The 71,868-nt window shown below is 46.8% G+C and overlaps 1 protein-coding gene and 1 pseudogene across 1 annotated transcript; both read left to right on the top strand.

The window, feature by feature from the left end:
* The first annotated feature begins 61,443 nt into the window (after positions 1-61,443).
* LOC131748004 (melanoma-associated antigen B3-like) lies at positions 61,444-62,469 on the top strand. Its single transcript, XM_059050115.2, has one exon. It carries the CDS (start codon positions 61,444-61,446, stop codon positions 62,467-62,469), a length of 1,026 nt encoding a protein of 341 aa, XP_058906098.1.
* Positions 62,470-65,177: 2,708 nt separating this feature from the next.
* On the top strand, positions 65,178-70,068 carry LOC131748234 (melanoma-associated antigen B4-like; annotated as a pseudogene).
* Positions 70,069-71,868: the final 1,800 nt, after the last annotated feature.

The raw sequence follows: 71,868 nt of genomic DNA, 5'->3' as shown, positions 1-71,868 counted from the left end.
GAGTCTGATTCCTTGTGGTTGTAGAGCTCATGGCAGAACTAAAAGGGAATACAGAAGCTTCAAGGTAACTTTGTGGTTGTGATTTCAGGAAGAAGCTAACACTCTTTCAGTGAGCAAATGAAGGGAAAAAGTTGGATAGACGTTAAAAGCACAGTTTGGGGGTGAAAATATGAACACATAATGGGATCTGTATCAGTATGATTTACATAAACAGGAAACCCACATAAAACGCTGCACACTTCATAAAAACAGATGAGCAAATAACTCCTGTGAAACATATTACGTAGTTTCCAACACTGGGGTGAGGAATAGTGATGAAAAGAAACACGTGATAAAGGGCAGAGGATCTTTACCTGGTGATAACGCCCCATGATCTGACCAGTGTGGAATATAATTCACCCCTCCTTCCCCACCAGAGACTCAAAAGGGGAGAAGGGGCTGTGTTTTAAAGTATTAGTTAACATATTTTCCCAAAAAGGTCATCACAACAAAAGTAAAGAGACAAAAATCTTCCCCTGTTGGTAGACTTAAACAGTTAAAATAGTCTTGTTTTGGTGACCCAAATCATTGTTATATGGAATGTTGCCGACTGTATGTACACCTCAGCCAGACAGCCCAGTGCTTCTCAGGGCTGGATAGTTACTTTGTACCTGATTAACTGTGCTCTTTCTTCCATGCTGATGCTATCACGGTTCCTTTGCTGTTAGTCTGTACCGGAAAGGGCACAGAGAAGCAATTTTCCTTATAAAACTGAGAGTCACAAAAAATGAGTGTGTGTTGGCAAGTGTTGGGAGGAACTTCTCATCAGAAATTCCAGGCTTGGAAACCAAGTTCTGTGTCCAGACTTTATCATCCTTTCATGTTCAAGTCATTGCAACTACATTTGTGGATGCATTTGTTATGTGTAATGAGGCTCCTCTCCTTCCACTGTATGGGGGAAAACAAATGCAGCGAAAGTGAACTTTGTCAGAATCCCAGTTGGGTGATAAGTACATTCTTCAAGTAGACACTCAGGCTTCTCGTTTTTAACCAACCCTGACTTCCTAGGCTCTCTGTTCTGTGATATTGAGTTGAGCATCTTCATGAGCCTGTGACCTCATCACCAGAAAAGATTTGGTAAAGGGAGTGAAGAATTCTTGTCTGTGTTTTTCTTTCCTAACAGAAGCTCAGAAGCGATGAGTCTATTTGAACTGCTCTAAGTCCTTTTTGTGTGGAACTCTCAGGAAATGCTGTAGCCGAGTCTCATCATTAATGATGTTTTTGGAAACCCAGCTCCGTTTGAACTCCTGGGTCTTCAACAATGATTGCTCTACCACAGTGACTCCTGTACTGAGTCTAGATGTAAATTAAACAGGAGTTCCCCAATTTAGTGTCTGGAAACTAACTGGGGGCCTGCAGAAGCCACATTAAATCTTCCAAACAACTTGTTTATTGCACTGAGTGTTTTGATCTGAGGTTGAAGAGGAAGTGTGGATGGAGAGTGCTAGATTTAATCAACAAAAGTAACTTGAGGGACTAAAGATACTTTCATTACCAGTAAGACAGACTCTTCTTTTGGTATTTCAGGTCAGACATTAGTTCAAGGTGAGAGAAAAATGTCAACATCCCTTTTTTTATTTTCCTCTGAGAAAATAGAAAATAGAGTGTTCTTGGCACACTCAACAAAAGCTAAGATGAAAGACGAAAGGTCCTCTCTCCAGATAATGTAGCCTTTTTTAAAAAAATTTTGAGTTTTTTTGTTCATTATGGATTTTTTTTTTTTGCATCTATTTTTATTTATCTGGCCATGCCACACGGCATGCAGGGTCTTAGTTCCCCGATCAGGGATCAAAACCATGCCCCTTGCAGTGGAAGCTCAGAGTCTTAACCCCTGGACCACTAGGGAAGTCCCCAGAAAATGTAGTCTTTAGTGGGATGATTCCTATGAAAACAAATAAAACCAAAATGATAAGTACTCAGTGCAGGTATATTTAAGATGAAGAGAAAACATATGAGGATATACAGTCACAGAGAACTTCACGTACAGCTGGGTTTTTTGTTTTTTTTAATTTTATTGGAGCACAATTGAGTTACAGTGTTGTGTGAGCTTCAGGTGTACAGCAAAGTGATTTAGTTATACATATACGTATACTCCTTCTTTTTTAGATTCTTTTCTCACATAGATTATCACAGAATATTGGGCAGCGTTCCCTGTGCTACACAGTAGGTCCCCATCGGTCACCTGTCTTATATATAGTACTGTGTGTTCATCCCAGCTCCTGATTTCTACCCGCACCCCACGTTTCCCCTTTGCTAATCGTAAGTTTGTTTTCAGTATCTATAAGTCTGCTTCTGTTTTGTAAATAAGTTCATTTGTATCTTCTTTTTAAATTAGATTCTACATATAAGTGATGTCATATGGTATTTGTCTTTCTCTGTCTGACTTACTTCACTTAGTATGATCATCTCTAGGTCCATAGGAGAGTGTTTTAAGCTAAGCCTTAAGTAGAAAGAGTTGGCCCGGGAAATGCGTCTTAAGATGGCAGGAGACATATCTGCAGTGTCCATGGGAACGGGTCTAGGACCAGAGACTTTGAGATTACTAAGCATGCCCACGGCCCGGAACACGTGGGCAGGCGCACAGCAAGCAGGAGAAGGGCTTCAGCGGGCCAGTTCATGAAAGATACGCTACACCATGAAAATCCACGTGGATTTCGTCCTTACCGACACAGGCAACCTCTGAGGAGGAATTGTCAGCCGGAGACTAGCACAGCCATATTCGCATGCTCGAGTGGCTGTTCTGTTAACAGTACAGTGGGTGGACTAGGGAAAGAGATGGAAGGCCTTGGTAGCCCGGGGGAGCAGAAAAGAGACGACCACAAGTGCTGTGCACGTGTGGGGACAGAGGAACGAAGAGGCTCGTCCGGTGCAGCCTCTGCACATCCCCACGGAGGCACACGTTCAGAAGGTCTGGCTCACTAGGCTGGTGACCGGTAGGATTTGGTGTGTACCGTGATTTGGTAGGATTTGGTGTGGCCCTCTTATCCCTGGTTTCTCTTGCCAAGGTTTCAGTTACCTGCCGTCATCCCAGGTCGACAGATGTTAATTGGGAAAGTCCAGAAATAAGTCATGAGTTTCAAATTGCACGCCACCCTGAGCAGCGTGGGGAGATGTCTCGGCACCCTGCTCCTTCTCCCGCTGTGTCCCCGCCGGGGGTCATCCTGTCGCCAGTGAATCCCCGTTCGTGACCTAGTAGGTGCCTCAGCTCTCAGGTTGAGTGTCATGGGAGTGCTCGTGTTCAAGTAACCCTTATTTTCCCTTATAACGGCCCCAAAGCACAAGAGTAGTGAGGCAGGCAGTTCACCTACGCCAGAGAGCGCCCATGAAGTGCTTCCTTTCGGCCAAACGGTGAGTGTTGTCAATGAAGGAAACATTACGCTGAGCTTGCTGAGATCGACAGCAAGAAGCAATCTTCTGTCTGCGAAGCTGTGAAGAAGGAAAAAGAAATTTGTGCTCGTTTTGCTCTTGTCCCTCAGACTACAAAGGTGACGGCCACTGTGCACGATAAATGCTTAGTTAGGCTGGAAAAGGCATTCAATTCGTACAGTGAGATATTCTGAGAGAGCGAGACCTCACTCATAACTTGTATTGCAATATATTGTGGTAAGTGTTCTATTTTATTATTAGTTATTGTTGTTCATCTCTGTGCCTAATTTATAAATGAAACTTTATCATCGGTGTGTATGTACAGGTGTGTACCTGTAGGGTTTGGTACTGTCCATGGGTTCAGGCACCCACGGTGATTATTACAGCGTATCCCTTGTGGACGGCGGCACTACGTCATGAGCACGACAGCCACTAGAAACGCTTGCAAGTCCCTGGTTTAGGCCAGAGATCGTCCCGAGACTAAGGTATTGTGACCTTTCCTCAGCTTGGCCCGAGCAGGGAACACAGGAAGGACGGCACATGTGGGGAAGCGGGTAGAAGTGAAGGAATCAGCCAGGGGGAGGATCGAACGAACGTGAGACCTCTGGTGGGGGTTCAGGTGGAGATGCCTTGTGGATAACTTGAAATATGGATCTAGAAATCAGGGCAAAGTCACCAACAAATTTAGAAGTCAGTCATGCGTAAGAAGGAGTTAGACACGGCTGTGGGCTTACCCGCGCACGGGGTAGGATGGCGAGAACAGGAGGGCAGTGGGGACACACCCCCTTTTAAAGGCGGGTGACGGGGAGAGGGCTGCACATCCCCACAGAGAAGGATGAGTCAGCGGGGAAGGGAGTGGAAACGGCGGGACAGCAGAAGCCCACGCGGCCTGGGAAGAACGGCTGCGTCCTGAGCAAGTACAGTAGACTCTGGCGAGATTACCTTATTCCAGTCTTCTGCTCACACACTTGCTTCTTTTGGTAGGAAATATACTTGTGATGCCATCACCGATCTTTCCATAAATTCTGGCCTCTGATATGGAAAAAGTGACTTCCCTTTTCTTGACCCCGACTCCTTAGAATCCACCAAGGCCTGTCCCTCTCATCAGAGCCTCAGTTTTGTCAGTCAGAGGTACTTTGGTGTTCAAATCGTAGTTTCTGCTGTGTTGAAAAAGTCAACCAGATGGTCAGTGGGCTTCTGTACACTGCATGCTCTGTTTGACCTCTCACATTACATTTTGAGCTGACGGAGTTTCACGTTCACAAAAGAAAGGTACGGATAGGCAGAGAAACAGACTATCAGTCATTTGCACTTTTTGCAAATGATTGATTGGAAAATAATTCTTGAGGGTATTATGCTTAGTGAAATAAGTAAGACAGAGAAAGACAAATAGTATATGTTTTTACTTATATGTGGAATCCAAAAAATAAAGGAACAAGTATAACAACAGGAACAGACTCACAGATACAGAGAAAAATTAGTGGTTATCACGTGGGGAGGGACAAGATGGGTGAAGGGGATTAAAATGTCCAAACTGCTAGGTATAAAATAAGCAAGTTACAAGGATGTAATGTACAGCACAGGGAATATAGCCAATATTTTATGATAACTTTATATGGAATATAATCTATAAAACTATCAAATCACCATGTTGTACTCCTGAAACTAACGTCATATTTAAGTAAAGTATACTTTAATTAAAAAAGAGTAATTCTTGAGACCTACACCCACCCAGATTTTGGACCAGGCAGAAAGGACACAGCCGTGGACGAGCTAGTCTTAGTCCAGCCCTCATCGGATTATTGTCTCCATTTATCTAGCTTGGAATCCTGAGAGTAACACTGATCTAGTTTGGGTTTTCTCAACCAGCAGAACCCAAAGCAAGGATTGCAGTACAAGTAACTTTCTGCAGAGGTGACCTCAAATTTGTGGTAAAAAATGAGTCCCTGACACTTGCTTTCCCAGCTTAGGTTGGGCAGGTGAGGCTCTGCCTTCTTGTTCCAGCTTTCACACTGTAAATAGTGTCCTTTGGGCCGTCTAGTTAGTGCCATGTTATGGAACTTTGTGCCTTATTTGAGTGGTTTTGCTGTTTCAAATGACCCTCAAATGTAGTGCTGACGTGCTGTCTAAAGCCTGGTAGGTGAACGGAAAAGTGGGACACAAAAAAGGGTGAGTTATTGAGTACGTTATGCTGAGTCCCTCCAGGGAATACTCAGAGAGTATTCGCAATACATGCCTGCACGAGCTCTCTGAGGTGGGAATGAAACCAGTGTTTGTGCAGCCACCTGTGTGGGGAATGGGAGTGAAGGACCTGTGTCCTCTGTCGGGAGCAAAGACATTTTCCTCTGTCCTTCCAGGCTCTTCTGTCTGGTGTAAGAATTAAATTGACCTGAGACAGATCAACAGGAGAAAAATCAAAATTTAATACCACGTACACATGGGAGAGACCCAGGAAAACTCAGTCACTCGCCGAAATGGCAGAACCCCTCCGTCTTCAGTTAAGACAAAGGAGCCTGCTGGGGTAGCCATTTGCTACCTCAGAGGGGAGGAAGGCAGTTCCCATGGAGACGGAGAAGCAAGTGTTTGTAAACAAGTGTTTGCTGGGCCTGCAGAGACAGGGGGACACAGAGAGGGATTGTAACAGGCAGACCTTGCTGGGTTCCTCCCCACCCACACACCCAGTTCACAGTATCGTTATCTAGGGTGACAGCTCCCTTCCTGGGCAGGTCCTCTGTCTACATTCCTCAGGCAGTTAGGGGAAGGTCAGACGTTCGTTTTGAGTCTTTCGGGCCTTGATTGCTCTCGGCCAGAAATAGTCCCCATGCCAAAGAGGCAAAGCTTTGGGGGTGGCCAGCTTTGCTCCCCTACGCAATCTAGAAGGAGTGAGCTCAGTGCGTGTCCAGTGGAGTTAGGCAGACCTGGCTTCCAGTGCAGCCGTGCCGCTGGCTGGTGTGGGGCACTGGGAAAATTCCTCGCCTTCTCTCCGCCCGATTTTCCTCGTCTGCGGATTGGGGCTGTAAAGGAGAACTCAGTTAATGCCTTCATACAGCGCGGTCGGTTCCTCGCCTGCCACATGGAAGCAATGAAAGTTTTCTTTAGTCGTTAATATGATTACCCATTCCTTCAATTGAAATCTCATTATCATCCCCTTCTCATTAGTGTTTTAACTATTTCCTCATTCCTTGGAATCTTTCACGAACATTTTTCTCTTCTTCCTACCACTACTCCCATTTACCTTTCTAACTCGTGACTAGTATAACGTTTCCAAAAGGATGATCAGAGCAAACAGAGAGGTGGAAAGGTCAAAGAAACAGTGCACAGAAAAGATATGCCTGCATCCTAAAACCCCACTGAAAACTAAGCATGGTGAATAAAAATAGACCCACCGTATGCCTCACTGTGAAATTGCCAGGCACCAAGAAGAACGAAAACATACCCTTAATCTGATTCCAAATTTTGTGTCTGCACAAAAATTTACATGTAACCCCAAAATCAGTGCTCACACTTCTTTCAGAGGCTTTGGTGGACGTGCACACGGTGGTGAAAGATGTGTGTCACTAGACACACACTTGCCCAGCTGGGTCAGGCAAGACACACTGTCTTCTCGTTTCAGCTCCCACACTGTAAACATGAGCCTGAACGTGTGGTCTACTTACTGCCCTGTTTTGGCATCCTTGTGGTTTATTTCAGTGATTCTGCTGTTTACAGTGGCCCCATGTGTAGTGCTATAGTGCTATCTGATGTCCCTAAACACAAGAAGCCCGTGGTACGCCTTATGGAGAAAATGCATGTGCTCCATAGACTTCGTTCAGGCATGACTTACACTGCTATGAGTCCAGTGTTAAGAATAAACAATATATGGTAAATAAGGTGTCTTTCCAAACAAACACAGAATAAACAAGATCACACATGTATGGATCAGTTGACGAAATGTTGTGACCGGAGGCTCTCAGGAACCTAACGCTGTGTTTCTCCCCTCGTAAGCGGCATTAGTATCTGCAAGTTCATTGCCTGTGAAGAGTTTGTAGCACATCACTACCAGAATCAATGGCATGTGTATTTTAAATCCAGACAGGACACAAAGCAAAGCAAAACAACTCAGAAAACTTACAACAGAATCAAAGCCAAACTTTTCATACGCAAGACTTGCTCGCAAAACACAATGGCACAATACCTGCACTGTTCTGAACGAAAATGATATTCAAACTATAATGATATTCAAACTATAATATGGTACCCACTGAAGTAGTAGGACAGAATAATGAATTGCTGTTGAGCCCAAGTTCGTGTACCTGATGCACAGTAAGGACAAACAAACACATGTGTCGGAGTTGGGAGCAGAGACAGGATTGTTGCAGGGCCAAGCAAGGAGAATGGGTGGCTTGGGAGTTGGGAGCAGGGACAGGATTGTTGCAGGGCTGAGCAAGGAGAATGGGTGGCTTGAGAGTTGGGAGCAGAGACAGGATTGTTGCAGGGCCAAGCAAGGAGAATGGGTGGCTTGGGAGTTGGGAGCAGGGACAGGATTGTTGCAGGGCCAAGCAAGGAGAATGGGTGGCTTGGGAGTTGGGAGCAGAGACAGGATTGTTGCAGGGCCAAGCAAGGAGAATGGGTGGCTTGGGAGTTGGGAGCAGGGACAGGATTGTTGCCGAGCCAAGCAAGGAGAATGGGTGGCTTGGGCTCACAAGGCCTGAACTCCCTGATAGTTTTGGGGGAAGAGTTTTTATAGGCCACATTTGGGGTGAGGGCTGCAGGGTGTGGAACCTTCCTCTGATGGGCAGGTGGGGAGGTAACTGAGTGGTGGTCTGGGACTCTCAAGTCATCAGCCTTCTGGTTCCAGCGAGTCAGGGGTTCACGTGCTTGCGCTCAGCCTGAGGTTACCATCCTCCATCCTAGGTGGGGGCCTTTTTTCCTGTGGAAGAACTCAGAGATATATTGTTATGTGTGTCCTTTGAGGAGGAACCAGGACCCTGCTTTATTACTGCACTGTTGTTTCTTGACGGCTCCTCCCTTGTTTCTGCATTCCCTCCCTTCCCTAATTAGTTATCTGCCCTTTGGAACTCAGGGAAGGTTTAGGAGGTGGGAGCCTTTTTCCTGCAAACAAGAAATGGGGACATGGATAGGCTTTTGTACCCGGGAGGGCCCCTCAGGACCCTGCTTGGTTTCAGTGTCCTCTTTTCTTTCATATTCCTCCCCTTGGTCTTGAGGGGAGCAGTTATTGGTCAAGACAGGAAATACAGTTTTGGATAGAGAAGTTAGTCATAAACTCATCAGAGGAGCGCAGTTTTAGGGGGATTGGTTTGAGAATCATAAGTTGGCTTTAGAATTGTGTGCCCCAGTTCACTGATACTTCCATTCAAAAGGTGGAGCCTGATCCCCTCCCCTGGGCTGGGCTTAGTGACTTGCTTCATAATTAACCCAACAAAGCAGAAGTGATGGTGTGTGAGTTCTGAATCTAGGTTATATAGAAGCATTGCATATTTCATCTTGGTCTTTTTGAGTCTGTTGGGTCACTTGCTTTGGGGGAGGCCAGCTGCCCCGTGAAGAGGCTTCCCTGTGGTGAGGAACTACCAAATTCTGCCCGCAGCCAGCAGGGAAGTGAGGTCTCCTGTTGCTTGCCATCTTAGACGCGGATCCTCCGACAGAGTCAGGCCTCCAGGTGACTGCAGCCCTGGCCAATGGCTTAAATGCAGTTTCATTAGAGACCCTGAGCAAAAACCACCCAGCTAGGTGACCTCCACATTTTGACCTTCAGACAACGTGTGAGTTAAATGATTGTTGTTTAAGCCGCTCAGACTTGGGGATTATTTGTTATGCTGTTATGTAATGATAGATACCGCCTTCCATTAATCCTTTCCGAGTATGGGCTTCAATAAAATGACTGAATCAGGAGAAGAGAAGCTTTGTAATCTAAGAAACTTAAACGTAGAAGAGTGATGCACGTTAATGTCGGTGACAAGCAGCTGTGTCTGGAGCAGAAGGCCGGGGTCTCAGGAGCGAGAACTGTAGTTTATGGAAAGAAAATATATCCTGTATCCTTTTGTATATGATCAGGAAACATGGGAGAGTTTTTCAATATAATAAATATACAGAAATTAAGAAGAAAAGGAAGATAGTTATGAACCTAAGAATGTAAGGTACATTCTACAAAAAAATACCATATGATAAAATAATTGGTGCAGAAGTAATATTTATAATGCTGCTGTTTATCACATTTACTGATTTTTCAGTGCCTAGAATTAACCTACCTACTAGGCACAGAAAATACAATTATAGTTCCAGAAATAGACACGGCCGATATCAGTAGTGGTGGGATTCAAGCAAAGGAGAGGTGATAGGACTTTTTAGGGGGGGATTGGGAGAAGGTTAGGGAAAATTTACATCCGTATCTGCTGAAGTGTGCTTATAAGCCACCCTCTATATGGATTTGGGTAGTGGCCAAAATTTAAAGTTATATACCTAAAGAGTTACTAAAATTATTGATTTAACTAAATCTCGAGGATTATGGGAGAGGAGAGGGTATAATATCAATATAAGGAAGCTAGAAAAGCTGGAAGTTAATAGTCTCTATCTCAAGATAATACATCAAGAAAAATAGCTATACATGCAAGCTTAGAGTTAGTGAGACAGAATCATAGGTTAATTAAAATCCTGATTTTTCAACAGTATTTGTTCCTTGGAATAACGTACATAATGGTAGGTGTAGGGAAAGGGGATTTTTTTTTTTTTTTATCATGAGCAGGATTACTTTACTAAGTGATTTTTTTAAAAAAGACATATCCTGGTTCCTGGTACAGCAGTTGTGTTAGATTAAAGATCATTAATTTCTTCAGTTTGTCAAAAACAGTATGTAAACAAATAATTTTACTCTAGTTTGAACCAAGTTGAAGATTTCCTTCCCTAGATTCATGAAGCTCTAAGAAATAGTAGTAATCTTCTGTGCAGTTTATATCATTATACCTGTAACCACTTGAAGGAATTAAAACATTTATCAAAATGTACACTTTCCAACATAATTCATAAGCTGACATTTCAGTGTTGCAATTCCCATACTTTCATTTTATCTTAGAAATGTAACATATGTTTTACTCCCTCAGTCAGTTTTTAATGATGTTATCTTTTTATAGTTCTTCAATGTGTGCAATACAGTAAATGCTATAGACACTTAGCTTAGAGATGTGTTTGCTCCCAGCAAGTTAAAAAGCCCAGTTAGAACATGCCTTTCAAAGGGATGCTGTCAAACTCCGACGTGTGCAGTCTACCGGTACCAGCATTTACAGCTCACAGAGAATTCTCTTTTGAGACCTGTTTCTTCTCAATTAATTTTTAAATGAAGCATTGGTTAGAAGTGGTCTTAAATTATTAAGTGTGTGTTGGTTAGAAAAACACTTTTCATGAGAGAAAGTGTCATTTTGATTGCATATCTAAACAAACCTTAAAGAAACCCAATATTTTTATTCTTTGTTGCAAATCCCAAGGATGATCAAAGTCTGTAGGTGGAAAAAAAAATGTTATTTTTAACAAAGATGAGAAGGAAAAACTGCTTTCATTCGGGACTTCTTTAAATTTTGTATAGTAATTCGAATCCCTACTACTCATGCACCTTCTTTTTCTGATCTAACAGTTGATCGTGCTTTTTTGCTTCTAACTTAGGTTCCAGGGAGGCTCAGGCAAATTGTAACACCAGTAAGCCTGTTACGCGCGCGCGCGCACGTGCGCGCACACACACACACACACACACACACACACACACACACACACACACTACGACCACATCTTGGCCATTACCTTGGAGAAGAAAATCATTGTATTCACATTCAAAAAACTTTGTTACTGTTTATACACTAGGGTATCATTTTATCAAATACATTTTAATAATTTCTGAGGGCTCTGAATTCTCTCCCACTTCTGGGCTTGGAAATATGTCCACTGACTTCTTGCTTGACCTCTTGTCATCAGTGACTTGGAGAAGAAGAAAATACATGACTTTTTTCCAAATGTTATGTCCGTTTCCCCCATTTTTCCATAACTGCACATTGGTCACATATAACATGATGAATTTTAACCGTAACCTCAAATCTATTGATAGGAGGCGGGGGTGGTGACTCCAGCCTTTATTATCGGTGATGAGATGAGAAACTCTAGACAGGGAAATGGAGGGAAGGAGGAAGCCCCTGGAGACCTTGCACTGGTGCCTGGGAGCCTGCAGGCTGCAAGCAATTTGCCTTCTACTTCAAGGGGGCTAAGAGTTGTGTTATATTTAACTAAAGAGCACTGGGAAAAGTTCAGTCTTGTAAGATTAAAACTCAAGCCTTTGAAATGATCCATGCCTACATACTAAACTGGACATTTTGATGATAATCACCACTGTCATTATAAAAATGGTAAAACGGCAGTAATGGAAAATAGCTTTTTTTTTTTAAGGTGTGGCACTGGCTTTTTAAAAAAGTTTAAGTATAGTTGATTTATGATGTTGTGTTAGTTTCTTCTGTACAGAAAAGTGACTCCGCTATACATACATACATATACATATATTTTTTTCCTATTCTTTTCCATGATGGCTTGTCACAGGATACTGAATACAGTTCCCTGTGCGCTACAGTAGGTCCTTGTTGTTTATCCGGAAAATGGCTGTTTAAACTTGAGACTGCCTGTGAAACAGTGTCTCTGTCCACTCGCTGCTGTTGTCTGTTGGCCCCCAAAGCAAGGAAGGCGATGATAGCGTAGGCCCCGCCTCCCGTGCGACTGGTAGTCAAGGGTGCTGTCGCACTCTGGGCGCTGTACCGCCGCGCTGGCATCAGTGCCCCTACGGAAGGGACTGCCCTCAGCAGCTTTACGCAACCTCCATAAACTCTTCTTGCCCGTCTGTCTGTTGGGGCTGACGACAGGGTTATTCGTGTCTTCACCAAGACCAGTGTCTCTGTAGCCACTGGTCTTTGAAGTCTGGTGCAATACAAGTTATGATATTGGGGTCTAGACAGCTCTCTCCATCTGGAGCTCCTTATCCTCCTCCCTCACATATCATCATGCTCTTGAGCAAATGTACACAGGACCAATTGGGGTCTCAAGGGAAAAAGAAATCTTCTGTCACTTGCTTGATTTATTTTTCTATCTATAGTATACATACTTATTAAAATAATACTGAAACAATCACATCTGCTCATTTCAATCATTCCCATAACGTGCTTCAAAAAGTTAAAGCAATATAAAAGGTTGGGGTAAGCTCTAACTCAGGCTAAGCCAATATGACCAGTTTTAATCTTACAAGACTGAACTTTTCCCAGTGCTCTTTAGTTAAATATAACACACCTCTTAGCCCCCTTGAGGTAGAAGGCAAATTGCTTGCAGCCTGCAGACTCCCAGGCACCAGTGCAAGATCTCCAGGGGCTTCCTTCCCTCCGTTTCCCTGTCTAGAGTTTCTCTTCTCATCGCTGATAATGAAGCCTGGAGTCACTACCCCCCATCCTCTCAATTGAGCAGAGCCGTCTTCATCACTTCGGTGGACACGCATCCCCTGACGATGCGAGCAGCCCCACATCAGAGCTTCCCCCAAATGTGGGAGATGTGGAGGTGACCATGTATCTCATTTCAGCGTCCTTCAAGGACAACCTCATCATCTGAAGTCTCTCTCACTTTGACCCCGGTCCACACTGATTTACATCGTAGAACCATTTGAAACTCTGGCGTTTTACAGAAATGGAACCTATTTTCCTTCTATAATTTAGTCCCCATGGGTCAGGAGAAATAATTCTCCCTCTACCCTTCCAGGTTCTGGCTGAGAACCCCCTGTAATAAAAGACAAATTCATAGGAGAAAAACCAACAGAGGTTTAATAACATGTATACCTCCCATATAGAGGGGAGATACCCAGGCAAACTGAGTAACTCCCTGAGATGGCCCGAGCCACCCCCTTAAGTACCAGTTCCAGCTAAAGACATAATAAGGTGTTGGAGTGAAGAGAGCCAACACCAGGGAGGGGAGCAGGAAAAGCACAGTAAACAAGGGTAAGGTGGTTGTGCAAACTGGAGTCCTTGCCTTCTCGCTTGATAAGACTCCTGAGATTTAGAGGCATCCTTTTCTTCCTGGTACAGAAAGGAAGACACCCTTACAAATGGAGGTTTCCCTTGTAAATGCAAGTGCCTCTTACCAAAGGGTAACTTCTTCCCGCGTTTTCAGAGCTTCTCCTGCGTCTGCTGTTTCTTAAAAATGATCAGCCTCAAGCCAAATAGGTGTATTTGGTGGTGTCATTTTCTCCCTTCAACCCATTAGAGACTTGAGAAATCGTTGCCTAAAACTCTTACTTGTAAGGAAAGGTGATTGCAGAGAAATCGAGCAATGTGCCCTGGATATGCCATGAATTACTGTTAGCACTGGGGCCAGACACCTCATGCTTTGCTGTTTCTGATGCCGGAAGCTCAGCCTCTGTGCACCAGTGCTGAGTTGAATCTCGGAGACAGAGTTTTGGGTGAAGTAGAAAAGAATAGCGTCATTGCCTTGCCAGGGAAAGGGCGACACAGCGGGCTCCTGTCCTCGAAACTGTGTGTCCCAACCCAGGAGGGTTTGGTGAGGAGTTCGAGGACAGGGTTGCTGAGAAGATTAGGGTGTGTGCAGGGCCTGCACTCCTTTAATCTGGTCTCAGGTGGTCTCCTGATCTTCTCTGACGAATGCTTCATCTTCCATTTGTTGGGGGTTTCAGCTTCCCTTCCCTGATTGGCAACTGTTTTAACCTGCCCTTTGGAACTCAGGGAAGGTCATGGAAGCTGAATAGGACCCACAGGGTCCTGCTCAACTTCATGTTCATAATGTGCCAATTTCTCTTTTAGTAAACATTTTAAAATACATATCCAACATCAAAGATCATGTTAAATATTTTTAACCAATAAACCAGAAGAGTGTCTGAGATATTAAAATTTTATTTAGCTATTAAAGATAAAATTCATTGAAAACGTTTTTCCATGAAAATGAAAGATTCTAAAAATATATGAGCATTTACATTTAAGTACGATTCTCTATTGAAAAAGTATGGTCCTTTAGGTTCATTTCTGTTCTATTTTTCTTTTACTAGCCTCAGGGGGGAAAATACAATAGGTTCAGCAAAGCACAATGTTATGCTAAATGAATTTATGTTTAGGGAATCTTAGTCTAAAAGAGGAATTTCAGCAGAACCATTTGAGGGTAAAATACTTCAATTCTGATAAAGCAAAAGCAGTTGATGACCTATCATGATAGAAGAAACAATTTGAAATTCTGTCAAAGTCAATGAATTTCTGTACAGAATTTCTCACATAGCACGTTTCAAATGGTCTCAGGGTAGAAAGAATCTTCCCTTGAAAAATCAATTATGTTCATCTAGACATAGCCATAAGCAACTTAAAGAAAAAAAAAACGTATAAACTGTTTTCCCCCTTAAACATGAAGCTTATTCTTAAAAAGCTTGGAGATATTTCCTAAAAATGATTTCTTTCTGAAATCTTTGTGAATTATTACCAAAATCAAAAGCCAGTGAGGCTATTTCTCTCTTCTTTACAAAAGAGAAGAGGTTTATCATTTTTGAAGCTGCATATAAAAAATACAGAATATCAGGAACAAAAGATAAATGTAAATTAGCATCCTTTTCAAATAGTTTGTAAAGTTTTTTACAGTCTTATGATTAATAGTTTCTAGCTCTTTTTGATTAGTACAAGGGCACAATATCAGTTGTTTTTTTTTTTTGCTAAAGTACCCCAGAACATCCTTCCTTTTTATTACCATTAACAAAACTCTATCAAAGAAAAAATATATATATAGTGAAAAAATTTTAAAGAGCAAAAACTAAAAGATAAAAGGAAATATAGAAAAAATAGCAAATATCTCTGTCACAGCATTAAGTACAAGTCCTCACCACAAGAAAAAAAATTTGTAACTTTGTGGTAATGGATATTAAGTAGACTTATGATGGTAACCTTTTTGCAATATATACAAATATCAAATCATGATGTGCACCTGAAACTAATGTAATGTTATATGTCAATAAAAAAATAAATGTAAACAAGATAATTTACCTGCCTATTAAAAACAAAAGATTCTCACACTTAAATACACACACAAACAACTTAAAAAGATTACAGCGAGTTGAATTAGTAACCACCACCATGTTCCATCACAAACAATAAGATGAGAAATCAATAACAAAAATAGAAAGTATAAAAAAAAAGCACCCTGAAAATTTTAAGTAAAATAAATTATAGTCTGTGTCTTAACTGTTGAGGGAAAGAGAAATTAAAAACTCAAAATGCAGAATTGATAGAAAATAAATTTGTTGTAGATAGCTACAACGAACTCAAAAGAAACTGAATGACTTTAATTATGGAACAGGAAAAAAATATATGTGAAGAGCATTCAAGTGAAGTTGTTAGAAAAAGCAATTAAAAATAAAACTAATGCATTACCTCAATTTTGCTATGAACCTTAAACTACTCTAAAAAAATTAAGTCTGAATTAAAAAATGAAAAAATATAAAACTAATAAAGTACAGAAATGAAATTACACATTAGAAAGCAGACAAATGATAAAACATAAATCCAGTACTGACTCTTGGTGAAAATGAGTACAACAAAGTCAGTAGATGATACAATTTAAAAGTTGGTGATACCACAAATCCAAAATTTGAGATAAAATTAAAGAAATAACAGAGATTAAACAAATTACAGAAGGACTTATTTTACTCTATCTATGGAAATAAATTTGAAAACTTTATAAGAACAGATATTTTCTAAATACGATGCAGAAGTATTTTGTTAAAATTTATTACACAAAAAGACGAAATGATGAACGTTTCTGAAGAATTTCTCCTAAGAAACTCAATGCAATCTGTATTTTTAAAATAAAACAGGTAAACAAAACACATATAGACAATAATCGACAATGTGTCTGTATTGGTTGATTGATGTCAACATACTGCCGTTTATTCAATTGAGAAATAGGGATTGGAAACTGCTCAAAGAGAAGCACTGTGTCAGGCAGTGAAGGTTCAGTGGTTACAAGACCGAGACCCTGTTCTTGAGGGGCTCACAGCCTAGTGTTGGAGGAGAAGCATCAAATAAATGATCATATACATGTAGGCACGTGTGCACATGCACACACACACACACACACACACACACACACCATGGCACTAACAACAACTGCGGAGAAGAAAAAGTCCAGGGCTCTACGAACATTTTATAGTTCGATTTACAATTGGGAAAACAGATCCAGCCAGAACATTAAAGGAAGGTTTTCCTGGACATTAAGACCACTGAAGCAGTATCTGGATCTAAGGGACACCATGACTGGAAAGCCCTGGACAGGAAAGACAATGAACTTATTTAAGAATAAAAAAGTTTATAGGGACTTGCCTGGTGGCGCAGTGGTTAAGAATCCGCCTGCCAGTGCAGGAGACACGGGTTCGAGCCCTGTTCCGGGAAGATCCCACATGCCGCAGAGCAACTAAGCCCGTGTGCCACAACTACTGAGCCCACGTGCCACAACTACTGAAGCTTGCGCACCTGGAGCCCGTGCTCCGCAGCAAGAGAAGCCACTGCAATGAGAAGCCTGCGCACCGCAACCAAGAGTAGCCCCTGCTCGCCACAGCTAGAGAAAGCCCACACATAGCAACGAAGACCCAGTGCAGCCAGAAGTAAATAAATAAATTTATTAAAAGAATTTAAAAGTTTATAGAGGGTCCCCCTCCCTCCCTCTCCTCTCTCCTCCATTCAGCCCAACCCAACCATTACGAATAACTACTTTTATTAGTTTCTTTATGCAAATGTAAACAAACACTACTGTCTATCCATATCCATATATAAAGATCTGATGCTTCTGTTTTGTACAGATGCATAGTATTTAATTGTGTAGCTTATTATAGTTTACTTAGCAAGTCCTGTTTAGTGAACACTTACTTCCAGTCGTTTGCAAATTCCAAATATGGCCTAGATCTAGCCACACGATAGAACACAGCAAATCAGATGTTGATGACAGCTAGTATGAAAAGTAATGTCATCTGTTTTTCTGTGTCTCTAGTTAGATGTGAGAGAGCAGTATTGTCCACCAGCAACTTTGTGTTTCGAACCTACATGTGAACATTTTTCTTCCATTCATGAGTACCACTGCTGAACTCTCTACAGCTTTTCAGCATGTGTCAGTTCTCCCTCAACCACAAAAATGGTGGTAAAATGAAAACACAAATAAAGCTATGCTAATCCATCCGTGTTTGACACGGAGTTTGTTATTAATAAAATGCCTTTGATGATTTTTCAATCCTTGCCGGCTGTTTAGGAATAATTGAGGATGTGAAGCATGTAACAGTGCTTCAGTTCTCAAGCAAACTGGATTTTATTACTGGTGTGTACATTTCTCTCACTTGTGATTTTTAGATAATATCCTAAAGCAAATTAACACATGTAGACCCATCTCAATCCAGTTTAGAAACAGGAAACATCTATAGTCCACACTGTGTATTGAAGTCTGAGTTACTAATTTGAACTCAGCTGCCTCTTTGAATTTCTTAAGATCTGGGCCGAGATGAAGCATCCTTAGGTATATTTAATCCCGGGGTTATCCCACCTGAGCGGGATAACACCCATACAACAGTGTGGGTGTACCTGTTGCCTGTTACGGATGTCATTTTGATCACACACATTCCACTATGATCACCGTGTGCCCTGATTCTTTTAGTTATTCAATATTTGAAACCACCCTGTGTATTAGAACTCATTTTTTTGTGCCTGTGTTCTCATGTAGACTTTGTGAACTTGGCCAGGTATACCCTCTGAGTCCAGAATAAATAAAGATTTGGCAGTGCAAGTACCCTGAATTACTGAGACAGGAAAGTCTTTTGGGAACTCACTGACGCATCAGAGAGGTAACTATTTACATAGCGATGTCCATTTGGACCAAATTGAGGAAGATTAGCATCCAAAAAACTGTAACTCAGTGGCTCCCATAAAAGTGATTTATGAGATATAAATCTGTTCATACCCATGGTTAAACCCAGGCTGTAACATAATTGGAATTAGGAAAGTTACGTTTTTTTTGCGAAAGAAAGCTCTCCAGCTTGAGTGTGATTCAAAACAAATGGTGTAGGTCAGTGGGAAGCTTTCTTAGGGATTGTTTCTCCCTGTAGCAGCCCCATGGAAGAGCCAGATTCCCCCAAACACAAGCGAACTTCAGGTGAAATTTATAGTCAGCCCACCATCATGAATCTGCTTTTCAAAATAAATAGTATCAGATTAAAATGATTGATACCCTAATTCTTTTGTAATTGCTCCTAAATGTTTACATCCAAGAAGTACAGAAAGCCTACTAACTTCAAAAGTTTTTCATAATGTGACAAACCGGGTAGTATGCCGTCTTAACAATTATAGATTAGCTCTAGAAACATTGCAAGAGCAGAGGAACTGTTGACCCTCGATTGAATCTTTCATTCTCCACCGTCTCTATGATTTTGGGAAAAGTTCCAAAAGTTAAAGGAAAGCAGAAATGACAATATGTAACGTATTATTACACGTATATAGTGCATCTCTCCAACATTAGGAATTATGTCCGTCACTCTCTTCTGTATTTGTGGGTCATAGCATGAAGTGGATGGATCCAGCCAGACTTGCGTTCAGGTCTTAGCTCTCCCCATCACCAGATGACTGAGTTCAGGCAGGCAGTCAGATCCCTTGAGCCCTGGGTTCCTCGTCGGCACAATGAGGACACGTGGGGTTTAAAATAAACATCCTGCATGACGCCTTGAACAAGGTTTAGACGCCACCCAAGTATCTTCTACTTTGACTCAATTCTCTTGACTGCCGTAAAATACATAATGAATTATTTCTTTCCCCTTTGCCCTTGGATTTATTCTTGTGAATTCAGGTCTCTTTTTGAAATGTATTTGGGGCAACATTTAAGACACGCAGCAGCGTGCTCCATCTGAAAAATTTCGGATCAAGCCTCCACATTAATCAGGAGATGAGTAGTCGTTTTGAGAGAAATGTAAGGGCAAGGTAGGCGACTGGAGGGCAGCTGAAAGGTTCACTTGGAGCCCCCGTGCGTGATGGCAAGGCAGAGAAGCACGAGGAATTGAAGGTGCTTGTTTTCTCTTTAGATGATGCCATCTGGGCCCCGGAAGATACCAGCGTAGTCCTGGGTCTCAGTGGTGTTTATGGCACATACTTTTTTTTTTTTTTTCTTTTTTTTTTGCGGTACGCGGGCCTCTCACTGTTGTGGCCTCTCCCGTTGCGGAGCACAGGCTCCGGACGCGCAGGCTCAGCGGCCATGGCTCACGGGCTTAGTTGCTCCGCGGCACGTGGGATCCTCCCGGACCGGGGCACGAACCCGCGTCCCCTGCATCGGCAGGCGGACTCTCAACCACTGCGCCACCAGGGAAGCCCGGCACATACGTTTATAGAAGCTGTGAAGACACAAGATTGTCAGTGATAGCTGTTCACAAACACAGTGTAATTCTGACTTGCAGTGGCCCTTGAGACAGAAGGTCTTGGTGCTGCAGGACTTCATCGTTGGCCCTGGTTCTGGGAAGGTGACACACTGTGCCCTGGCGTGGGTTACTCTTCTCCTGTGCGGGAGGCCTTCTCCCTGACCCCACTGGAGCTGGATTCCCCCCACCCCCGGGCAGCCTTGACTAGCCAGCAGGGAGGGGTTAACGTCCCTGAAGCAACCCTCAGGGGTGAAGCGACCCTTGGTGGAATAATTCTGAATTTTTCTGAGTCTTCCGTTGCAAGATACCCACGGTGAGGACCTTTTCTCGCTCCTCTCCTTTATTTGTTCAACGTTCTCACCTCCTCAGCAACGCTTCCTAGCATCCTTTTCCAAATAAACTACCCGCCCTTGAGTCCTGGACTCCGGGTCTCCTCTGGGAGAATCCAAACGCAGACAGATTTCGTTAAAAGTCAAAAGCACGTTGCTCAATTGTACCTTTGTGCAGGGTTTTCTGTGGGGACATGAGGTAACCAGTAGAGCGTCATCCACAGAGCAGCTGTGTCGTGAGCCACTCCGTTACCCGAATGCAGCTTAGATGATCTCGGGTAATGAGGAGATGGTGTGCACAATCTCCCTGCGTAATGCGGGGAAATAAATCACACGCGTGTCCGACGTTCTAGAGAAAGGAACAGCAACTGAGCAAGCAGGCGTGAGGGCGGCTTGAGGGATGCTGGTAATTTCCCGGGTCTTTTGACTTGCCTGTGTCCACTTTGGGAAATTCATCTGTGAAGGCGCGTCATCACTCATTGTGAAATTCATGTTTGCCGTTCTCCGTACTGTGCTGGGCTTCAGGAGAAAGGTGACCTTTAGCTAAAGCTATGTAGAAAGCTGTCCAAATTTAAGATTTCTGGCACAGGCGTAACATTCAGACGTGCTGTGTTCGTCTTTTGTGAGAGAGAATAATTCCTCTCTGGTAGGACTGCGGGGAGGCCTCCGTGATCTGGGTAGAGCTTCCAGCCCCTGGTCGGCCCAAGCGGGAACTCAGTCAATAGGCCGTGAGCCCCTGTGTTTTCAAAGGGCACCTCATTCATTTCCTCTCAGAAGCAGGAAAGTAGGTGGCGTGGTCATAACTGAGCATGAAACTTAAAGATCCTGGCGCGTGTTCTCAACCTGGCTGACGGATGCCCAGTGTTCCAACAGGTAAACTTCAGTTTGGCTTAAAGGAGGCCTGGAGTTAAATCAGGGTTCATTCACTGAAGGCTGGTAGCGAACATCTCACCATTTTACAGACAGGAAATACCAACAGCTGTGTACATGCACCACATCTTCTTCAACCATTGTGCTGTCGAGGGACACTTGGGTGGCTTCCGCGACCCGGCTGCTGTGAACACAGGGGCGCCTGTGTCTTTTGGAATTCAAGTGTTGTCCCCGTATACGCCCAGGGGTGGGATGGCTGGATCATATGGCAGCTCTACTTTTAGCGTTTTGAGTACTCTCCATACTGTCCTCCGTAGCAACTGCGCCAACTGACAGGGAATATCAGTTCTTAATTTCCCAGTTGCAGATAAGAAAGCTGAGGCTTAGCTGATGTAACGAGTTTACTTTGGATTACCTAGCCAAGACTCTTGAGTTGCAATTTGAAACGAGGGACTCTCTCTCCAGCAGCCAAACTCTTAACCGATGTGCAAGACTAGAGGGCCTTGCAGGATTCAGCAGGTGGGCCAAACGTGCAAACATGGGCGTGGCAGGGCGTGCTTAATCACCCGTCTCCTCGGGGGCAGTGTTCGCGGACCACCCATCCGTTTCCGCTTACAGGATTGTGGATTTTCCATTTCAAAATGGTTTTATTTTAAAACCATTATTTTATTTTACTTTATTTGTATGCAGTGTACTTATTTGCTGAAAGTATCCCTCACAGTATTTTCCCTGTAAAGCAGGCAGCGTATTTTTACAGAGGTGGTGTAAATACCTTTACCCAGAAAAACGACAGAATTTAGTTAAACGGTATTCAAGCCAGCACAGCCCGGCACATGCGTGGCAGGATGAGAAGAGTGTGGCTTTGGGATGTGTAGGTATCATCCGGCGGATCTCTGTGCCTTTCATTGCTGGAAGGCACTGGGTTTTGTCTGTCCGTCTGCTTGAGGCTGTGTTTGTGTGTGTGTTAGGGGGTCAGGAAGCTGACTGGCTCTGCCGCGTTCAGGGCGCTGCTCAGGCCTTGAAGGCGGTGCTGCTGCCTCAGTCCCTCAGCCGGCGTGTTCTTTGTACTCAGATGTCACCGTCTTACCGTTAGAGAAAAGGTCTGTGTGCACACGCGGTGTTGCGAGGCTGCCCTGCCACACCTGGGGCCCGGAGGGTGCGCTCACACGGCCCTCTGGCCTCATCAGCGGCTGTGGTGTCTGCTGCGCACAGGCTCCCCAAGGGTGCCCTGTCTTTGGCTTTCCAGCTTTCCTTCCTCTTCGGCCTCCATCGCTGCCCCTCCCCGGCGGGATGCTGTCCCGTCTGCGCCTTTCTGCTCAGAGCCAGGGGGCCCCTGTCACCCGCCGGTGGCGAGGCCGGCCAGGCCTGTGTGCCGTGAACACCGCAGTCTTCCATGGAGCCCTCGCGTGGAAGCACCCACGCCGTTGCTCCCGTTTCCCGCTTGGGCGTGTGACCCTGGGGCACTTCCGTACTGTAGGACCCCTGCTCTCGGAGGGGGGGGTGCCCATCGGAGAAAGATGCCCTTTGGAGAGATCGGCATCGATGTCCAACGATGGGCAGCAAGCGTTCCCTCTTCGTTTGTGTACATCTACTCCACGTATTAGAACCTCAGCTGGTGCTTGTGAAATGAACGCGGACGCGGCCCCAAAGCACGTCTGAGATTGTAGCCAAGCCTCTGCTGTCACCCTGGTTCTCTCCCTGCGTCTCTGTGTTTCACGTGGACCCCTCGCTGAGCCTGGGGGGTGAGGTTACTAACCTCCACTCCCTGCGTGTTTCGTGGGGAAATGAGCAGAAGTCCTGCGAGAAGGCAGCACATCAGCACGTATAGTACGTTTTACAAACCTAACCTTTGCAGCTGGATGGTCTTCAGAGAGAAGGTGCACCTGAGCGTGTAGATCCCTAAGCCTAGTGACGTCGGAGCAACCTGTATGAGCGTTACTTGTGGGGAGTACACGTGTGCCCGTGTGTATGCACAGAGCTGTGCATTGTGACCCATCCACCTGGGGACATTTTATTCATTACTCGGGAACAGCACGTGTAAATGGGAATCCTCCTGAGGGAAGCGGTTGCCGTCACTCTCACTCTGGGGGAGACGCTTATCCCGTGAGCTCTGCTTCCCGGCGATGGTCCGACCCGTAGTACACGCAGTTTTCCAGCTTGGGCCACTCGGCGGAGGGTCTCACTCCCCGCCTCCTCCCACCCTTCCCGTCGCCACCGTCACGCAGCCGTCCGAGCCTGTGTCCATTCTCCTCGTGGCTCAGACACAGGTGCGTGTCCTCCTGGCCGCTTACTGATCCATCTCCACCCTCCAGTGGAAGGCTCTTTGTACAATGCAGATCTGATTACGTGCTTCCCCTCCCCGGGCCTTCACAGGGATCCAGAGGCTTCCAGAGCCAAGTGGTAGCTTTCTTTCCTTGAGAAACATTTTACTGAAAGGTAGTGTAGAAAGAGCACACATCACGAGCAGAAAGTTCTGGGAAGCCTGATACACTGAACACAACGTGTATCGCCAGCCCGACATCAGGAGACCCACATTCCACTGAAGCCCCTCGCTTTCTCTTCCAAACTCTCTTCCCCTCCGTAAACGTCAACCCCTGCCTCAGGCTGAGTCTGACCCCCGTCAGCCCATGTGGTCCAGCCTTATTTTTTCCCCACCGATATCGCCAAGCCCCCTGAGGTGCTCTCCTGCTGTTGAATGCCTCCAGACCCTCCCACGTGCCCCTCCCCCTGCCTGGGACACTGTGCCCTCACTTCTCTGCCCGGCTCCTTTGTAGTTTCAAACCCATCTTGAGGGCCACCTGGGCCAAGGGCTCTCTCTGGTTCCCCAGACTGGCTGCCCTGCCCCGCCTCTCCGCACAGCCCTCTCTCCATCCCTGCAGAGCTTCGTGACGTCATTCTTGGTCTGTTTCTTTGAGGACAGGGTTTATGTCTTTTCTGCTAACCTCCGGCATCTAACAACAGTATAAAGAATAGTACAGAGAAGTGTGTGTGTGTGTGTGTGTGTATGTGTATTCAACAAGTGTTTATATATCACCTTCTATGTTCATATAGAACTCTGTATAGGAATATAGGATGTGATACATAAGTACTTGTTCAGGAAATCAATGAACAAATGAATAACTAAATGGAGTTCACAGTCGTGACCCTCTGTATCACCCTAACGTGCCGACATGATGAGCGTAGAGCACGATACCCAAGCTGTGCTCTTCTCCTCCTATTCACACATTGGGCAAGAGTGTTGGCAACTCTCTATATAAACAAATATCCGCACTGGCAGTGTGACTAACGTCTCAGCATGCCGAGTGCATTTAGTGATGGGACTTCTTCATTTCACGAGACCACACAGGACCCCAGAAGCAGGCGGGGTCACTAATGTGCAGCGTCCGCGTGCCAGGTCTTTGCTGGACATGAAGGGCTGCCTGCAGACGATCACCTGGAGTCCCTGCTGCTGCCCCCAACCCCTCCTTCTCCTCCCCCTCCCCCCTCCCCTCTCCTCCCTCTCCCCCTCCCCCTCCCCTCTCTTCCCCCTCCCCCTCCTCCCGCCCCCCCTCCCCTCCTCCCCCTCCCCCTCCTCCTCCCCCTGTTTCCCATTTAATTTCTCAGATTTCTGGCCCAGCACCACCTCCACCCACCTGGTTCCTTCAACTCCTACATTTGCCTGTTTGCTGTCTGGTTTAGGGCTTTCTCCCTAAGGTCCCGAGAAGCTTCCGTTCCCCCCCCCCCCCCCCGACAGAGTTGAGGTTCTGTCCGCCGACTGACTTTCTCCCCTGGTCCACATCATCTTGAATTAAGCTCCTCCTCTTGCCTCTCCCTGCGGCCACACCCATCCCCGGAATAAGCTGGCGGCCGGGGCCTGGGGGTTAGCTGTGCGCAGCGTCGCTCGCTCGCTGATTAGAGAGAAGTGCCCATCTTCCCCAGGCTCTGCGCTGCGAAACCACGCCGCTCCCTCTCCACGCCCCGCCTCTGGAAGGACACGCAGCCCTTGCACTGGAGAGCCCGTGTTGAGGCGCCTGGCGAGGGTCAGTTCCCCGGGAGCTCTGGCCCTGCCGCAGCTGCGCGCAGCACGTGACGCGCACGGATGCCTGCCGGGCCGCTCCGCCCCACGGCGCGTGCGACCGGGTCCTGACCCGGGCGTTCGGTTCCCGGGAGTATCTCAGCACGTCCCCTGCCTAGGATTGAGTGGATAGGTTGATTATATTCAGGGACCGAAGTAAACCAGGATCGGAAGCAACCCATCCCCTTATACAGCTAGTGTGCTTCCAGTGCGCGCTACTGGCCGGGCAGGGTGGGCCTTGGTAAGCCGCGGACTCATCGTGTCTGCTCCCCTGTGCTCGCAGCCCAGTGCGAGTCACAGCGTAGTTGTTTCAACAGATACACAGTACAGAACGGGATGAAGCCAGTGGCTGAAGGGTAAGGAGGCAGGAGCTATGCTAAGCATCAGAGGGAGAGCGTTCCAGGAAGGCTTGCGGCATATATATGGGCGCAGGCATGGGCACTAAAGCGAGGGTCATTTTATATATTTTATTTCCAGCAGAGGAAAGCCCAGGTGTTCAGTTAAAGGCAGGTGGGCCAGAAGCAAACCAGCTTCAGTTCCTTAAGTTATGATTCTGTGCGTGCCCCTTCATTCCTCCCCGTATTGTAATTTTCCCTTATCTACACCGATGTATTCTTTTTTTTTTTTGCGGTACGCGGGCCTCTCACTGTTGTGGCCTCTCCCGTTGCGGAGCGCAGGCTCCGGATGCACAGGCTCAGCGGCCACGGCTCACGGGCCCAGCCGCTCCGCGGCACGTGGGATCTTCCCGGACTGGGGCGCGAACCCTCGTCCCCCGCATCGGCAGGCGGACTCTCAACCACGGCGCCCCCAGGGAAGCCCTATACCAATATATTTTTAACGTATGTGAGCACAACAAAAAACATCCGCCCAAGAGGTTTTTCTCCTGTGTCTTTGTTTTTTTAACTGAAAGTTGAACTAATTTTCAAGTTTCTTTCCACCCGTAAAAGTGTACAGTCCGGGTTCCAGCCTCAATATAAGTCCAGGAGAAAAGAACAAATACTTTCTGTAAAACTTCTGTATGTCACGCACAGAAATTGGTGATTTACGTGGGGTTTATCGAAGTAGCCCCGGAAATAATTGTGCATTCAAAATTCCCGACAAGCTAAGCTGTGTTTGTTTGACAGAGAGGTAGTTTGTCTTGAAACGAACAAACTGTGCATGCAAAATTCTCAGGAAGGCAGGAGGTTCATTCTTACCTCTTTTGTTTCCCTATGCTTGAATAATGGTTATTCTGATTTGATATGCTCGTTTGCTGTAATAGTAAATCATGTAACGTTTAAATCCAGCATAAATGAAGGTCCCCCGGGAATTAAGAATATGCTACCTGTGGAATATGATTATGTTCCAATGTCTCAAAACCATGCAATCTATCTTCCAGAATACTTTAGGCTTAGATCATCAAATTTGATATACTCTTCTAAATGCATGAGATTATGCTCGTGAGTTTATTTTTTTTTTAAACTGTCTTTGGTATTTAAAACAACTAAAACTTGTGAGAGCGGTAAATCTGAGTCTTCACCAGCCCCTCCACACACGATCCGCCTCTCTGCCAAGCCCTGCAGACAAACTTCGTGATGTGCGGCGCATCGCAGCCCCGATCTTCACGTTGGCGGACTTAGTCCTGCCTTTCAGTCATCTCTCTCATCCCTCAGCGTGGATGCGGCTCCGGGAGATCCCGAGCTTTCCGCGGGGGGCGCGGGGTCTGCGCCAGCGCCGCAGAAAGTGTGGGCGCGCAGCCACGATTCATCCCCGGGAGGCCCGTCGTGCCCGGCAAACATCCACGCGCTGTAGCTCGTCGCTCCCGCAAGCTCAGACAAGGCGGTGAAAACACGGTTTATTTTTCCGCGAACCAAGATCATCCCCCGGGCGATGCAGGCTGCGGTTGGTTTTTTGTACCTTCGATGTCTAAGCCTCCAACCTGGGGAAATATGGAAGATGTTGGTGGACTCCAAGGTATGAAATCGCTTTAGCTTCACAGAGAGAAAAGAGGGCCTGGCAATACAAGAGTCTTTCGTCACGGGAGAGACGTCTGTGATGAATCCTGCTTCGTGGGGGTGGTTAAACACAAGTGAGCTGCACCGTGGGGGAGGCTCGGCGAGGAGAATACCACCTGGGAAAGCTGAGCGAGGGTCAGACTCCAGCCGGCGGCTCGCGACAGCGCTGCCGCGGCTCGGGGTCACGTTCCGGGGGGCAGAGCAGGGGCGCCGGACTGTCATCCGCGAGGTCAGGTGGCGGACCTGGCGTGACCGTCGGAAGGTCTCGTGACTGACCCGCAGCCCAGCTGCATTATCTGGGCAGTGAGTCGTCTCTTAGATGCTACCCCCTCCGGGTCCCTGGGCCGTTCCTCTTCCCGTAGCAAAGGTCTCCTGCTCCTCGGGGAAGGCTTCTCTGGCCTGGGATTCAAGTCGGCCTTCCCCCAGGGCTCATCACGTTGATGTCGTCGCCGGCTGTGGTCTCCTCTGCTCACCTTGACGTCTGCTGAGCGCTGCCCGCGGCCCACCACTGCCTCCAGGGGCCCTCAATGACTGAGTGCTGAGCAGAGCCGGGGCCCATCTTTCCGTGCCACAGGCTGGGGCCCTGACGCATGATGGAGGACCGCCCGCCCCACCACCCACGCAGACTCAGCCCTTCCGGAAGCGAGGCCAAGGGTCCCACAAGCCACTGAGCTGAATCGAGGGCCAGGCCAGACCACCCGGCGCTGTCGTAACACGTTTTCTCTCAACCAGGGTTCGGGCTGCTTCCCGTGAAGAGTCACTTCAGCTTTCCCATCTACTCTTGATATTTATGTATGTTTACTGGTGCAGAAGGGCATTGCGGAAAATTCTCGGCAAAACCCCTCGATTAGGGCCTTGCTACTCAGCGTGTGGTCCTCAGGCTTGCGGCGCCCATCTCCCCTGGGCGCTGCTTAGAAATCTAGAACCCCATCCTCACCCGACCCCACCCCAGCGAAGCCGCGTCTGCATTGTGGCACCATCTGTCTGCCCACCGCCCGGCCTGCAACCACGTTCTGTGATCTCAGTCGTTTCAGGATCAGCTTTCATGAAGTTCTCTGTCCAGCTCTCCCTTCTGTTTTGCTTGGTTGAGAGTTAACTGTATGGGGAGGCGTGTGTGCGGGGGGTGCGTGTAGACTTGCTGGTGCAGGGGAGGCCGGGGGGAAGAACCGCTTCTTACAAGTAGCCTGACAGCTCTGGATCCCTTTGCAGAGGCACTAGCGTCGCCCAGCCTACAGCCGACACCCCCCGGGGAGTCCTCGGCACACAGAGGCGCAGGCTCGGCTGGCAGCCCTGGGCAGGTGCGCGTACTGACCCAGGCGCTGCACTTCGGTGACGCTGCGCGAGGCTCCGTGTTCTCACGACTTGTGTGCAGAAATCCCTGCTTCCTCACCACGTACCTGTGTCCTAGGAACCCCTCACTTAGTTACCGTGAAAGCAATTATCGTGTAATACAGTATGAATCTATGCTAACTATTTTAATCACTGAGTATTAAGAGATAGGAGGAAGCATTTTCTGAAACGCACACGCTGGATGTGGGTCGGTCCCCGTCAAATAGCCCCAGATACCCAGTGCCTCTTTTTTTTCCCTTCCACTTTCTTTTACTTAAAAAAAAGAAGTCTTGTAATTACCTTGTTATGTTCCTGTCGTGTCTACTAGACGGTGAAGTCTGGAAAGGCGATGATTGTGTCTGCTTCTTGTTCCAGATCTAGCATTGCCAGATTTAGCCAATAAAAGTACAAGACTCAGCTAAATTTGAAGGTCAGAGAAACAACATTGGGATTGGATTTTAGTAGAAGTACAGCCCGTGCCGTGTTTGAAACATGCTCATATTTTTCAGATATTTGTTATTCCTCTGACCTTCAACTCTAACACAGTGTCGTGGACTTTCTCTGGTGACAGAACCCGGACCCACCTCAGCACTCAAATGAGTATCCAGCCCAGATCAGATGATCAATAAATGTTGAACGCTTGCTTCTGTTAGGAGGCAGAAAGCTGGATATGGTAGGTGTGTAAGGAGAGAAGCTGGGGGAGAGGGGATTAACCAACGTGGAAAACCTTCAGGAATAGCTTATAAAGGAGAGCATTCACGGATGAGTTACTTCACTGAGGAAAAAAAAAAAAAAGGGAGGTGGGGGGGGGCGGGAAATACCTGCAGGGCAGTTAACTGTGGCTCTGAGCTCATTGAAGATTCTGACTTTCTCCAGGGAGGCTCTGCCTGTGAAAGATGGAGCATGAATTAGCCCGGGAGATGTTGCGTGGCTTCTTGGGTGACATATGAAACTTTAATGGCAAAATGGGAGACACCAATGATGCATACTTGTTTCTTTGGGGACCTCAGGAAATTCAGTCTCAAAAAGAGGGAAAGTTGAGATAAACAAAAATTGTAAAAATGGCCCTTTTGTGAAACAGAAAGGTAGCTGTCAATGAAGGGCCAGTGTGTTAAATCGAGGGAGAGTAATGGTCCAGGCCTGTGTAGTTATTTAGTATGTAAGGCATGGGTGTCAGAGGGCATCACTGTCCCCAGGTCCCCACCCCGTCTTTCTCCTGTAACTGGGTGGTGCTGTTCTGTTGTCCTCTGGGTGTTCTTCCCCACCCTGGACTCTGGTCTCACCCATGTGATTTGCTTTGCCTGATGGGATGTCGTCAGAGGCCAGCAGCTTGGGAAGTGCCTGCACGCTTGGCCTGGACCTCTCTTTCTTTTGCACCTCTGTTGCCCCAAGGAAGGCCAGCCAAGGAGCTCACTCCTAGCTGTGAAGGAGCCCGGCAGCATCAGCAGGCCCACCTGGCCGACACCCCACTGCTGACATCAGCCACAGGGGTATAAACACTCATTATTGTGTGCCTGGCGGGGGAGGGGGGTATGTGTGGGTGGGGTCGTGATTGTTTGATATGCAGAAGCATCAGGGCAAGAGATAACTGATACAAGAACACAGCCTCCTGGAAGTCAACGTAGGAACACAGTCACAGTTATAAAATCCATTTTCTCTGGTTCTTTGGCCTCCCTCTCTGTTGGAAATCTCGTTCCTCTCACGTGTTACCCGGTGGTCCTGGTAACCCTCAGTGAAGTGTTCCTGTGTGTTTGGTAAACGAGTCCTGCTGCCTTTCCGAGCACTTCCCCCGCTTTGATTGTCCTACTCCAGGGAGTGGGGGTGAGGCTTCCTTGTGTTGAAAATGCTGCCAGTTCTTCCTCTGGGACTGGGACCTCCCCAAGGAGCCCCAGTACTCTCCAAGGATGGTACCATCCCTGAAGACTCTAATGCCCATGGCAAGCTGCCCTTCTCCTGCCAAGGGCCCTGAGGCCACTGTCCCCGCCTACCAGAGTCTCTCCCTCACTCCTAATGTCCATGGACACCCATATAGAGGTTACACACAACCCTCAGTTTGTTTTTTTTTTGTTTAGCAAAGTCAAGAATGAAGTGGTATGTTTCAAGTCCCTCTTTCATACATTTACTAACCTTGTATCAGTTTCCGACGGCTACTGTAACAAAATATCATAAACACGATGGTTTAAAACTAGACACATTTTATTCTCTCGCAGTTCTAAGGTCAAGAGTTCAAAATGAGCATCCCCGAGCTGAAATCAAGGTGTCTGCAGGGCTGTGCTCCCTCCAGAGGCTCTAGGGGAGAATCTGTGTTGCCTCTTCCAGGTTCTAGTGGCTGCTGGAGTTCCTTGACTTGTAAGCCTGTCGCTCCATGGCTCTGGCATCATGGCACCATCTCTCCTTCTGTATGTGTGTCAGATATCCTTTGCCTCTCTTATAAGGACATTTGTGATTGCCCTGAGGGCCCACCTGGATAATTCAGGATAATCTCCCCACCTCAAAACCCTTAATCACATTTGCCAAGCCTTTGGCATAAAATGTAACATTTGGGAGGTACCAGGGATTAAGACATGATATCTTTGAGGGCCTCCATGCAAACCTCTCCAAATCCTATTCCCACCCAAAAACTTTGTGAGAAAATAATCTGTGTTAAATTTACCAAGAGTGGATTTTTCACCTCTGGGAAAGCCAATCAAGCATTCAAGAAATATGTATTGAGAACTTACTATGACCTTTGAACATAGACCCCCTCCAGGCTTGATCACAGGCTCTCTTGCCTGCGGCATAAATGGTCAACCAGACACCTTTCAGTCCCAACGAAAATCTCAGGTCCAGATTCTTCCTCAGACTCTCTTCCCCAGGTCCAGCTGCATCTGCTTGTGAATCTCAAAGGTGCCTCAGACTCAGCATTTCCCAAAATGAAACGCATGCTCCTCTCCTCCACAATGGGCTTCTCGTTGCCCGTGTCGCTGAATAGCACCCCAGACGGCCCCTCGGGGGAGCCGTCCCACACTCCCCTCTCGGAATGTGCACTCAGTTGCTGCATCCTGCGGACTTTTATCCAATCTCTTCGCTCCTGTCACTCTCCTCTGCCATCACTTTGTCAAGACTGCCATCCCGCCTCGCCCGGACTGCGTCAGGGGCCTCCTAACTGGTCTCTCCACGCATCTTCTCCACTCCTCAGTACACCCTCCACTTGCCAGAGAGATCTTTTTAAAACACAAGACTTCATCTTGTGACCCCACCGCTGAGAACTCATCGACGACGTCCCACGGTTCTGGGGGTGAATTTCGACATCCCTCATCTCCTGCCACGCTTTCCGGAGCGGAGAGCTGATGTCACTCTCTCTCTCGGATCACTTTGCATCATCCTTCCCTTTTACAGTGACACCTCCCCATGCTTGAATTCTTTACTTCAGTGAGGCTTCCTGCTTCCTGCGCGAGCGTCACCCTCGGTGTCTGGAATAAGCCTTCCGTCCTTCCTGTCTGCCTGCTGAGCTCTTAATCTTCCCCGAGACACAAACCGTACCTCCTCAACGTGGCCGTTGCTAACCCCGTGGCGTGATTTAGTTCTCGACAACACTGTTCATAATTAGAAGTAAAAAGTAACTGGGTATTGGTTTGCTTAGTGCCTGCTTTCCAGCGAAAGTCTCTTTTTTTCTCTTGTAGCAGATGCTCAATGAATATGTCTTTCAAGAAAACAAGTGAATGCACCCTAGTCAATGAAGTAGACCTAAGCCTTCTCTTCCCTGAGCTCATGTGTCCCTGTTACATTTACACATGTCTCGGTTGTAGAAAGTTCTTTCATCCAAGTCCTGAAGACATTGATTATTTGTCTTTTGATATTTACCATTGCTAGTTCACAGGGAGAGGTCAGCTTTATTTCATGCTGTCACAAACTTATTTGTTTTCCATGATAGTTGAGGCACTGTCTTTCTTCATACTTCAAGTTTTAAAAAATTCATAGAGAAAGTACGTGCATTTTCATTCATTTTGCCAAGAACTCAGTGGATCTGCTGATTGTGTGTAGACGTTTTGTTTTTAAGCTCAGGCAGCTTTTTTTCAGTTAATATTTTTGATACTTTTGAGACACAAACGGAGGCATGTTTAATAAGATGCCTTTTGACAGTTCAGTTCACTAGAAGCATTCCTCTTTCCTTTTTTTGCCACTTCTCGAAGTTTATGGAACGTGTTCACATTTTTTGTGTTTCAGCACTGGTAACTCTGTTAGTTTTTCCTCTTGTTTTATTTCTGTTAAGAAACACCATAACACCGTGAATGGTGTTTATTGCCTTCCTTCTCCTATTATTTCCTCACTGCATCTTTCTTTTTTTTTTTTTAAATGAATTTATTTATTTATTTAGGCTGCACTGGGCTTAGTTGTGGCGTGCAGGATCTCAGTTGCAGCATGCGTGTGGGATCTAGTTCCCCGACCAGGGATCGAACCCCTGTCCCCTGCACTGGGAGCATGGAGTCTTAACCACTGTGCCACCAGGGAAGTCCCCTCTCACTATATCTTTAGCCTAAATAATAAAGGCTAAAAAATAAAAGTATTTTTTATTTTATAAAAAAATAAAATAGCAAGATGTTCTTTGTATTAATAAAATGAATAATCAAATAACTAACACAAATGAAGGCCATGGAAGGATCAATAAAGATAGTTCTTTTGGACTAAGGAATTTAATTACTCCAATGTGTACTCTTAAGGTCCAAGACCACTGTAATCTTCTTTAGTATGCTGTTAACAAGATACTGTCTCAAATGGACATTTAAATACTGCCTGGCTCAGCTGTCAAACTTAATACAATCATTTGCATTTCATTTTGGTTGCAGTTAGAATAAAGAGCTTCCTACAAAATTGACATAAAATGAATGGTAAATCCATTTTTATTGGAAGCATAACTGAGAATGTATGGTAAGCGCGTGCATTATGAACATAAACAGAGCGTTACTGTAAGTAATTAGGAAGCAAACGTACGACAGCAAAGGGGCTGCGTCCTGATGCAGAATATAGCCTACTTAGCGCTGTAGGAATGTTCTTATGACCTGCTTTGTGTTGTTTGTATTTACCATGGGTCTTAAGGAGAATGACTAAAGATCATCAGTCAGGTTATTAAAGTAATAATGTCATGCCTATCAGCAGAAATTGTTTGTTAAAAAGTTCTTAGGGCTTCCCTGGTGGCGCAGTGGTTGAGAGTCCGCCTGCCGATGCAGGGGACGCGGGTTCGTGCCCCGATCCGGGAGGATCCCACGTGTCGCGGAGCGGCTGGGCCCGTGAGCCATGGCCGCTGAGCCTGCGCGTCCGGAGCCTGTGCTCCGCAACGGGAGAGGCCACAGCGGTGAGAGGCCCGCGTACCTCAAAAAAAAAAAAAGTTCTTAAATTCTTCCTGGTTCACCTTGTGGTGCCATCAAAAGAGCACAGACTTTTTGGTTAAGTAAAAGCGGGCTTCACGTCCCTTACCAGGCTGCTGAACGTGCCGGATCACCGCTTAAATTCACCGTCCTCATTTGTAAAGTGGCCGTAAGATTGCCCGCACCAGTGGTTCTAGATGGTACGTGTGCATCCGGGGCTTGTGAGACACAGATCCCTGCCCCCCACCCCACCCCCAGGAGCTCCCCCTCTGCTGCTCTGGATTCAGGCTCACAATGTGCATTTCTTTGGGGGGCCCTGGTGATGCTCACGCTGCTGATCTGGGGGCCACCGCTAGAGGAGATAACCTTTTAGTCGTTCGGAAGCCTGGGTGAGGAGCTGCAGAGTAGACTGTGTGTCCCCAGAGATTCTGGTTGGACCGACCTCGAGTGGCCGGCCTGCCAGTCACTTAATATGCTGCAGGCTGGGCAACCGTCCGTCTATATAAAGCTTTTGGCTCCCTGCGTAGTGATTTGGGTGGCTCAGTACACGTTAGTTCTGTGTCTTTGCACATGCGCTTGTTTTCATTCTATTTTCATAGCTAACTGCTCTCAGTCCCTGAATGAACGCAGATTGGTCAACAGGTATTCGCTTATTCGTTTAATGACTACATACATTTCAGCCTTGACTAATAGAATTTAAGTCCCTCTCTCTGCAGAGTTCAGGCTAATTGTCTACGGTAATTGACTGTCGTCTTTTCCCACACCTGTTATCTATGTGGATCCACATTGTGGATCCTTCCAGTGCTGGAGTTGGGTAAAGGCAGTCCACGGGCAAAACTCCCTTAAGTGAACTTTGTACAGTGATTTTGGTTAAGGTTCTAGGATAAGCGCTTTTTACTTAAGATCTTATCTTTATAAATGTTTCATGTTTATCATACATCAAGATTAGTGAGTCTTACAATCATTTGCATAAGTATTAAAGTGAAATCAAATTCTTACCCAACTAGATGACCAGAAGGGCTTTGAAAGGGGAAAAAAAGAAGCTTCCCATGTCATTACCCCCTTTTGAAATTGCAAATAATTCTCCTAAAGCTGACCCAGTTCTATTTTCTTAAAAGGTACAGAAATCTCCAGATAAAAGAGCCTTTAGGAATGAAACAAAGACTTTACACTTCTTTTGGCATTTAAAAAACTTGGAGGAGGCCCTATCTTGTCATTGATAATTATAGGTAGGAGAGGGACCTGGTTCTATTTTTTTTTAAATTTAATTTAATTTTTTTTTTTTTGCGGTACGCGGGCCTCTCACTGTTGTGGCCTCTCCCGTTGCGGAGCACAGGCTCCGGACGCGCAGGCTCAGCGGCCACGGCTCACGGGCCCAGCCGCTGCGCGGCACGTGGGATCCTCCCGGACCGGGGCACGAACCCGTGTTCCCTGCATCGGCAGGCGGACTCTCAACCACTGCGCCACCAGGGAAGCCCAGGGACCTGGTTCTAAATAGAAGAGTATTAAATTATTTTTAAGGATACTCATAATGTCTCTTCAGTATTAATTTGACATACGTTTCAGTAAACATTTGACGAGTGCTGATATATTCTAGGTCTTGTGTTAGATTTGGGTTATGAAGATCAACAAAACTTTGACTCTGGACTCAAACATGTGAAACAGTGACTGGATAGCAGTCATTTAGTTTTGGCTGTTCAGCGGGACCCTAAACTATGGAGTGGGGCACAAGGTTGAATAATCGCCATGATGGGGGTGGAGAGGCAACTTGAAGGTCACCACAGGCCATAGATGAGCAGCTAGAACCACCTGCATAACTCTTGCCTGGGGTTGACCCAATAATTTGTAGCTTAGAAGACCTGTGGCCTACTTGTAATTCGCTATGTTGTGCCAGTGGCCCCCTTGGATTTCTACAGACAAAAGTGAGCATCCTGAATTTTCAGAAGGATAGAAAATGTCCTCGCAAACGTACCCTCTCCTGTGTGGCAAAGAAATAATTTTTAAACGGAACGTATATTCATTCCCCAAAGCATCACTCGGGAATTTTGTATTAACATTGAATTGCTTTCTATAATCTTAAATCTGTTTCTTTATTTAAAAGAGTACAAAATTCTGTATTTCCTGATGTTTGAGTTAAGGAATCTTTCTAGGGAATAGTCAATGAATGTTGCTGGATTTGGTGGATCTTTTAAAAATTTTTGAATAAAAATCCAATTTTGCAAGAGGCCAAATCAAGTAAAAAGAATTGCTTAAAAAAAGGAGCAGGTTGTACTACATGTTATTACTATAATTGAACCGTTTAAAGAAGTATGTACCTATATGGACTAGGAGAAGATGGCACTTTTTTTTTTTTTTTAATGAAAAGATGTGTTCGGGTGGAAAGTCTGTGGGTGGTGTTTTTCTCTTGATGTTGGTGTTATAACAGCATCTGTGCAAGGTTTAAGAGAAAACATGTTTCTAAAATCAGAGACTCGCAACCTATTTTCGCAGCTTCCGCACTATTTGAGCCTGAGGGGGAAGGGAGGGAGAGGGAGGCAAAGAAAGGTGAAGGACTGTTTTCCTTCACTCTAAGTCTTATCACCATGCAGGGTGTGTCCTCTTCCTGAACTTTCTTAGGGAACAGAGTAAACTTATCCAGACATGTAGGCCATAAGGAATGGCATAGAAACATCAGCAAGTATGGGAAAAGTGGGTTTCTTCCAATATGGAGGAAGTAGGCTGTCTCCTTCCTAGATAAGGAGGCCATTCGTTTGAGCCGTACATTGATAGCTGGTGGCGTGTGAAATGCTCTTCAGCTCTGAAATATGTTCGAATGCCCCAAATTCTTCTTCCCAGAGCAACTTTTCTCAAACCGAGAGTGAGGGGGGAAAATGAGAGAGATCTTTCCATTTCAGCAATAGGACTAGATTCTCATCCTGCTTGTAACTCAAACGAAACTTTCCCAAGCACAACCGAAATAGCTCCCATAGAATTTCAAACGATGAGCATCGAGCCCAGATGGTCTGGACTGAAAATGTTAAATCAGATGCTGTTACTATGGTCAAGTGAGATGACATCTTTGCATTTTTCTGATTCTATTTAAAATTAGTCTTTTTAAGCAGTCCAGCTGCTTCAGGGTATCTTTTCCACTGCCCTCTCAGTGCGTGAAATTTCCACCCTGAGTCATGCAAGTGGGTAAAGAAATTGAATTTTTAGAAGGCCCTAGTTAAATAATAAATATGTCTGGAGTAGACAGGATAGCAATCCAAAAGTACCCAGTACTGCAGCCTCATGAAGTGTTTATCGGGTGGCCAGGAAGACCGAGAGAATGGTGTGGAGTCCATTTGGACAGACCTGGGAGAAGGCAAGTGAAAGCTCCCAGGTCCGTAGGTGCCAATATTCTGGTGCTAAACTAACAGCTAAATTATGCCTCTCCGTCCTTTTCAGTCTACTCTGGGTATTTCCTTAATCTGCAGTGGCTAGCCCCCTGCTGTTATAATATAGCCTAGTAGCGTCTGCAGGGTCTCTCCCTTCTCCTTAAATCCAGAGGGTCACGCCCAGGATTCCTGAGCTGCCAGGTGTGTTCTCCCATCATCTTTGTCTAAGAGCAGGCTTCTTAAAATGTGTTTCTCTCACATCTCAGTTTTCGTTACTTTGTGGCTACGTCTGGGCACTTCGGACAAGGATTCCGTGTCCACGTTCCAGTATCCTCGTCTGATGGCCTAAGAGAAGGAAAAGAACCTTCCCGCTCTCCCTTTACTGACAAAGGAAGAGCTGGAGATCCGAGTGTGTTCATTGTTTTCCTTCTTCCGGCAGACTGCCGTGAATACTGTCTTCTGTTGTCTCCAGAGACAGCAGACAGAGTGGAAATGAAGTGGCCCTACTGTGGCGCAGGAGAGGTAGCTGAACTCTGCACGCGGTGGGGCTGTGACCCAGCCCAGGCCTGGTCACTCGGCAGCCCTTGCCCCGTCCGTGTAAACCCCGGGGAAGACGGCCTCATACCTACAGCACTACCTACTTCTCCTCTCTCCTGGTTGCATCATAAGTGCATGGCTTTTGGACCTGTTTGGGGTCTCACCTCTCTTCATAATCTGCTCCTTACTGACAAAACCAGCCGTCTATGTCTCTGCAGTGATCAGGAGACCAAAGAGAATTACTCCAAATGGCTATAGGCAGCTTGGCTAGCTCTCAAATGAAGAAATCCATCATGGGAGTCGGCAACAATTCTGCGTGGCGAAACAGAGGTTTGACATCAGCAGTTAAATGTAAGAATCTGATCATGTGGAGCCGGTGTGATTCACGGTCTGTCCCTGTCCTCTTTCTCTGGGTGTCGGGCCACACTGTTAGAGAATTTAGACCACACACGCCAGGGCGTGTGAGTCTGCTTGGACTTGCGTTTGTTGAAGTGAGGCCCCTTCGTGGGTCAGTTTGTCTTAGTTACGGCGAACCTCGCTTTTCCCAGAAGTGACCGTCCCAGCTGTCAGTAAACACAGAGCTTAGCTTCTGTCTGTCACGTGCACACACCGCAGAGGCTAAACTCGCAACCAACTATTAAAGGGCAGATGGAGGCAAGACATGTCCCCGTCCCGTCACCTCTCCGCATGCCAAGCCCTCCTACGCCGCGAATGCTCTGGAAGCACGTTACGGGGTTAGGGCTCTCCTGTCTATGAGTGTATTACTAGCTGATAGGGAAGCAGATCACACAAATGAAGATGACAATGTGAATTAATATGATGACGGTAAAAATTTGTGTAATGTAAATATCGATTAAAAAGAGGTAACAGCACACAAAAAAAGAGGGAGCTGGAATTTAGCCACATTGCAAGCATACAGAGGGTGATTCTTAAAATCATTTTAATTATCCAGGAGTAACTCACAAGGCATTCCGAGCACTAATTAAAGACATTTTCATGTTGCTTCCAAAGCCCCCTTCTTTGAGTTAAAAACAACACAGCATAGTTAACCCAAATGAAGCTAGGTCTCCTGGAAGTTGTTTTTTTTTTCCAATTCTACAGTAGTATTTCTTTAATAGCACTATGGAGATATATTTAAACACCATAAAATTCACCTCTTGAAAGTGTACCTCGCAGTGTTGTTTAGTGTATTTGCAGAGCTGTGCATCCTTCATCATCATCTAATTTTGGAATATTTTCATCACCCACAAGAGGAACGCTGCCCCTTCTAGCACTCATTCCCCATTCTCCACGCCTGCAGCCCCTGGCAGACACCCGTCTGCTCTCTGTTTCTCCACACTTGCCTATTCTGTAATTTCTGTAAATTTACAGCTTATGTAAATGGGCTCCTACAGTTTGTGCTTCTCTGTGAGAACCTTCTCTCACTCGGCGTAACGTTTCTGCGTTGCATCCACGTTGTAAGAAGAGCCAGCGCGACAGTCCTTCCTCTGGCCGAGCAGAACCGTCGTCAGCCATGCATTTATTGCCTCTCAGCCCCCAGCGCCCCCCTCCGTATACGTTCCGTGAGGCCCTGAACTTGTCTCCACCGAACCTGAGCACCGCGTACGCGGCTTTCTCGGTAGAGGGCGCTGCGGGGACGTTGTGCGGGGAAGCGGCTCCTCCAGTTTGAGGTGCGGGTTGGTGGGGGACATCACAAGTGCAGTGGGAACGGCTGGTGGGCCGGCCCCAGCTGTGGGACCACGACACCTGAGCAGCCCTGACGCCGGGGCCTGGCGATCACCTTTCCCCAGCCCTCGCAACGCAGAAAACCGGGGTCCCCTTGAGGTGATACCCTGCAGGCTCCCCATGTGGCCCCCTCCCCGGGAACACCTTCTGTGTCCTCCGGGGCACACGTGGCCCTTACCTGCTGGTTGCTGCTCACCTGATCCTTGTATTGTAGGGGTGGGCCTGCGGTCGGCCCAGCAACTCCACACCAACTGTGGACTGACCAAACCAGCAGGCATCTCTGCTCTCTGGCAGCAGGACCACAGGCCCTGCAATTCTAAACCCTTTCCTGGTTTGTCCTTTTTTGGATGCTCTCCCGGAGGCCGAGTGCACCACGTAGAGTTTCCATTTATCTTCTGGCTGCTTGTTAACCATAGTTCACACTTCTTTACCCCGTTTAACCTACGGCACGGCTTCCGTCACCAGCTGAACCCGGACGGCTGCAGTATTCCGTTGCATGGATAGAACACATCTTCTCTACCCATTCGTCAGCTGGTGGGCATGTGCGTTGTTTCTATGTGTTTGGCTATTAGAAATGATGCTGCGGTGAACATTTGAGTCTAAGTCTCCGTGTGGACATACGTTTTCATTTCTCTTGGGTAGATACCTAGGAGTTGAATTGCTGGACCACATGATACATTTATACTTAACTTTTTAAGAAACTGTCGAACTGTTGCTGGTGGGAAGGAAAAATCGTGCAGCCGCTGTTGTCCAAATCGGCTGCAGAATTCTTCCTTCCCACCAGCAATGTAGGAGGGCTCTGATTTCTCTACATCCCCGTCATTACCTGTTACGGCTCATCTTTTTTGATTATAACCATTCTAGTATACTTTATACTCTACATTCAAGATAGTGATGGCAGAAATGAAGGCTGAGTAAAACATTCAGAACTGTGTCCACTATTCACAAAGAAATAGGCCTTATCTATTATTTGGTTCACTTATTTATCAAAAGTTAAGGGATCCATTTCTTGGGGGTGCAAGCATGGTAACATGTCCTTTCTTTTATGCTGTGGCAGCAGACTAAGGGAGAGTAAACTCATATTTTCTTTTGGAACCAAAGCAACAGAAAATTTTATTTCAAGAAAGAATATAGACCTCAATAAAACTGAAGAAAAATTTGAGCCGAAAGACAGGTTGATTCTCTGTCCTTTTATATAAGAGTAGTTTTTTTTCCTTTTTTTTTTTATGATAGGAGCTTTAACACTCATCAGTTGGGCCCAAAACAACATTTAATTATTATTTTCTAGGCCATACATTGGGGCGCAGTACAACTTCAAAGAATGGAGAAACCCTCTGTTTCCGCTTGGAATTCAGGGAATCTCTCTCTGACTGTGGTTCAGATTTCCTGTTTTTGCTCGAGGATGGTTGAAATTTGGGCCGTTCAGTCAGGTTCAAATTATGTTAGAATAGCATTTGCCTTCTAGTTGCAACTTAAGGCTTTGAATTCCCACCCACTCTTTCTTGGCTGGAACCACCATCCTCTTCCGTCTAAAGAGCTTTAAATCTTTTAAACAAGGCTAGGATGAGAGAAAGGCCGAACTCAAAGAGAAAAACTTAGAAACTTTCCTGATAAAGTTAGATTTTCCTAAAATGTTCAGATTACAGGCCACCTCTGAGCCCCTCCACCTGGAGAGTCCTCAAGTACATAGCTTGACCACAGTGACCTGTAGATTAAAAAGCAAAAGCAAAAGCCACTGTGGAAGCTGCTCATTTAAATCTTTCTGGATTTCTAGCTACTTTAAATATTAGACGGCAAGTCTAGATATAAATACATGTGAGGTTTTGTGGTGTTGGAAGCTACTTGATGCACTAGTATCTCCTGGTTCACAGCCACTTTGCTCTTGTGCTACTGAAATATCATGTCAATTCTTTGGGCCGTTTGGACTTCAATATGTACAAATGCAAATAATATTTAAAGTAGTTTATAATATTATAATTCTTTGTAAAGTACTTTTACAAGTTAGCATAAGTCTCCATTTAGAGAGATCTCTCAGATTCCAAAAAATCATGGATTTTTAATGTAATAAATTTGTGACTCAATATGTCACTTCAATATGATCCTTTTAGATATATAAATATATAAAATAGGTTGTATGTATGTGTGTGTGTATATGTATATAAAATAAGTTAATATAAAATGTGGATTTTAGTGGAACTATTACACCAATTTGGAAACAGTGCTGTTTATTCTGACTAGTTACAAACATTTGCATGATTTATTTAAAAACTCTTTGTAGGTATAGCTGATGTTTGTTCAATACAAAAAATTATTATCTTGGTGTTCTGTGATTAGTTTTTACGCAGGGGTTTGGGCAGAGGGTACACCACTGTTTGAAGGTAGGACTTTGATTTTATGACACACAAAAAGGAGACATTTAGAATATACTGATAATTGATTAGTTCAGTATGTGTATATTCTAAATAATGATGAATCCAAGCTGCGTGACCTCAGCATGTTTGCATATTTTGGAAAGGTGCTGAAGTAATGCATGTTGGGGCACCTGGACCATATTTTAGGGGCAATTTCAGCTCGGGGAAGAGCATCTAAAAGCCTCGTGCTTCTAGCCACTTACCTGTTTTTCCAGATCCTGGTTGCCAAATTGCATCATTAACTTTATAATAGCAGAAATTGAAAGAAGCTTATATTTTGCATGTTTTGCCCTTTGATTCAAGCAGCATTATTATTTTAGGAAAGAGGTTTAGATATACAGCTCTAAAGTGAAACAAAAGAGGACTTTTGTGAGGAAGGTGGAGTCTGAAAAACACAGGACAATATGTGTCACATGCCTTAAAGGTATTCTTATATGTGGCTTCATGATTCTATATCCAGGAGTTGGGCCCTATTAATAATAAAAAATGTAGAACAAGATTTAAATGCAAAGAAAGCCTCTACATTAAAAAAAATATTTTTTTGAAAAAGTAAGTCAAGTAAAATAATTACATAAATTTTGGCAATAACTTTATTGTTTATGTGAAAAATATGCAAATCTACGAATTTCAAAGTACTGGGGCAATTTAAAAAAAAAAGGAATTGCCGAACTTTCAACTATTTGAACCTACAGTGTCTAGGAATGGAGTGGGATACGAATCCTTAAACGTGAGACAGGGCCAACCGGTCGGGTGAAGATGTCCCACACTCACTGTACATATGGATCTTCTGAAATAAGACATTTGATAAAACCTACAGGAGCTTACAAAATGCAGTGCGTTCTTGCATGTAAAAAGAAACTTTGTGTCGTTCTATCTACACCTCTTCCACTTCTGATACTCTGCCCTCAGTGTCCCCTCTCAACTTACCCTGTCCTCCTCTCACCCTGAAAAATTGTCTGGGAAAGAGGGGGAAGTCAGATCGTTCTCGGGCTGTGTATTTCAAGCTGGACGAATCAGACCAGGGCTTAGTTTCCCAGTTAGAGCAAGAGAAATGCAGGCTGCAGTGACTGGCAGGTCATCGGCCAAAGAGAAGGAAGTCCAAAGTCAAGTTCGTGCGGTCGTGCGGACGTTAGTAGAAGGGGGCTGGCGCATCTCCTCCCAAGAGCAGTCCAGGACCACGCTGTCCAGCAGGACTTTCTTTGGTGGTGGCGGTGCTCTGGGACCCTGTGATGTCCCACACAGTAGCCACTAGCCTCATGTGGCCATTGAGCACTTGACACGTGGCTCGTGGGACAGAGGAACTGAACCTCTCGTCGTTTTCCATTCTGCTTAATTTGAATGTAAGAGGCCATGTGGGGCTAGTGGCCACAGTACTGGATGGGATGGCTCCTGTACCTGCTGAAACATTCCATGGTTAAGTCTCTTCAAGGTCGCTCTGTCACTGTGACTGGAGGATCTACCCCTCAGTCTTCTTCTCTTTGAGCAGATAATTATCAGAAAACAAAAAGACCTAGCGCACACACAGATGCACACACACACAGACACCTTCCAAGAATCAACAGCAGTTCTCAACGTTAATGGAATCTAATATAAATCCATGTTCAGGAAGAGAAACTGACTGGAGAATAGTCTCCTTCACATGGAGAAAGTATGATCGGTTCTCTTGAACCCTTTCCTCTTTTCCTTGCTAAGCGCCGACTGCTCTCAATGCTTGAAAAGCCAACCTATGCGTTTACAAACAATCAAGACATCTTTTTGTCAAAGAGAGGCTAAACTCGCTAAAGAATTCCAGAGAGTTTAGGCGTTTATTTGTTTCGGTGACAATAATTCTTTCAGAGGAAAATATTTTGATCAAGTGAAGCCCAAATCATGAGCTGTTGCTCAGTGGTGTTGAAAATATATAATAGTAGAATAAATAGAAATAAAAGACCTCAAGTACAAAAGAAAAAAAATCAAGATATTTTCCTTCCTCTGAGGTATAAATTTCTCATTTTCTTTGCAATTATGTTATTTTATCAAAATATAATAGAATTTCTTTGAGTAGTATGCATATTCAATGTGTAATAGAAATTAAATACCATGAATATATGTCAAATTCTTAAAAATTCCACCTAGACTTTAAAAATTATGAGATAAGTAAGAGGTGAACATTTTTCTTTTCTGTTAATGGCCAGATGGTAATGTATTATTTTTTTAAAGCTTTTTATAAATAAATTTATTTTGTGTATTTATTTATATATATATATTTTTGGCCGCGTTGGGTCTTTGTTGCTGCGCGCCGGCTTTCTCTAGTTGCGGCGAGCAGAGGCTACTCTTCGTTGTGGTGTGCAGGCTTCTCGTGGCAGTGGCTTCTCTTGTTGCAGAGTATGGGCACTAGGTGCACAGGCTTCAGTAGTTGTGGCACATGGGCTTCAGTAGTTGTGGCGCACAGGCTCAGTAGTTGTGGCGCACGGGCTTAGTTGCTCCGGGGCATGGATCGTCCCGGACCAGGGCTCGAACCCATGTCCCCTGCATCGGCAGGCGGATTCTTAACCACTGCACCACCAGGGAAGTCCTGATAGTAATGTTTTAGACTTTGCATACTCTGTCAGAACTAGTCAACCTGCCCTTTTAGCACAAAAGCCACCATAGACACTACATAGACAAATGAGCATGGCTGTGTGCCAATAAAATTTTATTTACAAAAATCAACTCGTGGGCCAGGATCTGTCCTGTAACCTGTAGTTTGCTGACTGATGGAGTAGAAGAAAAATACAAACCTCTGTTGTTGGCAAATAATGCCTATCAATTACGAGAATAAACATATGACTGTGTCATGAACCAAGGTGAATCTTGTTACTGTGAGCAAGGGGAAGAAAGGAAGGTTTTGAAGGAGGCCAGTGACACCCTTGAACTCTACATACGAGGGAAACAGTGAATATGTTGTACAGAAGAGCTAAGAAAGGGGTAAAGACAGACACCGTCGTCATCTCAGGACTGGACAACAACTGGTTTTGGAATCGGATGCCGGGACTTTTATTTCACCATATCCAGAATGTCCCCATGATCTTTTTTTTTTTGTGGTACGCGGGCCTCTCACCACCGTGGCCTCTCCCGTTGCAGAGCACAGGCTCCGGACGCGCAGGCTCAGCGGCCACGGCTCACGGGCCCAGCCACTCCGCGGCATGTGGGATCTTCCCGGACCGGGGCACGAACCCGCGTCCCCTGCATCGGCAGGCGGACTCTCAACCACTGCGCCACCAGGGAAGCCCTGTCCCCATGATCTTAAAAGCCCACAAGATGCTGTATCTAGCTCCCTCATTTAAAAGATGATTGTGGAAAGTATATCTTTCAAGGACAATTTAAGAAATATATTCATTATGGGAGTTTTGAGCACATACAAAAATAGACAGAATTGTGTCATGGCTTCCTTGTTTCTGTCCCTCAGTCCCCCAGCCACTGACCCTCTGTCAACCCTGCCTCATCCACACCTCATCCTACGCCCATAACGTTACATGGAAGAAATTTTCACGCACTGCATCATTTCATCTATAACTATGTCCGTTGGTATCATGCTAAGATGAGGGTACAAAGTATATCTGTTTATTTCTGGTCACTGTGTATGTCTATACATTTGACCCAAATCTATCTTTTTTTTTTTTTTTTTTTTTTTTGCGGTACGCAGGGCTCTCACTGTTGTGGCCTCTCCCGCTGCGGAGCACAGGCTCCGGACGCACAGGCCTAGCGGCCATGGCTCACGGGCTTAGTTGCTCCGCGGTATGTGGGATCTTCCCAGACCAGGGCACGAACCCGTGTCTCCTGCATCGGCAGGCGGATTCTCAACCACTGCGCCACCAGAGAAGCCCCCAAATCTATCTTTTTATCCCATGAATTAAATTAATTACACATACAGACCCTACATACTTTTGTAGGTAGAAGGTAACATGGTTTATAACAGGAAAACGGGTTTATTTATTTGCTGAAAGTTTCATCGTAAAAATAAATTCATTTCTCCTATATATATATATTTCTTTTCTTTACTAAGTTCAATTTCATACAAGCAGTGAGCAGGAACTGTTTCCATACCGTGAAAAAAACCTACGGTAAAGTTTACCAATGCTCAGAAAGCACAGCGTATGTCTAACGAACAAGCAACACCATGACTGTCTTCCCGCACTCCCTCGGGAGGTTTGACCCGCCTCAAATGACAGAAGACAAGGAAATGCCCTAAATGTGCCATCTGAGGAAGTGTTACTTCCTTCCTTCAACAAGTAAAAGGAACCTTGTCTTACCTTCACATTTTGAGAAGAACATAGCATGCAAAGTTAGACTATCGGGCCCAGGTCCAAACCAAGGGACTTATTAAAGTTATCGCAAAACAGAATGATTAAAAATAAAAAGAGTGGGGCTTCCCTGGTGGCGCAGTGGTTGAGAGTCCGCCTGCCGATGCAGGGGACGCGGGTTCGTGCCCCGGTCCGGGAGGATCCCACGTGCCGCGGAGCGGCTGGGCCCGTGAGCCGTGGCTGCTGAGCCTGCGCGTCCGGAGCCTGTGCTCCGCAGCGAGAGAGGCCACAACAGTGAAAGCCCCACGTACCACTAAAAATAAAATAAAAATAAAAATAAAAAGAGTGCACTTTCATTGGCCCATTTATCTGTGATTGCATTACCACTCATCCATGAGACCCTGCAGTAGATACTGATTCATTCAGACAGGGAAGTGAAGTTTCCACCAGTGTTGCAGCAGGAGATGTTGGTTTTTCTAGAAGTAGAACTTTAGTCACATGCACTGGACTCAGCTTCAGGGTCAGTGTGTGTCACCAGTCACTGCTGCTGACAACGGTGTGAGAGCATCAGCAAAGCATGCGTAACACTGCAAGGACGGGGGTCCTGGCCGGAACAAACTGGATGGAAAACTGACTGCTGAAAATACGAAACTATAATAGAATTTCAAATACCGAAAATGTTAAAAAAAAAAAAAGAAAAAAAAAGTGCTAGTAAAATAGTCCAACGAAACATTTTCTTTAAATTTACTTATTTGGCTGCCTTGGGTCTTAGCTGTGGCACAGGGGATCTTCGTTGCGGCACGCAGGCTTCTCTAGTTGTGGTGCACAGGCTCCAGAGCACGTGGGCTCCGTAGCTGAGGTGCACAGTAGTTACGGCGCACGGGCTGAGCTGCCCCACGGCCTGTGGGATCTGAGTTCCCCGACCAGGGATCGAGCCCGCACCCCCTGCATTGGCAGGCGGATTCTTAGCTACTGGACCCCCAGGGAAGTCCCAACAGAAGGTGATTTTGTCTTTCTTTGCTTTGGTTAGGAATTCAGAACTTGGGCACTTGTGACATTTGGGGTGGGTCAGTGCGTTGTGATGAGGGCTGCCGTGTGCAGCGTGGAACGCTCAGCAGCGTCCTCGACCTCCCCCCACTAGCTGCCGGTACCATCTTCATTCCCTCGTCGTGACAACAAGAACTTTCCCTGGGTGTTACCAGATGTCCCCGGGGGTGCGGAAGGAAGCAGACTCTCCCTTAGCTGAGAAAGCACCACAGCCTTCAAGGCACATAAAGGAATGGAGATGTGTTTTATAGGAGAGATTACCCCCCAAAGACAGTACAGATTCAGGTATTGTAACTTTACCTTATATCCAAAGCCTTAAGATAACTTCCAACCCAAAAGATGCTTCTCTTTAGTCCTTAGTTAGGTAAGTAACTACAGTCTGTGTCACGGCGACAACAGAATGAAACATCATAAGCCAAGGTGTGCAGGGAAGTTTCGTCGCAAAGGAGGAGGGTGGCAGGAGTCATCCGCTGTGGGGCGAGGAGACTGGCCCCCAAAGGTTCGCTGCTGGAGGAGCTGACGTGCCTGGAGCACTTGTGTTCCCCGGGGTGCACGCTGTTCACACTGGGTGACGCTGCATTAGCAACGGGAAACTCCCTCTCCAAGAGCGAATTGAAATTAAACCTCCGTTTTGGAAAAAGACAGAGCACGTGTACCTCATTTACTCACGAGGCCCTAAGTACCTGCTCGCCTAGGAAAGACGTGGTGACCAGCTCTGTCTGAGGCTGACGGGCGTCGTGAAGCCCGGTGGAGTTTTCCCTGGGCAGCTGTGGTGACGATGCAGGGACCGGCAGGGACTGTTAGCGGCCGTGGAAGGAAATAGACGGGAGGAGGACCCTCCTGTTTTACACGCTCGAGTCAAAGTCCAGGAAGTTCAGTATGCCGTGGCCTCAACATTGTTTCCACTATGTTGTTTCATGCGTAGTTTAACAAAGCCCTTCGACCCACGTTCCCATGCAATTTACCTTCCACGCTGTGGATCTACAGCTATTCTTGTTTGACGGGATTCTGCTTTTCATGCCCTGCCCGCTCTCGTGGGACGATCTGAGAGGGGCTCGAGGCCTGTCCTGCAGTCGCAGGAGGCCTCTGGGAAGTTGGGTGCCGTCGGCTTGGATGCGGTGCTCTTCAGACTGACGCCGAGGGTTCCATGGGGTCAGGACAAAGTGAGAGCCGACCTGCAAGGCTTTGAAAGCCAGTCTAGCCAGAGGGCTCCTCACCTCGATGCGGCTGCTGAGTGAGAGTCAGGGGGCGAGAGGAAGCACCCGGGGTAACTCAGCGAGGCCCAGACATCCCTACGCTCTGCTTCTTCAATCACTTTTGCATTGAAGTCGCTTAAACCAACTAAGCAGATAGTTCCAGGGGAAGAAAATGTACTGCGAGAACTGCAGATCGGTTCATCATTCTATTCTGAAACCAGAAATAAAATCATTAACAGTCAGTCCACTCCTCAGGATACTAAATTTTGATCAGACAACTGTGTACAATTATAAACACTTCAGACGTCCTGTTCATCCTTCGTTCCCAGCCCCGCAGTCGATGCTGTTGGCATTCACACGTTCTCTGTGGACACCGTTCTTTAGGCAACCTTAGAGCCTTGGAGGATTGCAAAATCGTGTAATTCACATGATTTAGAGAAAATTGCAGGGCTTCCCTGGTGGTGCAATGGTTAAGAATCCGGCTGCCAATGCAGGGGACGCAGGTTCGAGCCCTGGTCCAGGAAGATCCCACATGCCACGGAGCAACTAAGCCCGTGCACCACAACTACTGAGCCTGCACTGCAGAGCCCGCAAGCCACAACTACTGAGCCTGCGAGCCACAACTACTGAAGCCCGCGCACCTAGAGGCCGTGCTCTGCAACGAGAAGCCACCACAATGAGAAGCCCGTGCACCATGACAAAGAGTAGCCCCCACTCGCTGCAGCTAGAGAACACCTGCGTGCAGCAACGAAGACCCAACTCAGCCATAAATAAATGTACTAAAAGAAAAAAAGAATCCACCTGCCAATGCAGGGGACATGGGGGGTTCTAGCCCCAGTCCGGGAAGATCCCACATGCCGCGGAGTAACTAAGCCCGTGCGCCACAACTACTGAGCCCCGAGTGCTACAACTACTGAAGCCCGTGTGCCTAGAGCCCATGCTCTGCAACAAGAGGAGCCACCGCAATGAGAAGCCCATGCACCACAACAAAGAGTAGCCCCCGCTCACCGCAACTAGAGAAAGCCTATATGTATGCAGCAACGAACCCAACACAGCCAAAAATAAAATTTAAAAAAAGAAAGAAAATTGCTTGAAACTCTGCTGTGACTCAAGCCAAAGGAAACTTGGGAAATCTGTTTCTTTCTCAGTAGATTTCTGGTGCAAATGCCATGTCTCACCTCTTGTCAGTGAGTACAGGACATACGTAGGCATGGAGGAGGGGTGAAGACTTTCCGGAAAGTGCAGTAGAAGAGCTCAGGAAGGCACCTTCCTCCCCTTCATATCAGTCCTTGAGATTGGAATACTAGAGGTCTGAGGGCCAGGAGGGAGGAGGGGAGGCAATTACAGAAGGTTAGAAACAGGGACAGAAGTTAAAATGGCATTGTGTTTGCTCTTGAGACTGGGCCAGGCCAGTGAGGAGGTGCTGTGTGCGACCTGCCAGGGCTGAGGAAGCCGGGGGTGTAATCTGCTCCACGTGAGGACCACCTCCAGCGATGTATACACTGGAGTCCATGGACCACCCTCCGGGAGTGACCATTCGTAGCCCAGGGCTTCTTCACACGGTGGTGGGATCCGTGTGTGTGGCGTTTCTGCTGAGGTTTCTTGGATTCTGGTGTGTGTCCTCACCGTGTAGTTACCCGTGACACAGGTATTTCCTGGGAGCCTCCGATGGGCACGGCCTTGTTCTTGATGCCCCGCAGCAAGGCCTGGGTTCTAGAGATTTCGTTACAGGGGCAGGAGGAAACAAAGATAAGATGTATCTGATAGTGAGGAGAGCTGTGTAAATAACAGCAGGCTGGTTAGAGAGAGCTGAAGGTAGGACCACGGGGGCTGAGAAATGTAAAGATTCCCAAGACGTCAAGGAGGGGATCCAGGAGGGAGGGGTGCAGGGGAGATATGTGTGGATGGCCAGACCATGCAGAGCTGCCGCCCTTTTATTCACACTGAACTAGCTGAGAAGGCAGTGGGGGGTTTGAGCAGAGGTGGAACAGGATTGACTTAACATTTTAACAGGTTTATTCTGGCTTGAGGGCAGCGGGGGAGGTTGAATGAGGCGAGAATGATAGAACAGTTCTGGTGAGAGATACGGATCACCCAGACCCACTTCACCAGGAGACGCCTCCAGAGCCAGAGGAATGGCTGTTAGAGCCAGAAATCAAAATCAATCCAGATTAAGCTGAAAGCAGAAGATCCAGCTTATTTCAGCATATTGCAGACATGGACACAGAAAAGTTACCTGTTGCTAGTGGTGTATGTTTTCACTGCATCTCCTCTTACACAAAATACACACACATAGTTGAAGCATAAGCTGTATTATCCTATATAGTTTAAATGCAAACTATCCAACAGTTTTTTAAAAATTTATATTGGTATAGTTGACTTACAATGTTGTGTTAGTTGCAGGTGTACAGCAAAGTGAGTCAGTTACATATATACAAATATCTACTCTTTTTTAGATTCTTTTCCCATATAGGCCATGACAGAGCATTGAGCAGAGTTCCCTGCGCTCTACAGCAGGTCCTTATTAGTTATCTATTTTATATATAGTAGTGTGTATATGTCAATCCCAATCTCTCAATTTATCCCTACCCCAACCCTGGTAACCATGAGTTTGTTTTCTACATCCGTGACTCTATTTTTGTAGATAAGTTCGTTTGTACCCTTTTTTTTAGATTCCACATACAAGCGATATCGTATGATATTTGTTTTTCTCTGACTTACTTCACTCAGTATGACAATCCCTAGGTCCATCCACATTGCTGCAAATGGCACGATTCTGTTCTTTTTTATGGCTGAGTAATAATATTCCACTGTATATATGTACCATGTCTTCTTCATCCATTCGTCTGTTGATGGACATTTAGATTGCTTCCATGTCTTGCTGTTGTAAATAGTGCTGCAATGAATATTGGGGTGCATGTATCCTTTCGAGTTATGGTTTTCTCCAGATATATGCCAAGGAGTAGGATTGCTAGATCATTTGGTAGCTGCGTTTTTAGTTTTTTAAGGAACCTCCATACTGTTCTCCATAGTGGCTGTACCAGTTTACATTCCCACCAACAGTGCAGGAGGGTTCCCTTTTCTCCACGCCCTCTCCAGCATTTATTGTTTGTGGATTTTTTGATGATGGCCATTCTGACCAGTATTGTGCTTTTTAACCATCTGTTTGTCTTCTTTGGAGAAATGTCTATTTAAATCTTCTGTCCATTTTTGGATTGGGTTGTTTGTTTTTTTGATATTGAGCTGCATGAGCTGTTTGTATATTTTGGAGATTAATCCCTTGTTGGTTGCTTCATTTGCAAATATTTTCTCCCTTTCTGTGGGTTGTCTTCATTTTGTTTATGGTTTCCTTTGCTGTGCAAAAGCTTTTAAGTTAATTAGGCTCCATTTGTTTATTTTTGGTTTTATTTTCATTACTTTAGGAGGCAGATTGAAAAAGATTTTGCTGTGATTTATGTCAAAAAATTTTTACAGTTTGTATGGAAACACAAAAGACCCTGAATAACCAAAGCAATCTCGAGAAAGAAAAATGTAGCTGGAGGAATCAGGCTTCCTCACTTCAGACTATAGTACAAAGCTACAGTAATCAAAACAGTATGCTACTGGCATAAAAACAGAAATATAGATCAGTGGAACAGGATAGAAAGCCCAGAGATAAACCCACGCATCTATAGTCACCTAATCTATGACAGAGGAGGCAAGAATATACAGTGGAGAAAAGACAGCCTCTTCAATAAGTGGCGCTGGGAAAACAGGACAGCTACATGTAAAAGAATGAAATTAGAACACTCCCTAACACCATACACAAAAATAAACTCAAAATGGATTAGAGACCTTAATGTAAGGCCAGACACTGTAAAACTCTTAGAGGAAAACATAGGCAGAACACTCTGACATAAATTGCATCAAGATCTTTTTCAACCCAATTGTGTAAATATAAACTGTGGAATTCAGCATGCCTACAAATGTCTTGTGTTCCATTATTTGAATTGATTTGACTCTTTATTAACTGTTATAATTTTCTGGGTGGCTTTTCATACGTCCACAATAAACGTAATTCCTCTCTTTTTATTGGTAGACACTGGAGACTCAGGTGCTGGCAAACGATTTATGAGAAGTGACATCTTAGGACAGAGGCCACCTCCAACCAGAGCCCCATTCCTGCTTGAGCCATGCTTGGGACAACGAAATGTGAGTGACGTGGGCATAGAAGCGTCATCCCCGTCGCACTGGAGGGAGGCCCCTCTTCCCATCATCCCCTCCCGGGCCGGCTCACTCTGACCTTTTCCCACCCGCAGTCTGACCCCGGGGGACCGCCACAGTGCTCCTTTGTGATTCTGGCCACAGTGGTTTTATCTTCATGCTCTTAAATCAGAATATGGACAATAAAGATGTCTTTTTGCAAGCAGTTAAGGGGAGGCCAAAAAAAAACACACTGCGGTATGATTCAGCGAACCCACTTCTGGCTATCTATCCAAAGGAGTTAAAATTAGGGTCTCCAGGTGATATCTGCATTCCCATATTCACTGCAGCATTATTCACAATAGCCAAGACATGGAAGCAGCCTAAATGTCCATTGGTGGACGAATGGTTCAAGAAAATGTGGTATATACATATAATGGAGTATTGTTCAGCCTTAAAAAGAAGGAAACCTTGTCATTTGCAATGACCGGGATGACCTAGAAGACATTATGCTAAGTGAAATAAGCCAGATACAGAAGGACAAATACATGATAGAAGCAGAATAGGATGGTGATTGCCAGGGGCTGGGAGGAGGGTTAATGGGGAAATGTTTGTCAAAGGACACAAATTTTCAGTTATCTAAGGTGAATAATTCCTAGAAATGTACTGTATAGCATAGAACCTATAGTTAACAATTCCATATCAGATAACTTAAAATTTGCTGAGAGGGTAGATGTTAATTGTTCTTGCTCCCTACCCCCCCCAAAATAAATAAGTAAATAAATAGGGTGGGAGGAAGCTTTTGGAGGTAATGGATATGTTTACGGCATAGATTGTGGTGATGGTTCACAGGTGTATACTTATCTCCAAACTCATCAAGTTGTATATATTAAATGCATACTGCTTTTTGTATGATAATCATACCTCAGTAAAGTGGTTTGAAAAAAAGACCAGAGGTCTTCGCTTCCCTGGTGGCGCAGTGGTTGAGAGTCCGCCTGCCGATGCAGGGGACGCGGTGTTCGTGTCCCGGTCTGGGAAGATCCCACATGCCGCGGAGCGGCTGGGCCCGCTGAGCCTGCGCGTCCGGAGCCTGTGCTCCGCAACGCGAGAGGCCACAACAGTGAGAGGCCCGCGTACCGCAAAGAAAAAAAAAAAAAAAAAAAAGCAGATATTTTGTTTTATTTGGGGTTGTAGTCTGAGCTTAGTGCATAGTATACAGGAGGTACCTTACATTAATCAGTAAAGGCCAAAAGAAAGACTGTAGGGCTTCCCTGGTGGCGCAGTGGTTGAGAGTCTGCCTGCCGATGCAGGGGACACGGGTTCGTGCCCCGGTCCGGGAGGATCCCACATGCCGCGGAGCGGCTGGGCCCGTGAGCCCTGGCCGCTGGGCCTGCGCGTCCGGAGCCTGCGCTCCGCAATGGGAGAGGCCATAGCAGTGAGAGGACTGCGTTATCAAAAAAAAAAGAAAAAGAAAGAAAGACTGTAAACAAGGAAAAGGTCCTCAGTTTGTGGTTTGCCTAAATCCTTCTCATGTTTCTTCTTGTAGAAGTTAGACACCTGGATTTGCTTAGATTATTCAGGAATGTAAGATAAATTTTAATGGATTAGGCTGCATGCTTCCTCTTTTTTAATTTCCCAATCATGAATTGAGAATGAGCTCTTTGGAAGGCTTCATACTAGTACTGTGGATGCTTCCCACCCCCACCCCACCCCCGCCCCATCCCCACCCCCCCAAACAAAAGCCCTCAAACAACCACCACCACAAAAACAAGATCTAGCCTCTGCCCATTGAATTTGAGAGTCTAGGAGCTGCTATTATATAAAAAGATGGTGAGATACACTCTGTGACCTAAAGAACAAGTAAAAGGTAGGGGTAAAGAGGGCAGGCAGTTGGAGCTGAAAGCAATCAAGTGTAAATGGCCTGAGGCAAGGCAGTTTGGAGCCTTAGGAAAATGCAAAGCCTTCAGTGAGTAGTAATTTTAAGTGAGGTTGCCTGGAGGGCTAGACGAGACTATGGGAGTGGAGAGCCCGGCCAGACCCTTTGATGGAGGGCCTCACAAGTTCTAGATTTTTGTTGGTAGTTAAATAAATGGAAATAATGGTTATTTAGAAGAAAGGGTAGCTGGTAGGGAAGATAACGGTCAATGACAAAAATTCTACGGACTTGGAGTTGTTTCCAACAGGGAAAGATTCTCCCCCAAGCGCAGTATGTATTATATCCTCTGGTGTGGATATTACACGATTGTCTTTGCTAGGCAGCATTTTAGTTAATTGCGGTTTCTTTGTCTTGCTGTTTGGTTAATGTGCTCGAGTTCGTGGGGCTAGTGAAACAGCACGTAACGCAACTGATTAGCTTAAACTGGTTTTGCCTCCTTAAATGGGTTGTTGATCAAACCTTGAGTTATTTTACAGAGACAGAACTGCACATGTCCAAGAAGGAACCCATGACCCCAGGATGACCCTAGGAGCGAGACGTTCAGTCTGCAGAACTCGGAGAATAGCAATGTTGCCTGGAGAGCCCGTGCAAGTCCTTCAAATAAGGAAAATCTGGCCTCCAGCAGCAGGAGTAGCTTATACGGACTAATTCAAGACTAGCCAATTAGCGTCCAAGTTTGAAATTACCCTAACCCCTTAAATTTCACCCAGACCGCAGGCTTGAGGTGAGGTTTGAGAGACGTGTCTCCTGTGTTAGTCGGCCTGGCAGCAAAGCTCTTTGCTCAGAAACGGTTGCCATAGTGTTGGCTTCTGTGCACACAGGGAGTGAGCCCTTGTTCAGTAAGTTTTGGCAGCCCAGGTGAGATTTAGGTCTTGGGACCGCCTGCCCGAGGCACTGCAGCCCCCGGCAGGGTGTGGGGGCCTCGGCACCGACCTTGAGTAGCCACCTAGACTGAATTTGTCTAGAAGGTCGTCGGCTCTGGGGTTCCTGCTTCCCCGCCATGGCACTCCAGGCTCCTTCGGCTGCTTTCACTTTTTTTTTTTTTTTTTTTTTTTTTTGCGGTACGCGGGCCTCTCACTGTCGTGGCCTCTCCCGTTGCGGAGCACAGGCTACAGACGCGCAGGCGCAGCCGCCATGGCTCACGGGCTTAGTTGCTCCGCGGCACGTGGGATCTTCCCGGACCGGGGCACGAACCCGTGTCTCCTGCATCGGCAGGCGGATTCTCAACCACCGCGCCACCAGGGAAGCCCTGCTTTCGCTTTTGAGAAAAGGAAGAGCTCCGGGATCAGACGGCTTTGGGGTGAGTAACCTTGTTAAAATGCGCCCGCACCTGAATTGTCTAATGATCTCTTCGGAATTGTGGGTCAGAGTCCTGCCTGGGGGAGTTTTTTTTTTTTGGTCGGGATAGAGTCCAGGTGAGAGTCCTAAGGCTAGGATCGTGGGCTCGAGTCCCACCCTAAGAGAGACGGTAGGAAAGGTTACCGCTGCTGAGGTACTCAGAGGATTGGGTTCCAGTCCCAGGCGTTTGGATTTGTTTGCCTCTGTTTGTTTATGTCTGACTGTTACATTTGTTAGGGTTGGCTAATGGGAGTTGGCCATCGGACGACTGTGGCAAAACGTTATTAAACCTGATATTAATGAGGGTCCTCTGACTCCGGAGGTAAAGGACCTTTTGCTCCTGGACTGGGAACCTTGCTTTACAGGGTGATGGGGCTTCCCCCATGCCCAAGATGATTGCCCGGAGGTGGCGTTACACGTGTATATTCCTCTTTTATTTTTTTGTCGTTTTATTGGAGAATAGTTGATTTGCTATGTTGTGTTCGTTTCAGGTGTACATCAAAGTGAATCAGTTATAACACAGACATCTGTTCTTTCTTTTTCAGATTCTTCTCTCATATAGCTTATCACAGAATATTGAGTAGAATTCCTTGTGCTATACAGTAGGTCCTTGTTGGTTACCTGTCTTACATAGCAGTGTGTATGTTAATCCCAAGCTCCTGGTTTATCCGTTCCCCCCACCACGTTTCCCCTTTGGTAACCATAAGTTTGTTTTCGATATCTGTAAGTCTGTTTCTGTTTCGTAAGTAAGTTCATTTATGTCATTTTAAAAAATTAGATTACACATATGAGTGATGTATGATATTTGTCTTTCTGTCTGACTTATTTCACTTAGTGTGATAATCTCTAGGTCCGCCCATGTTGCTGCAGATGGCATTCTCTCTTTCTTTTTTCTTATGACTGAGTAATATCCCGTTGTGTATATGTACCACATCTTCTTTATCCATTCCTCTGTCGATGGGCATTTAGGTCACTTCCATGTCTTGGCTGTTGTAAATAGTGCTGCAGTGAACACTGGGGTGCGTGTACCTTTTCAAATTATGGTTTTCTTTGGATATGTGCACAGGAGTGGGATTGCTGGATCACATGGTATATATATATTTTTAATTTTATTGGAGTATAGTTGATTTACAATGTGTTCGTTTCAGGTGTACAGCAAAGTGGTTCAGTTACACATATACATATATTCGTTCATTTTCAGATTCTTTTCTCATACAGGTTATCACAGAATATTCAGTGATCAGAGTTCCCTGGGCTATACAGTAGGTCCTCGTTGGTTATCGGTCTTATATATAGTAGTGTGTATGTTAATCCCAAGCGCCTGGTTTATCCCCCCTCCCCCACCATGTTTCCCCTTTGGTAACCATTAAGTGAGTTTTCAATATCTGTAAGTCTGTTTCTGTTTTGTAAATAAGTTCATTTGTGTCATTTTCTTTTTCAACACATTTTTTTAACATCTTTCTTGGAGTATAACTGCTTTACAGTGGTGTGTTAGTTTCTGCTGTGTAACAAAGTGTGTCAGCTATACATATACACATGTCCCCATATCTCTTCCCTCTTGCGTGTCCCCTGCGTTGGCAGGCAGATCCTTAACCACTGCACCACCAGGGAAGTCCCGGAATAAAGTTTTCATCTCAAAAGCCAGTGCCGTAGTGTTGGCTCCTATGCGTGTCAGGCAGTGAGCCCTTGCTGGGTAACACCAGTAAATGACAGGCCTGGGACTAGACTCCTGGTCTGAATTCCTCTAGATCTCACACTGTGACACTCCTCTTGGCCTAAAGCAGAGCTTGTATTCCTTGATACTCAAATGTGTCTTGGGATAAAAATGAGGACTCTGTAGGTAAAGAATGGGATTGGAATATAGCCAAAGCATTGAAAAACACCTCAGTAAATGACAGTTAGGAATAAGGAGGAGGAACAGGAATAAGGAGAAGAAACAGATGATACTCAGTGACAATAAGATCATCTCTATACGCGCTGTCAGATAACCTCAGTCAGCGGAATCACAGAACCATCCTGGACAGCTCCTTTCCTCTAGCAGTATGCGCCTATCTCAGATACTGCGGGTTGGGTTCTAGGTCACCGCAATAATGCAATAAAGTAAATCACACGAGATTGTGGCTTTCCCAGTGCTTATAAAAGTTGTTAATCCTATTGTACACTTACTAGACAGTGTCTGAAAAAATGTACACATCTTAATTTAAAAGTACAAAACAGTTACAATAATAACAAAGAACCATAAGAAAATAATGAAAAAGTTTAAAATCTTTCAAGAATTAACAAAATGTGGCACAGGGACACCCCACGTGAACACATGATGTTGGGAAAACGGCGCCCGTTCACACGTTCAATGCATGGTAACCACAAACTTAACAATTTGTAATAAAACAGAATATCTGTGAAGCATGATTAAGTGAAATACGATAAGAAGAGGTATGCCTATAAGTCAATTAAAACAAGTCACAGAAGAGGCTAATTCTGGCTATTGGAAAGGACAGATTAGCATTATTTTTCTCTGGGAGCCCACCCCTGTCCTGGGCCCCCTGCCTTATGTTGCATGTTCCCCATCTCGCGTCAAGTCTGGGACATGAAACTACAAGGTTTGCACTAGGTACACTGCTCAAGAGTTTGCAGGGATGTGGCATTCCCCAGGAACCTTTTAATCCAAGAGGGAGACAAACTGAACACCCCGCCCCACCCTCCCCCACCATGAGTGAGGACTGGAGAGGCAACCACGCCAAAATATAGGTCATTCAGAGAGCTGACCAAACGTGCTCTCAGACCTAGAATGCCCAGGCAGGGCCTCCTCTCTTGTAAGTCTCATAGTTCTCAGCGAGGTCAAAGTCTTAGTCTAAGAAGAACAGCCTCAGTTCAGTAGAGGGAGAAGCTCAGGTTGGAGGGTCAGGGAGGATCGGGTCCCTGGACTGGCCAGGAGTATGGTGGGGTCCCTGAGTGAGGAAAGAGGTATCACCAGACCCACAAACGAGGGGGCTTTACAGACCCCTGTCCCCATTCTTAACCACGAGAGGCCCCACCCGGGCAGAGCTATAGGGATGAGAAGCCTCCTCATTGCCGTCTGTCTGGTCTCGGCGAGGGAAAGGCTTTGTCTTATCAGGATCAGGTCCCAGTTCTGCAAGGGAAAGGGGTCTTGGCCATAACCAGGCAAACCAGGGTCAAGGTGAGGACCTCAGTGCTAATGAGAGGGTCTCTCTCCCAAGGAGGGAGGCTCACAGGGTGGCACCCCTCTTGTCAGGCAGAGATAGTCAGAGCAACGCCCTGACTTCCCCACTAGGGACTCCGGGAGGTGAGGGCTTTGGAGCCTGGAGGGCTCGGGACCACAGAGGGGGAGGGGTCACGGACTCTGAGAGATGGCCCGGAGAGAACCGCGAGGGAGGCTCAAGGGATGGCTGACCTCTGAACCCAAGGGTCCCGTAGAACCCCGCCCTTCCCGTCAGCCCTTGGAACCCCGCTCGAGGCAGCCATAGCCGGAAGTGGCTGCGACACTTCCGGTCCGGGGGCGAGGAGCTGGACGGTTATTCACGGCGGTTGTCCGGCCAAGGGCGGATTCCCAGGACTGATCTGCAGTCGAGGTGAGGACCTGAATTGCGGACCCAAGGGACCCTTCCCCACTCCCGTAACAAAGGTGACCCCCACAAATCCCGCCTGTGTGATCAAAAGTGAAAAGGTTCCCGAAAAGCCGTTAGGCTGAGTTCCGCCTGGAAGTTCTCAAGGGGGAAAGCCGTAATAATCAAAGAGAGAATTTGCGGATTCTGTCAACCAAGGAAACCTAGGCCCTAACTGAGGTCAAGGCGGGGGGCGGGGCGGGGCCTGAGTGCTAGTGAGGGAGCTGAGATGGCAACAAAGCAGCACCCATGCACTCAGTTCCCGGAGGCTCCAGGCCGGGGCGGGGGTGGTCATGTATAGCGGGCCCCGACTCCCCCCCACCCCCAGGAGCTCAAGGAGGTGAAGCTTGTGGGCACAGTTCAGTAAAGGGAGGAGTCCCAGGCTCTGACAGATTCCAAGATGGGGACCCTGTATGTAGGACCTAGGGACCACCGACTCCAGAGCACTGGCGTACCACAGCCCCCCGCCCCAGCTGTCAGCTGTCAGAGCCCCGGAGTAGTTGTGGCCGGATGTGAGTCATCGTGACTTTGGCTTCAGAGGTTCCAGGAAGTGAGAACTTCCGTCTGAGGGCCATGCCTCCGGCCGGCCAAGAGAAAACTCCCAGTACTGGTCTGGAGTCAAGGTGAAGACTTTGAGTGGGGAGTGAGGGGTGCCACTCGGCCCATAACAAACTGCTCTGAGTCTCGCTGCTGCCGTAGGCCCTGGGAAGCCCCAACAGAGCCATCAAACTGAGTTCTGCCTGAGATGTCTCGGGGCTGGGAGGGCCTGGGTCTAGGGAGTAGCTCCATCTTGCAGGTGGAGGATACCTAGGTCCTAACTGAGGTGAAGGTGAGGGCCCTAAACACTCATGAGGGGGCCTCCCCCCATTATTAGGGGTGGCGTTGCAAAGCAGCGCCCCTACACTTGTGGGAGGCTCCAGCCAGGGGTAGTCATGTATGTGGGACCCTGACTTTCCCCTCTAGGGACTCAGGGACTTGAGGGCTTTGCTCTGACGCTGGACTACCCAGGTTATTGGTGGGAGGAGTCCTAAGTCCTACCCCGAGTTAAGGTCAGAGAGCTGAGTGAGGGCTAAGGTGGACACCGACTCTAAAATGTAGGGCCTCATAAATTCTGCCCGTGTTCTGAGTAGAAGCCAAGAGTATCTGTCAAGCTGAAGCACTCTCCTCGTTTGTCTGGAGAGCTCAGAGCTGTGAGGATGTTGGACTAATTGAATAGCCTCAATTCTGCAGAGGGAAGAGAGCCGGGGCTTTATAGGAGTCAGGGTGAGGACTCTGAGAGAACAGTGATGATACCACTCACCCACCCACAAACAGAGGAGGCAACAGAGAGTGCCCCCCTCCTTGCTCGCAGCCCTGAGGAGCCCGGGTATGGAAGTCAGGTGTATGTGAGCCCTCCTTTTTTCCTGATGGTATCAGGTTGGTGAGAGTCTTTGTCTGAGAAGAGGCACATCAGATCAGACGCAGGTATCCCAGGCCCTACCTAGAGCCCCAAGGCAAGGACCCTGAATGAGGACTGAGGAGCCCAATGAGCCCCGGACAGAGTCCCATAGAGCTGTCAGCTGTGGGTGCCCCCCTGGCAGGGGCACTGGGCTGCGGTGCCCCTTCGCTTCTTCTTAAGGTATCCCAGAAAGACGAGGACCTGGGTCTGAGGTAATCAGTTTAGAGCGGCACAGAGGAGGGGGCCCAGGCCCTGCCAAAAGCGGATACACTGGTCCTGAATATGAACTGAGGGGACCCCCACGCTCCAGAGTAGAGGGGGCTCCACGAGTACTAGATCACTGCCCATTGCTGCTCTCAGCCCCAGTAAGCACCAGGCAGGGCTGGCAGGCTGCAGCCTGAGGCTCACTTTAATGATTTCCACAGGGTTCTTAGAGGACAGGGTGATCAGAACAGGAGTCCTGTGTGTTCACAGAGCAGTGCCCACATGGAAACCTACAGGGCGGCCCTCTTAAAGGCAGGGTGGTACCTCCCTGCTGTGGGCGCTCACACCCTCTCATCCTCTCTCCCCTCTGCCAGATCACCCGCTGTCCTACCTGCACTCCTGCCTGTTGTCCCTGACCACAGCCACCATGCGTCGGGGTCGGAGGAGTAAGCTCCGCACCCGTGAGAGACGCCGCCAGGCCCAGAGTGGGACCCAGGGTCTGACGGGTGCTCAGGCCACTCCGGCCGCCTCGTCTTCGTCTCCTCCTCCTCCCCTTGGAGTTACTGCTCAGAGAAAGCTGGGTGCTAAGTCATGTAGCACTCTCAAGAGTCCTCAGAGGGCCCGAGCCACCAGCACTAAGCCTGCAGGTGTTTCTCCCGGAAGATCATACAAAGGAGCCAAAGGCCAAATGGAGAAAAAGCAGAGGTCCTCTCAGGCCCCCGTCTCCGCTGTGCGGTCTCGAAAACGCGCTCTAAGGAAGACAGCGAATGTGTTGGTGCAGTTCCTGATGCACATGTATAAAAAGAAGAAGCCTGCTATGAAAGCACATATGCTGAAGCTGATCCGCAAAAAGTACCAAAATCAATTCCCTGAGATCCTCAGAAGAGCTGCTTTCAACTTGGAGGTGGTATTTGGTATTGACTTAAAGGAGGTGGGCCGTGCCAAGCATTCTTACACCTTTGTCAGCAAGATGGCTCTCCCCAACAATGGGGCCGTGAGCCGTGTCAGGGGGTTCCCCAAGACTGGCCTCCTGATGCATCTCCTGGGCGTGATCCTCATGAAGGACAACTGCGCCACCGAGGAGACTATCTGGGAATTCCTGAGTAAGATGAGAATCTATGTCGGGAAGAGGCACTTCCTCTTTGGGGAGCCCAAGAAGCTCATCACCGAAGATTTGGTGAAGCTGAAGTATTTGGAGTACCGGCAAGTGGCCAACAGTGATCCAGCGCGCTACGAGTTCCTGTGGGGCCCGAGAGCCCACGCCGAGACCAGCAAGATGAAAGTCCTGGAGTTCCTGGCCAAGGTCAATCACACCGTCCCCAGTGCCTTCCAGTCTTGCTATGAAGAGGCTTTGAAAGATGAGGAAGAGAGAGCCCAAGCCAGTGGCTGTTCCAGTGCTCTGTCCAGCTCCTCCCACACAGAATCTAGGGCAGATCCTGTACTCCGTGGCTGAAGAGAGCACTCAGTGTTCCAAGTAGTGTAGGGCTGGGTGTGACGGAGCGAACGGGCTGTTGATACCCTCGTGCTCCTGTTCTGTGTGGGGAATTTGGAAATACGTCTGTGTTTTTGTTTTTTTTGCTTTTTTTCAAACGCTACTCCTAAATGAAATTTTATTTAGCGTTATAATGTAAGTTTATGAATTATATCAGTCATGCTTACTGTTGTTTATCAGGTATAAGAATAAGAGTTTTGCAAAACAGATTGGGAAAATTTCCATCTTGTTTAGTAATTTGGTGGAAGATAACATGGCATTGCAATATGCAATTCCTTGGAAATGTGAAAAAGTATAGTATAGTATACTGTAGTATAGTATAGAAAAAGGAAGATGGTCAATATTTGGTTTCCTAATTCATTTGACTCTGATTTATAAAATTATAAATAACTGTATGTGCTTGGCTCGTTCCACAATGTAGAATTAAATGATAATAAATTAGACCTCATGCTCACAGGCTCATTTATTCCCCAAACGTTAATTGAGCATCTGCTCTTAGAAGGCTCCATGCTAGTACTGTGAGAGCTGAGAAGAAGACCTAGCTGCCGACCGTAAAATTATAGAGTTGAGAAGCAGCTATCATATAAAGAAAATGGTGATATATATATACTCTAAGACCAGAAGGACAAATGAAACGACAGGGTAAGAAAGGAGAGGGGTGGTTTCAGATGATAGCAGTCAAATGTAAATTCCCTGACGCAAGGCAGTGGCGGGCCTTGGGAAAATGTCCGTCCTTCCGTGGGAGGTGGTTATATGTTAGGTGCGCGGCGGGCTAGCCGAGACTGGTCGTTTTGAGCAGGGGCCAGCTCCTCAGATGGTGGGCCCTGTAGTTGAAAGACGAAGCCTGGAATGGGAAGCTGCCCTTAGCAGGTACAGGCACACTTCATTTTGTTGCGCTCTGCTTTATTGTATTTCACAGATACTGCTTTTTCTCTGCTTTGCTTTGCTTTTTTTAAAACAAATTGTAGATTTGTGTCAACCTTGCTCCCAGCAAGTCTTTCAGCGCCATTTTTCCAACAGCGTTTTCTCACTTCATGTCTCTGTGTCACATTTTGGTGATTCTCACGATACTTCACACCTTCCCCCAGCAAAAAGATGGACTCGCTGAAGGCTTAGATGGTGGTTGGTATTTTTTAGCAGAAAGGTATTTTTTAATTAAGGTGTGTACATCGTTCTTAGAACGCTATTGCACGCTTAATAGACTGCAGTATAGCGTGAACATAAATTTTATGAGAACACTGGGAAACCGAAAAGTTCTTGTGACTCACTTTATTTTGGGGGGGTCTGGAACCAAACGTGCAACACCTTCGAGGTCTCCCTGTGCTTTGGGGTTGTGGGTAAATCAGAGAGAAATCACCTGAGGCAGGAACAGAACGTGTCCTGTGCTCTTGTCCCAGTGCAGGTGAACACTGTGCAAATTAGATGTTTTATTCACGTCACGCCTCCAGGGAGTTGCTGAGAAATGAGGGTGGTAGTCCCCTGAGGTGGGACGCCCAGAAGCCACCGGGCTGGCACTCTTTGCCCTAGTTGGGGGAGCCGGAGCCCACTCCACTAAAAAGACCTCATTCAAATTAAGTTATCGTGATTGTAATTTGGCAAACTCTAGGCAAGGAATAGATATTCGTGGGTGGTTAAATGGATGAACGTGGGAGTGGTTTATAAAGAAGGGCAACCGAGAGGGCGGTAAGTGTTTGGCCCGTGAGACATCTTAGAGCTTCCTGTTGCATCTACTGCGGAAGTCTACCTCATGTTGACCTTGAATGACATACTCTCACAGGGAAATACTACTTTCCCTTGCTGAGCAGGATTTTGCCTGATAGGGGTTTCTTTGCCCTAGAGCCCTGCTTATTCTCTGCCATCTCCTGGGTTGAAAGTTCAATCTCAGTGTAGTGGGTTGAAACTCCAGGGGACAAATTAATCACAGTAAGAACTGGCATCCTTGAAAGTCTCAGTACCGGCCAGGCAATGGGCCAGGCACTTCACAGGCGTTATATAAATTCTGTCAGTCCCCAAGACAGAGCTTCTCAAACCCATTTCACAGATGAAAAGACCGGGGCTCACTGAGTTGGGAAGTGCGTTCAGTTTCACACAGCTGTTAAGTGACAGCGTTGGAACTAGACTCCTGGCCTAACTAAGTCTGACGCCCACACTTTACCATTCCTCCCAGCCCGAGGCCGACTTTGTGTTCCTTAATTCACCTTACTTCTCACTCACTACAAAATATATCTCAGGTGATAAAAAGGAGGGCTCTGTGCCCCAAACACTGGATGGGAATACATAAGCACAGCCATGAGCGTATCAAAGTAGTTGGAAAGGGTGAAGAGAGCAGAGGGAAGGTATTTAGTGACAGTATGGTCATCTACATATCCAAAGTCAGACAACCTCAAAAGATCAGGGCCTCAGAAAATCACGCTGGACAGCCCTTTGCATTTGGAAGTGAAGTCTATTCAAAGAGAAGTTACATAAAAGGCCAAGTCTTGCTGGTAAAGAGAAGGGAAAAACCGATGTGTTTTTTTTTTTTCCTTGACGGCACATCCATCCTGCCTACTTCACATCACTGCTGGGACGGAGACCCAGTCTCTGAAGGGTTTGCAATAGGGAAACTGGTCCAGAGTTTGCAGGGAGGTGCCCTTTCCCAGGAAGCCTTTAACCGAGAAGCGGGAGCCACGATGAAGGGCCCCTTGCCGGCGGCCTGGGGAGAGCAGCGTATGCCAGGCGAAGCCGTCAGGCTGAGCTCGCACTTCCTCGTCAGGCTTCTCAGGGGCCTGTGAGTCCCACCTAGGAGGATGGGCTCAGGTCGGCGGAGGGAGGAGTCCCAGTCTCTGCCACACGAGATGGTGAGGACCCTGAATGAGGAACGAAGGAGGCCCCCCCGCCACCCCCGAACAGTGTGTCCCGTGGACCCCTGACCCTGCCGTCAGCCCGCAGAGTCCCCAGACAGCCTTGGCAAGATGGGGCTGAACCTGGTTTCCACGTAAGAGGTTGAGAAAGTGAAGACTTCGGCCTGAGGCTGGCCAGCTCGCGTCAGCAGAGAGAGGGTTTCCAAGGTGCGCCAGGAGGAAGGGTTCAGGGCCCACCAAACCCACATCAGCGGGGCCCTCACGGAACCCTCCCTGTTGCCGTGGCAGATCCGGGTGTAAATGTCAGGAAGCGCCGGCCTCATATCCTCCTCGGGGATAACACAAAAGGGAGGAACTTGGTTTGAGGCGGGGGGTCCCGGGGCAGCAGAGGGGGCAATCTTAGGCCTGGGCGTGAGGCAGATTCAGGGTGCTGAGTTCGAACCCTGCGTGGCATCGCCACCATACGGTCTCAGCCTGCCTGATAACAGTTGTCACGCATGGCATGGCAGGTGTGGCCAAGGAAAGGCCACCCTCCCCTCCGCCTGTTGGATCTCAGGGAAATAAGAGCCTTTCTCTGAAGAAATGTCCTCAGGTCGGGAAAGAGGGGAGCCTCAGGCCCTGCCAGGCGGCAGAGCAGGGAAACTGAGTGAGGACTGAGACGCCCACCCACTCTTGGATAGAGGGGGAGACTGGCCCTGCGCCGGCACTCCAGACTTAAATCCCCAGGGAAGGGTGTGAAGCGGAGCCACGACCACCCGCCCCCATCAGTTTTCGTTTTAGTTCACTTTACTGTTTTTTAAAGCAGTCTTAGGTTCACAGCAAAATGGAGCAGAAAGGACAGAGGATTCCCACGTACCCTCCTCCCTGACACAGCGCACACCTCCCCCACGATCGACATCCCCCGTCAGAGCGGGCCGTTTGCTACCATCTACGAAGCTACATTGACACATCATCAGCACACAAAGCCCAGAGTTACATTAGGCTTCGTTCTTGGTGGTGTGCACTTGGTGGGTTCCGACGAATGTATGATGGCCTGTATCTACCCTTATGGGTGTCCTACAGAGTCATGTCACTACCCTAAGCGTTCTCTGTGCTCTTTTCATCCCTCCCTGCCCCCAACCCCTGGCAACCCTTGGTCTTTTTACTTTTTCTATAGCTTTGCCTTTTTCCAGGATGCCATGTAGTTGGAACCATGCAGCATGTAGCCTTTTAAGATTAGGTCCTTTCACTTAATAATACACTTCTGAGGTTCCTCCATGTCTTTTCATGGTTTGATAACTCCTTTATTTCTAGCACTGAACAGTAGCCCATTATTTATCCATTTACCTGCTGAAGGGCACCTTTGTTGCTTCGAAGTTTTGGCAATTACGAGTAAAGCTGCTGTAAACATCGGTGTGCAGGTTTTTGTGTGGATGTAAGTTTCCGACTCATTTTGGTAAATGCCGAGGAGCATGATTACTGGATTGTATGGGAAGAGTATGTTTAGTTGCCTTAAAAAAAAAAAAAAAACAGTGTATTGAGGTAGGATGGACACACAAAAAGCGTACATATTTAATGTATACAAATTGATGAGTTTGGAGATAAGTACCCACTTGTGAAACTATCAGTCACCACAGTTTATGCCATAAACATATCTATGACCTCCAAATGTTTCCTCCCACCCTTTTTACTGTGTGTGGGTGATAAGAACACTTACCATGAGATTTAACCTGTTAGAAAGTGTACAATATAGTATTCTTTTTATTTATTTACTTATTTATTTATTTATGGCTGCGTTGGGTCTTCGTTGCCACGCGCGGGCTCTCTCTAGTTGCGGCGAGCGGGGGCTACTCTTCGTCGAGGTGCGCGGGCTTCTCATTGCGGTGGCTTCTCTTGTTGCAGAGCACGGCCTCTAGGCACGCGGGCCTCAGTAGTTGTGGCACACAGGCTCAGTAGTTGTGGCTCGCGGGCTCTAGAGCACAGGCTCAGTAGTTGTAGCACACGGGCTTAGTTGCTGTGTGGCATGTGGGATCTTCCCGGACCAGGGCTCAAACCCGTGTCCCCTGCATTGGCAGGCGGATTCTTGACCACTGCGCCACCAGGGAAGTCCGCAATATAGTATTCTTAACTGTAAACTCTATGCTGTATAGTAGATCCCTAGGACTTACCTTGCATAACTGAAACTTTGTAACTTTTGATTAAAACCTTCTCATTTTCCCCATCTCTATAGCCCCTGGCAACCACCACTCTACTCAGCTTCTCTGACTTTGACTATTTTAGATTCCTCATATAAAGGACATCATGCAGTATTTGTCCTTCTGTGTGTGGCTTATTTCACTGGAACATAATGTTCTCTAGATTCATTCACGCTGTCATAGCTGGAGAAGTTAGCTTCTTTTTAAAGCTGAAGGATATTCCATTGTATGTATATTTTACACTTTCTTCATCCATTCATCCATCGGTGGACATTTAGGTCGCTCCCATAGCTTGGCTATTATGAATAATGCTGAAACGAACATGGGAGTGCGGATATCTCTTCAAGGTCCTGATTTCAATTCCTTTGGATAGGAGTGGGATTGCCGACAATATCATAGGTTATTTTTTGATTTTTTGAGGAGCCTCCATACTGTTTCCCATAGAGGCTGGACCAATTTACATTCCCAGCGACAGTATAGAATATGTTTAGTTTACTAAGAAAGTGGCAAACTGGCTTCCGGAGTGGCTATACCATTTGCATCACCACCAACAATGAAAGCGTTCTTGCTGAATCACATCCTCACCAGCTTTTGGTGCTGTCGGTCCTTTGGAGTTTGGCATGTAGTGGTATCCGGTTGTAATTTTAATTTGCAGTTCCCTAACGGTATATGATGGTGAGCGTCTTTTCATATGTTGGTTTGCCATCTGTATAGTTTCCTCAGTGAGGTATCTATTCATATCTTTTGTCCATTTTTTATCGGGTTGTTAGTTTCCTTCTACATTTTGGATGAAAGACATCATGAGATATGTCTTTGGCAAATATTTCCTCTGAGACTGTAGCTCATCTTCTTGTTCTCTTGATGGTGTATTTTTGCAGGTTGGAAGTTTAAGGGAATGAAATCTAGCTTATCAGTTATTTCTTTCATGGATCCCCATCACATTTTATATGAGTTCTGGAAGGAGGTGAGATCCTGGGTCTGAAGGTCCAGCCCCCAGTCGGCAAAAGGAAGAGTCCGTGACCCCGTGCGGTATCCAAGTGAGGACTCCAAATGGTGACTTAGGATCTAACTAGCTCAGGACAGAGAGGTACCCACAGAGCTTTCACTACTGGGTTCCCCCTGGTAAGAGTGGTGGGCTGCGGTGCCCCTCTCACTTCCTCCTTGTGGGTCCCGGAGAGCTTTGGGGTGTCAACTTCAGAGTAACGGAGCGGGGAGTTTCCAGGCCTTGCCAGGAGCTGTCATGATAGTCCTGAAGCTGACCATGGAGGACTCCCTACACTGAGAAACACAAGTGGCCCCACTGCCAACCATGCCGTCACCCTGGTCGGTAAACCACGGGGCAGGCAGGCTGCAGCCTAAGGCTCACCGTCTCTCCAGTGGGTTCTCAGGGACACGTTGGCCAGGAGAGCAAGAGCCCTGCACGTTCCTAGGGCAGTGCCCTCAAGGAAACCTGCAGAGAGGGACTTGGTTAAAGCTGATGTGGACTCTCCCTGCTGAAGGTCCTCACACCCTCTCATTCTCCCCCCTCCCCCCTGCTCCACGTGCGGGCGTCACCCACACTCCTGCCTGCTGGCCCTGGTCACACTCATTCCCGAGGGTCACAGGGTCAACCCAGCGCTCGTGAGAAATGCCAGCGTGCCCGGGGTGCGACCCAGGATCTCCAGGGTGCTCAGAGCACTCGGCGGGAAAGAGTCCCCTTCTTCTCTTCCTCTCCTGTTTTAGGGACGTTTCCTTGGGTCCCCCCGTGGCTGGCATTCCTGGGAGCCTCAGAGATCCACATCCACCCTCATTACTCCTCAGCTGTTTCACGCACAATGTCTGAAAAAGGTGTCAAGAGCCAAGAGGAGAAAGTGCACGTCGCTCTAAAGCCTCAACCTCCACCGAGAGCTTACGGAAGGACCTTCTAACCAGGAAGGCAGGGAAGCTGATGCAATTCCTGCTGCAGAAATATTAGAGAGCCCATTACGAAGGCAGACATGCTGAAGGCTGTCAGCGAAATGTACAGGGGGCCCTTCCCTGAGGTCCTCCGGAGAGCCGCTGAGCGCACGGCGCCGGTCTGTGGTCTTGACTTGAAGGAAGTCAAGCCGCGTGCTGGTTCCTATGCCCTTGGCAGCAAGCCAGCCCTCACCGACGACAACGGCGGCCTGAGGCGTGGCTGGCCGCTGCCGAAGAACGGGCTCCTGATGCCTGTCCTGGGTGCCATCTTCTTGAAAGGCGACCGCGCCTCTGAGGAGGAGACCTGGGAATTCCTGAGTATTTTAGGCGTCTGTGAGGGAAGGAAGCATTCAACCTTCGGGGGCCCCAGGAAGCTTATCACAGAAGGTCTGGTGCAGGAGAAGTACCTGGCGCATCGTCAGGTGCGCGACAGCGGTCTCCCACGCTGTGAGTTCCTGTGGGGCCGCAGAGCCCGTGCTGAGACCAGCAAGATGAAAGTGCTGGCGTTTGTGGCCAAGGTCACTGGTACCGCCCCCAGTGCCTTTCCAGTCCATTATGAAGAGGCTTTGAGAGATGAGGAGGAGAGAGCCCCCGAACATGGCTGTTTGTAATGGCATCGGTTAAGTGGGTAAATACCATCAGCGATCTGATCTTTAGAAACAGCAGTAAAGGATAGGCGGCGTTCTGGAATGAACGGCGTGGCTCTGGAGAGCCCGGGCAGGCTCCCTGCCCCGACGCCTGGGGCAGGGTGAGGGATGAGGAGAGCCGGCCAGCACACAGCCCGAAGCGGGTTCACAGCTTGGGCAGGAAGCCAGCTGTTCCTGTGAGCGGCGCGTCCTGGAGCCGTCCCGCCCAGGGGCCCGTGGCGTCCGGATGGCGGCGCGTCTTTGAAGCACAGCGTTCCTCCGGGTCCCCGCGCGGCCGGAACAGGCTGTCCCACAGTTTCTGCGGCTGCTCCCGTGCAGATGCGCGCATGCCCGGCCACCGTGGGCTCTAAAGCTGGCTTTGCTGTGCCACATCACGTGGTAGCGAAGTTCCCAGGGAGGACGCCAAACCTTCCTCTTTCCTCTGGGGACCAGAGGCTGGCAGATGCTGAGTAGGCAAGTTGACTAGGTTCGTGGTCAAGAGAGAAGCGGGTCTAAGATAATGAATGCAAGGCACATGGTTTTTCTGCCCGTTCTAGGATCTAGGTAGCCGTCATTGGTCAGTGAACAAGCTACTGTGTTTGAAATAAAGGGATGCGGACTGCCTTCAACTAACTAACTCCCTCGCTGTCTCTCAACATGGGCAGATTCTGGCACATCTAATTGCATGACTTTATTTTTTGTGTGTGTGTCTTTTTTCCTTTTATTTTTTTTTTAAATTGTTGGCTGCATTGGGTCTTCGTTGCTGCGTGCGGACTTTCTCTAGCTGCGGCGAGCAGGGACTACTCTTCATCGTGGCGCGCGGGCTTCTCATTGCGGTGGCTTCTCTTGCTGCGGAGCACGGGCTCTAGGCATGTGGGCTTCAGTAGTTGTGGTGCATGGGCTCAGTAGTTGTGGCACGCGGGCTCAGTAATTGTGGCGCACGGGCTTAGCTGCTTTGCAGCATGTGGGATCTTCCCGGACCAGGGCTCAAACCCATGTCCCCCGTATTGGCAGGCGGATTCTTAACCACTGCACCACCAGGGAAGCCCCGGCAGGAGGATTCTTAACCACTGAGCCACCAGGGAAGTCCCTAATTTCATGACTTTAGAAAAGCCTTTCAACCCCCAACTTCCTGTCCACCAGTCCTCTGACTGTGCTATGTAAAGATGTTTCCCTCTCTCTCTTTTTAAAATACAATCCTCAGTCCAGAAATAACATCACTCTACTTTGGGTTAAGAGGAAATTTCTTTTAAAATAAAACCCACACGTCTGGGATTCATAGTCTCCCTCCTGTGAATAAAGACTTTAAAACACAATTAAATATTTTAATACACCTTAACATACATGTGATTTACATGTATTGATGTGGGAATAAAATTTAAAAGAAATGTATTCATTTTAAGAATATGCCCATCAAGGAACAGAAAACTTGTTCCATTCAAACATGGAAAATTAGAGAGGATGGTAATTTTACCTAAAATAAGTCATTCAGTTAAAAAAAAAAAAACAAAACTCGTATCAGTGTTGCCTGTTTCCTGCTTTGAAAACTTTTGAATGTAATTTAAGATAAAGGAAACTACTTCACATTTTTCTAAAATAAATTGAGCTGTCCACAGGCATAGTGACAAATTAATGAGGGACTTTCCTCAAGCAAGCAAAGGGAATGTAAAGATTTTCATGATTATGTAGACACTGAATGTAATAAAATAAGATCCTGATGTTCCAGGGAGCAAGGTTAATCTCATGACAGTCCATCTTTATCAAGGTGCAGCCTGCTTAGGGAAA

Source organism: Kogia breviceps, chromosome X, assembly GCF_026419965.1.
Source record: "Kogia breviceps isolate mKogBre1 chromosome X, mKogBre1 haplotype 1, whole genome shotgun sequence".
In the NCBI taxonomy this organism is placed as follows: Eukaryota; Metazoa; Chordata; class Mammalia; order Artiodactyla; family Physeteridae; genus Kogia; species Kogia breviceps.
Note: the sequence above shows the minus strand (reverse complement) of the source record. Positions and strands in the feature narration are given on the sequence as shown.

Coding starts and splice junctions, on each gene's coding strand:
- LOC131748004 (XM_059050115.2), top strand. CDS start 61,444: ATGCGTCGGGGTCGGAGGAGTAAGCTCCGCACCCGTGAGAGACGCCGC.